The following is a 72089-nucleotide window of genomic DNA, read 5'->3' on the forward strand; positions in this document are numbered from 1 at the left end:
AACTCGTCCATGCTCCACCAGGACACCGTTGCTGCGTCGTCCGGGCCGCCTCGATCTGCTGGGACGCTCCCAACCTAGCAAGAGGCGCCTGTGATGGAGATGGGCCCATAGCAACACATCGTGTACGTGAAGGCGTTGCAATCGCTCCGAGCGTCTACGGTGGCGACGGCCCTGTAGAAGGGCGTGTACATGGCAGTGGCACTGCCGACACAAGGTGGACACCGTGCGCTTGTGATGGAGAAGGTTCTGCAGCAGGTCACGTACATGGTGGCCTCGGCCGCCCTGCATGCATGGCCACCGATGAAGCACCTGGCGATGCAATGGGCAGTGGCATCGACGCTCGTGAAGGAGCCATCGTACATGACCATGACGTCTGCGGTGCTCCTGTAAGCCCAAACCAAAATGGCACCTCACCCCACGCAACAAGAACTTCTGATGGCACTGCGGCCATTCCTTGCCGGTCGTCTACTTCCACGGGCAGGATCCACGATGATGGCGCAGCCGCCGCTGCCTGCCGGCCCTCCACCCATGACGGCGATGCAGCACCTACGGACAGCCGTACATACGATGGCACAGCAGCCTTTGCCAAATGCCAAGCGTAAGCATCCTTTGTTTCTTGATTACTTTCATTTGTGTCTGCTCAACACTAAATTATGTTAATCAGATTAAAGTTTTGTCTTGTTCTTACATATTCATTCGAAATTTTAAAGTATAACGGAATATTGTTTACTGTTCAACATCCAAGCGTACAAAACATTAATCTAAGGATGCTTACACTTTCCAGGAACGGGATATTGTTCAATGCTTTCCTATGAATATGTAAGAACAAGATAAAACATTAATCTAATTATCAAAAGATAGTGTTGAGCAGTAAACTAACACAAACCAAAGTAATCAGGAAACTAAGGATACTTATGCTTGGCAGTGGGCATCGGTTGTTGTGCCATCATATGTAGGGCCGCATGTACGTGTTGCATGGCCGTCATGGGTGCCAGCAGGCAACAGCGGTTGCACCATCATCATGGATCTGGCTGTGGAAGTGGAGGATCGGCCAAGAAATGGCCGCAGTGCCATCATAAGTTCGTCTTAAGAGGGATGAGATGGCATTTTGGTTTGGGATTGCAGGGGCAGCGCTGACGCCATGGGCATGTATGATGGCTCCTGCATGGGCGTCGGTGCCACCACCCATTGCATCACCAGGTACGTCACCATGTGGCATGCAGGGCGGTCGGGGCCACCATGTCCGTTCCCTGCTATGGGACCATCTCCATCAGAGGTGCACAGTGCCCACCTTGTGCCGACGGTGGCACCGCTATGTATGCCCCTACTGCGGGACCATAGCCACCATAGACACTCGGCGCGGCGGCGGTGCCGTCGTGTACACAGGGCGCTGATGTCGGACCATCTCCATCATAGGCGCTCCTTGCTGGGGCTTGGGAGCGCCCCAACAGATCGAGATGGCCCTATCATCGTAGCTGCGGTGGCCTAGTTGACAGGGTCGCTGGCGAGCACGAACGAGTTGGGGGTGGCCAGCTGGATTGAGTCAGCTGAGTTGTGGGCGGACATCTATGGGGGATGGTGGAGGAGCGGGAAAGGGTTTCATGGGGCGGCGGCTGAGTGTTGGGAGGAGGCGCGGCCTAGGGCCAGGGAAAGGTCAGGCCATGATGCTAACATTCTTGCTGACAACATATCTAGACCTAATGGGATCAATATCCCCGATGATAAGTTCTACCTAAGAGATGTTGGATATGCATGTCGTTCTGGTGCTCTTCCACCCTTCAGAAAAATTAGGTACCATCTGAACTAGTTCTATTCTAGGAACCATCCGAGGATTGCAAGGGAATTGTTCAATCTCAGACACTCTAGCCTTAGAGTTATACTTCAAATGGCATTTGGAGTTTTGAAGAATCTATTTAAGATCCTGGATCAGAAGTCGTTCCATCGTTTCCCCACCTAGGTTATTTAGGCATGTTCTAGCATGTTGCACTTCCCATAATTGGATCTGAGAATGGGGTTGTGATGAGTTTGTGCCGGACGAGGAATATGTGATGGTCGGTGTTGTTGAAAACTCCGGCCATGGTGTGGAGTCATATGAAAATGAAGCTTGGAAGAGAAAAGGGTTCGAGTGTGTTGAGGCACTGTCGGCAAACCGAGATCAGAAAGGGATTGAAAGAAGAAGAAGAAGAAGCAGCAACAACAATAAAAGAAGAAGAACACGAGGATGGACTTTCCCCTAGTTCGGCATCGATGAAATTTCCCCCATGGAGCCATATGACTATTAATTTGTACTGCATTTTTTTGTAGATAGGATGAATTATCATTTGTTTACTAGGTAGGATTGAAACAATGTTTATTGCGTAGTGTAATATATTGTAAGGTCACCGCTAGTGATAAGTGGTGACCACAACATGCACAACCAAACACCGTGTTTTGCATGTTGACAACCATAACCCATAATTGCTGCTAACTAAATGCCAGACATCAAACTGCTCAGTGGTGCAATGCAGGCTAGCAAACTATGTGCAGAACTAGATTTTTGGCATGTATTCACTTACCATAGCCAACTCAGTCACAGATGCAAACATAACAAAAGCAATAAAATCTACCAAACACATCACATATATACTTACACTCGGTTGTCGTTGCAAGGCGTCGGAAAAGGATCAACAAGATTATCAAGTGCGTCGGGCCGTTATTATCTTGCTTCAATCTCGACTGACACAACAATATGCACAATCGAGGATTTGATGGGTATAGAGAGATTGACTGTAGCACACAACAACCATCGGTGGATTGTGCCTATATATACTAATGGTGTATTTATGTTTTTTCAATAAATGAGAAAGATTGCATGATATAAAGAATTATGGTAGTAGATCACATTCTTTACAATCATACAATTTGCATAGTATTCTATATATTAAGTATTCGGATTGGGTGAATATATATTCTTCTTTTGTAATCACCTTGCGTGATTATGTAGGATTTGCTTTCTATTTTCTTCGTGGGCCGCTGTTCTCTGTTCATACGAAATGGTAATGGCTCGTGCTCTTAAATCTTATCAAAGCTTTTTCTATAAGGATCAAATGCCAAATGTGCTGGCAAGAAAAAAACTTTTAAAGGCCAAATATTTAAGAGTATGGCAAGCCATTAAGCACATGGGTGCTGCAAGCCAGCTGTCACCGACTAGTAAAAAACTTCAGATACTGGAAGCAACACCTTAAGTTAATGTGGTTTTTTGTGGGATTTTTTTAAGTTGGACACAGTGGTTATTGAAGGGCATGAAAAATGCATGCTATTTTCATATATAGATCTATATAAAGGACAATCTGTTTTAAAATTACAAGTCAAATTTTGCGTATTTATATATTATTATGCACAAAAAATATACGCCGCGGCAGATCCGGTACTCAACAAACAGAATCTGCCTTGCTACCTGAGATTATTATTATTCACTCTAATACTTGGTCGTTTGAGATATTTTTTTATATTTAGAACACAGTTTTTTAATTTGTTTGTTAAAAATTTGATGGATGTTAAAACATCAAAAGCTTGAATCTCACTTATTTTACTTAAAAGATCTTTAACTTTCTTTGATTTTATTTGTAGATTGGATTCAGGTGCGCTCTGGAGCAATTTGATCCTCATCTCTACTCCTAAAGGGAGAGTTGTTAGTCTCGCCTCACCTCCCACCAACCCTTTATTATGTCCGCAAGCGTCTTATAGGCGACATTTTGCTCAAGCGCGGCCAATTTGGATTAATCCATTTGATGCATGCATTAAGTCAATTAAATCGACATTTTCCCAAAACAACGTCATGCATTAACTAATTCCAGTCAAATCCTAAGAAAATATCGAGTAACTCCAAACTTTCTTTGTCTTCCACTACTCATACCTAAATCAAATCAAATCTTCCCAAAACATCAACGTTAATCAAACTTGGCCGGCCAATTTGATGTGTGTGCGTGTTTTTATTTTTTCACTTTTTCCTATGTTTCATTTTTCCATTTTTTCCTGTTTCATCTATACTCCTTTTTTTAACACAGTACAGACGCAAGCGCTCATATAAACGCGCATACATGGTAGACCGGTATCCATGGTTTATTTTCGCCGCACCAGTTTAGTTTTGCCTCACCTCGCACCATCCCCCCTCCACAGTGGTTTTCTTTCCTCCCGTCGTTGATTTTTTCCCCTCCACCTTCGTTTTTTTTCTTCAATCTGGTTTTTCTCAATATCATTCAGCTCCTGACTCTATTCTCATCCACTCAAATGTAGAAAATATCTCCAAAGGGAAAGAATTTGAATGAGATCTTGACCACAAGAGCAAATTGTGTGGATCAATTACATCTTGACCGCACATATCCAAACGTCAACGCACGAGATCTTCCAAACATCATCTTAATTAAGAAATAAAAAATGTCTTAAAAATAAAAAGAGGCCAAAGAAGTCCAAATAAAAAAATGAAATAAAATGAGAACAAAGAGAGAAGGGGCAATGCTACTATCCTTTTTACCACACTTGCGCTTCAAAGTAGCACCATGTCCTTCATGATAGAGAGTCTCCTATTTTATCACTTTCATATACTAGTGGAAATTTTTCATTATATAACTTGGCTTGTATATTCCAATGATGAGCTTCCTTAAATTTCCCTAGGTCTCCGTGAGCAAGAAAGTTGGATGCACACCCACTTAGTTTCCTTTTGAGCTTTCATACACTTATAGCTCTAGTGCATCTGTTGCATGGCAATCCCTACTCACTTGCATCGATATCAATTGATGGGCATCTTCATAACCCATTAATTTGCCTAGTTGATGTGAGACTTTCTCCTTTTTGTCTTCTCCTCACAACCTCCACCATACTCTATTCCACCTATTGTGCTATATCCATGGCTCACGCTCATGTATTGCGTGAAAGTTGAAAAGGTTTGAGAACATCAGAAGTATGAAACAATTGCTTGGCTTGTCATCAGGGTAGTGCATGATTTAATACTTTGTGTGATGAAGATGGAGCATAGCCAGAATATATGATTTTGTAGGGATAACTTTCTTTCGCCATGATATTTTGAGAAGACATGATTACTTTATTAGTATGCTTGAAGTATTATTGTTTTTATGTCAATATTAAACTTTTTTTTAATCTTGTGGATCTCAATGTTCATGCCACAATAAAGAAGATTACATTGATAAATATGTTAGGTAGCATTCCACGTCAAAAATTTTGTTTTTATCATTTACCTACTAGAGGACGAGCATGAATTAATCTTGGGGATGCTTGATACGTCTCCAACATATCTATAATTTTTTATTGTTCCATGCTATTATATTATCTGTTTTGGACATTTTATATGCATCAATATGCTATTTTATATTATTTTTGGGACTAACCTATTAACCTAGAGCCCAGTGCCAGATTCTTACTTGATCCAATTCGAGAGAGAGAGAAAATAAGTCGGTAACTATTTTTCTTGTTTTTGAGTTTTACAGAAAAGGAATATCAAAAGGAGCCCAAACGAGCTGAAAATTTACTGTGATTTTTTATGGACCAGAAGAGACCCACGGAGCACCGGAGATGTGCCAGGAGGTGACCGAGGAGGCCAGAAGCCTAGGGGGCGCGCTGATAACCCACAAGTATAGGGGATCGCAACAGCTTTCGAGGGTAGAGTATTCAACCCAAATTTATTGATTCGACACAAGGGGAGCCAAAGAATATTCTCAAGTATTAGCAGCTGAGTTGTCAATTCAACCACACCTGGAACTTAATATCTGCAGAAAAGTGTTTAGTAGCAAAGTAATATGATAGTGGTGATAACGGTAACAAAAGAGCAAAGAAAGCAAAGTAATATTTTTGGTATTTTGTAGTGATTGTAACAATAGCAACGGGAAAGTAAATAAGCGTAAACCAGTATATGGAAAGCTCGTAGGCATTGGATCAGTGATGGATAATTATGCCGGATGCGGTTCATCATGTAACAGTCATAACATAGGGTGACACAGAAGTAGCTCCAATTCATCAATGTAATGTAGGCATGTATTCCGAATATAGTCATACGTGCTTATGGAAAGGAACTTGCATGACATCTTTTGTCCTACCCTCCCATGGTAGCGGGGTCCTAATGGAAACTAAGGGATATTAAGGCCTCGTTTTAATAGAGAACCGGAACAAAGCATTAGCACATAGTGAATACATGAACTCCTCAAACTATGGTCATCATAGGGAGTGGTCCCGATTATTGTCACTTCGGGGTTGCCGGATCATAACACATAGTAGGTCACTATAGACTTGCAAGATAGGATCAAGAACTCACATATATTCATGAAAACATAATAGGTCCAGATCTGAAATCATGGCACTCGGGCCCTAGTGACAAGCATTAAGCATAGCAAAGTCATAGCAACATCAATCTCAGAACATAATGGATACTAGGGATCAAACCCTAACAAAACTAACTCGATTACATGATAGATCTCATCCAACCCATCACCGACCAGCAAGCCTACGATGGAATTACTCACGCACAGCGGTGAGCATCATGAAATTGGTGATGGAGGATGGTTGATGATGACGACGGCGACGAATCCCCCTCCCCAGAGCCCCGAACGGACTCCAGATCAGCCCTCTCGAGAGGTTTTAGGGCTTGGCGGCGGCTCCGTATCGTAAAACGCGATGATTTCTTCTCCTCCATTTTTTTTCTCCCCGAAAGCAAATATATAGAGTTGGAGTTGGCGTCGGAAGGTCTCCAGGGGGCCCACGAGGTAGGGGGCGCGCCCCCCACCCTCGTGGACAGGGTGTGGGCCCCCTGGTCTTCATCTTCGGTGAGGATTTTTTATTATTTATTATAAGATATTCCGTGGAGTTTCAGGTCATTCCGAGAACTTTTGTTTTCTGCACATAAAACAATATCATGTCAATTCTGCTGAAAACAGCGTCAGTCCGGGTTAGTTCCATTCAAATCATACAAGTTAGAGTCCAAAACAAGGGCAAAAGTGTTTGGAAAAGTAGATACGACGGAGACGTGTCAACTCCCCCAAGCTTAAACCCTTGCTTGTCCTCAAGCAATTCAGTTGACAAACTGAAAGAGAAAAAGAAAGATTTTTACAAACTCTGTTTGCTCTTGTTGTTGTAAATATGTCAAGCCAGCATTCATGTTTTCAGCAAATACTATAACTAACCACATTTGCAATAATTCTCAGGTCTCATAATTACTCATATCAATAGCATAATCAACTAGCAAGCCATAATAATAAATCTCGGATGACAACACTTCCTCAAAACAATCATAATATGATATAACAGGATGGTATCTCGCTAGCCCTTTCTGAGACCGCAAAACATAAATGCAGAGCACCTTTAAAGATCAAGGACTGACTAGACATTGTAATTCATGGTAAAAGAGATCCAGTCATAGTCACACCCAATATAGATTAATAGTGATGAATGCAAATGACAGTTGTGCTCTCCAGCTAGTGCTCTTTAATAAGAGGGTGATGACTCAACATAAAAGTAAATGGATAGGCCCTTCGCAGATGGAAGTAGGGATTTGTAGAGGTGCCGGAGCTCAGTTTTGAAATAGAGATAAATAATATTTTGAGCGGTATACTTTCATTGTCAACATAGCAACTAAGAGATGGCGATATCTTCCATGCCACACACATTATAGGCGGTTCCCAAACAGAATGGTAAAGTTTATACTCCCCCTCCACCAACAAGCATCAATCCATGACTTGCTCGAAACAACGAGTGTCTCCAACTAACATCAGGTCCCAGGGGGAGTTTTTTTTGCAATTAATTTTGATTTAGTTTGCATAAAGCATGGGACTGGGCATCCCGGTGACCAGCCATTTTCTCGTGAGTGAGGAGCGGAGTCCACTCCTCTTGAGAATAACCCGCCTAATATGGAAGATAAGGGCAGCCCTAGTTGATACATGAGCTATTTGAGCATACAAAACAGAATGTTTATTTGAAGGTTTAGAGTTTGGCACATACAAATTTACTTGGAACGGCAGGTAGATACCGCATATAGGAAGGTATAGTGGACTCATCTGGAATAATTTTGGGGTTTAAGGGATTGGATACACAGGCAGTATTCCCGCTTAGTACAAGTGAAGGCTAGCAAAAGACTGGGAAGCGACCAACTAGAGAGCGACAACAGCCATGTACATGCATTAAAATTAATAAACATTGGATGCAAGCATGAGTAGGATATAATCCACCATGAACATAAATATCATGAAGGCTATGTTGATTTGTTTCAACTACATGCGCGAACATGTGCCAAGTCAAGTCACTTAAATCATCCAAAGGAGGATACCACCCCACTATACCACATCATAACCATTTCGATAGCATGTTGGCACGCAAGGTAAACCATTATAACTCATAGCTAATCAAGCATGGCATAAGCAACTATGACCTCTAATTGTCATTGCAAACATGTTTATTCATAATAAGCTGAATCAAGAACGATGAACTCATCATATTTACAAAAACAAAAGAGGTCGAGTTCATACCAGCTTTTCCCATCTCAGTCAGTCCATCATATATCATCATAATTGTCTTTCACTTGCACGACCGAACGATGTGAATAAAAGTGCATGTGCATTGGACTAAGCTGGAATCTGCGAGAATTCAATAAGCAGGAGAAGACAAGGCAATATGGGCTCTTGGTTAAATCAATAATTATGTATATAAGAGCCACTTCAACAATTTAATCATGGTCTTCTCCTATCGACCCCCAAAGAAAAGAAAAGAAATAAAACTATTTACACGGGAAAGCTCCCAACAAGCAAAAGAAGAACGGGAAATATTTTTGGGTTTTCTTTTTAATTATTACCACTACAACAGGAAAGTAAACTACTACTACTTTTTTTGTGGTTTTTCTTAAGGTTTAACAAGCACACAAGAAGAAAGCAGGAAAAAGAAAATAAACTAGCATGGATATTACAATGAAAGAGTATGAGCACCGACATCTAGCAATGAGTGTGTGTGAACATAAATGTAATGTCGGTGAGAAATACGTACTCCCCCAAGGTTAGGCTTTTGGCCTAAGTTGGTTTGTTGCCAGGGATAGCCTGGCGGATACCCGTAGGTGTAGCTGGGGTCGTACTGCGATGAAGAATAGTTGGGGTTGTACTGTGATGCAGTGACTATCGCCTCCTGAGCTGCAGCGTGGAGTCGGGCTGCCTCTGCTCCCCTCTCGTACTCATCTGCCTCCTCTCTGGTAATAGTATATCTTCCTTTTGTCTGAGAATCAAAGAAGGCAGGAGCAGGAAGAGTAATACGGATAACATGTCGTTTGTTAAAGATTAGTCGATACTGGAGGGGTAATTCGGTCCTCTCGACAAACTGGTGGGAAACCATAGAATCAAAATCTAAATAAGTAGGGGGCAACTCCATGTCACCCTCACGTACGTCTACCTCAAGAAAATTAGCTAAGCGGGTTGCATAAATTCCTCCAAAGAAATCTCCATTATATCTATTATGATGCAACCTACGTGCTACAATGGCTCCCATATGATAAGATTGGTCTCCTAACACAGCACTCCTGAGAATGCTAAGGTCAGGGACACACATGTGACAAGCTTCATCTTTAGCATTTATGCATCTACCTATGAAGAGAGCAAAATAATGTATAGCAGGAAAGTGAATGCTCCCTATGGTAGCTTGCGTTATGTTTCTAGATTCCCCTACAGTTATACTAGCAAGAAAGTTTCTAAATTCAGATTTACGGGGATCAATAAACTACCCCATTGTGGGAGTTTGCAGGCAAGAGTAAAATCCTCTAAGTCCATGGTATAAGATTTATCATAAAGATCAAACATGACTGAAGGAGAATTACGAGAAGATGAAAACTCAAACCTCCTCACGAATGAACTAGTAAGATCATGATACTGTAGGCATTTGTCTGCCTCAAAGTCCACAAGATCGGCGTTACGCAAATATGCGTTAAATTCTTATTTAATTCCCGCTCGATCCATAAAGTTTTTCGAAGGCCATTCACAGGGCCTCACGGGAGCGTCCCTCGGGGGCTCCTCATCAGCATCACGCATTGAAAGCTTGGGTCCTTGCTTCCTTGAAGAACCACCTTGGAACATCTTCCTAAACATATTGTTTTTCTCTGAAAAATTTCTGAAATTTTTAGTAACTTCAAACAAAAGTGAACAAAGCTGAACAAAATTGATAGCAACAACTTCTACAAGTGCCTAGGGCCAATATCAAGCATTAGAACTACTTGGAACCATATAAATTTGACATGCAAGCTCAATAACATGGTCACCTATGCAGCACAAATTTGCAAAGAATAAAGCACTAGAACAAAAACTAATTGGACCAATGGAAGAGTCGCATACCAAGGAACAATCTCCCCATGCAGTTTTGCGAGAGGTGCTTTGAGCAAGGAGATCAAAAATCATAGCAAAGTGAGCTAGAACCCGTGCTTGAACCATATATTCGTGTTTGTGTGAGGAAGAAGAAGAGGATGGGTGCAGGAATAAGTGGAGGAGGGCCACCATGGGCCCACGAGGTAGGGGGGCACGCCCAGGGGGTAGGGCGCGCCCTCCACCCTCGTGGCCAGGTGGCAGCTCCCCCCGCGGTGATTTTTGCACCATAAATCCTCAAATATTCCCGAAAAAATCATATTAAATTGGCATGGCATTCTGAGGACTTTTATTTTTGGGATATTTTTATATTGCACGGATAAATTAGGAAACAGACAGAAAAATACTATTTTTACTTTATTTCAACTAAACAACAGAAAGTATAAAGAGGGTAGAGAAGGTTGTGCTTTCTAGTTTCATCCATCTCATGCTCATCAAAAGGAATCCACTAACAAGGTTGATCAAGTCTTGTTAACAAACTCATTCCGATTAATATGAAACCGGAGAAATTTCGAATAACACTATGTTACCTCAACGGGGATATGCACATCCCCAATAATAAGAATATCGTATTTCTTCTTGACAATAGGAAGAGGAAATTCAAAACCTCCAAATATAATCGATGGAATTTTTCCAATAGAGTTGATACTATGAACTTGAGGTTGTTTTCTCGAAAGTGTACTATATGCTCATCTATACCTATACTAATTACAGACTCCTAAGAAATTATCACGTTAATTAGAAATTACCGGCCATTCATCTGATGGGACCTGGTGTAGATTCACCCATATAATCCTTGCAATCTAGGAAAAAGAAAACTTAAAGTAGCTGTAAAAAACCAATCTAAGTTACCCGTAGAAAAACAAATCTAGGCTGGCTGTAAGAAAAACCGATCTATCGTTAGCTTTAAAAACCAATCTAGGTTACCCGTAGAAAAACAAATATGGGCTAGCGATCCATCCCCAAAGAATCCTCACGCTATAGTTTTCTCCCTAGCCTTCTCCTTCCCTTTCATCCTCCGTTGTATTCTCTATCTCATCCACGAAGTCCACCTCCTCTCGGTCTTGCCATGCTCCCTCACGACTTGCTGCGCTGGGACTATCAGGGCTGCAGCACCCAACAGGAGGTTATCCCCATGCTTTCTCAGGTAGTGACAGCTACGGGGATTATCAGCGGCTACAAGCGTGAGCACAATAACCCCTGTTCAAGAATTCATCCGATTAACCAGTTAACTTGCTGATTAATCCCTACTCATAGAGTCACCGAGTAGCCGATAAACTGATAAATCATCCGATTAATTGATTAAATGACCGATTAACTTGCCGATTAGCCTATTAATCCCCTACTCGCCAGCCAACCGAGCAGTTACCAGTTAACGATTTCCTCAACAATGACAATAACTACTACTTCATATCAGCGGCTACAAGCCTGAGCACAATAACTACTACTTCGGAGGTGTTGTAATCTGATTAAGCAATTACTGTTAAATTTTGATGCAGCTCAACACCCGATTTAACATCTGGAGGAGGTAGAGGGAGGCCAGGGGCATAACTAAACTGAAGGACCAACGCACTGTGGAAAGAAGAGGGGGCCGCAGGCTGGCTGCTTTTAGCGTGGCTGGACTGGATGAAGGATTGGAGGACAGTCTGTGTGTTCCTGCTACTTCGGAGGTATTTGTAATCAGATCAAGCAATTGCTGATAAACTTTGATGCGGCTCAACACTCGATTTAACGTATAGAGGAGGTAGAGGGAGGACAGCGGCATGATTATCCTGAAGGACCAACGCATTGTGGAGGGGACAGGGGGCCGCTAGCTGGTTGCTTTTAGCGTGGCTGGACTCCATGAAAGATTGGAGAATAGTTCGTGCATTCCTGCTTCTCCCCGTTTGAGGAGGGTCTACAGAGAAGATCTGAGGCAGAGGATGGAGGAGGATGAGATTGCAGAGAGGATTGGCTAGGAGACGTTGTTGCTCCCCTTGGCAGGAGGGTTGGAGGATCGACGAAGGAGGTGTGTAATCTCTTGACTCTGCGTCGATGCTACAACATTGCCGACAGCTTAAGCCAGGTTTCTGCAGATTTCGTCTTCCTCTGTGCCGCCCATGCTTAATTTATTCTTTAAATATCATGACATGGCTTTCTGTATTGTTCATCTTCCATGTTAACTCAGGCTTTTGCTTGCATTCTATCGAGCCTAATCTGCAGCATCATCTTAAGATGGTACTATCTATACTCGGTTCATGTATCATCTAAGTTACATGCCAACAATTGGGACCTTCCACTCCAAACATCTCCCACATTAACTGAAACGTGTGCATTTTTTGTGGATCCTAATTTGATGTAGATGAATTGTGTTAATGTGGAAGTCTGATCAATTTATTTTCTAAACATCAATTGTAGTTCTATGGTTCAGTTGTATTTTATACAGTTTTAATTAAGGTATACGTATTTTAATATATCGCCCAATCTATTATTGTACCAGCAAGGTAATGAGCTATATTAGATTCTTCAATATTTATTCTGCCTAACTTCAGTGCGATTTTATTCAGGCACATGTGCGTAAGTAACATATGTCAATTATTGACAAATCTGGCATTTCATAAGTTTCTACACGGGAGCTCGCATGTGCGTAAAGATTGACTATACCGGAGTGTGGGATTCCTACCGAAGTTTCTGATTATGAATGATTTGCAACATGACTGTCGCAGGGTGCATCGTCAGTTACGGACGTTTCCAATCTTTTGTACAGTAGCATCAAATTCATGGTCAAAGGCCAGCCAAGGGCACTACCAAAAAGTGGCATTGATCCATCGATGCAATTCCTTGAACGTGATTCTCCACTAATTTTTCCTGTACTGCATCCTTTCTTCCTTTTATTCATTGAACAAAAGGATCGAGCCATGCAAACACGCAGATTAGTTATAATTCAATCATCGCCAAGCTGTGTTAGGAAGAAACTCCAAATGATTGTTCTAATTCCACGCTGAAGTCTCTTATGGTCACTGCCTACGCGTGCTCACCTCTTGAACAATTAGTGGAGTACCATTGTGAAGTCGGCTAAGTAGGGAGCTAATGTGGTTGTCTCCTTGCAAGTACTGCAGCTAAGAAAGACCGGAGAGAGAAATGCTAGTGGAAAACACTTAAAGTTGGAGGTGCACGAATCTGTGAGTATTTTTATATACTTAGTTGATACACTTACAAATAAATTCTTTAAGGAGGATTGAATATTAAAATCATTTGCTGATGAGCTCTTCCGTATGTGTTCCTGCATTTCTAGCTTGATCCATCATCATATAATTGAAGGGCTCCATGTATGATATTACCTTTCTTTTTCTTAATAACTCTGGTCGAGTGATCAGGTGCAGTATCTTCATAGGTTTGTAGCACAATATATCTAGCGTCTTTGATTGTCAAAGCATTACCCTGTCACTGTTGGACACACCTTCCTCCAGAGATGCATTGCTTCGTGGTCTCAATGCGGACAAGAAGAAAGTAGTCCAAGCTAAATACTCAAACACCCCAACGGCGGTAGTCTAGCCATCTTTGCGCAAGTTCTTCATCTGATTTTTTCCAGTTGGTTTTAAGTTATGCATTTCACATGTAAAGATCAATAAAACTGAAGAAACTGCACATAATATTCAGATCAGCAGTGCATAGTTCAAGATCGCTTTCGTTTTCTGTCCGTATTGAATATAGATGTTTTTGTATATGTAAGTTTGAACGTACAGTAAGACTCATACACACTAGAAATCCGTATCCCCAATAGAGATGAAAAAAGGGAAAACACATCTTCCCTTCTATCAGGTAAGACTGAATTTCTTTCCCTACCTTGAATATCCCATTATTTCACAAAATAACAAGAACCTTGAGGTATCATTGGTGCTATATCTGATACAAGAAAGAGTTGGTGTTCCATATAGACATTTAGTTATCCGTATTAAAGAGATTATTTTGCAAAAAATGGTAGTGCAGCGGCTATGCCTTTGTAGACTCCATATCAAGTCTATTCTAACTTGAGTACCTATAAGCTACACGAGATATTAATTTGTTGTGTGTGCATGTTACTGTTTTGTGTATGCTAATTGACGAAATTTTCATGTCCATTACAGAAAAAAATATCAAAGCAATCTACTAGATATTTATCTATAGAGAATGCCAATGTGAGATATCCCTATTTTATAATTTTACTATACGTCGATGCTAAATAAGATTCATATATTGCTAACCGATCATATTTCCGAAACAATTTCGTTTAAAATATAGCAGTTTGGTGCATTGCAAAATAATATATAAATGATGGCCTATTAATGTACAGAACATTAACATATAAAGTAAAAGAAGGTCTTTTGACTGGCTAAAGTATTTTTCCCACCAAAGGTAGTACTTACACCATGCATTCAACTATTGCAGCAGCCAAGGTTGATAGTGATTTCTCATCTACTATTCTTTTTGTCCAAGAATGTGCTTCTTAATTACGAGGTTAAACAACCATATAATTGTTATGGATTTACCTTGAAGATTAATTAAAAGTATGTTTGTAATTAAATAACATACAAAATGTTATATCAATATAATCCTAAAACTATATGATATATAATATTATGAGGGCGGAGTACATGGGCCGAAGATCTAATACAACTAAACTGCTTTGTGTATAACCAGTACTCGCACATTATTATTATATTTTTCACTCAACCTTATTTTCTTATGTGCTCCCATTATCATGTTCCTTTCGAATACTTCAGGTTACAAGTGACAAATTACTTTACAATTGTATATATGTCTAGCCCGTGCAAACGCACAGGTTGACGACTAGTTACCATTAACATGAAAATTGACATTACCTTTGTTGCAATCAATAACAGCCCCTACAGTATTAATAAAAGGTCTTCCAAGAATAATGGACATACTATCGTCCTCAGGAATACCAAGAATAACAAAGTCCGTTAAAATAGTAACGTTCGCAACCACAACAGGCACATCCTCACAAATACCGACAGGTATAGCAGTTGATTTATCAGCCATTTGCAAAGATATTTCAGTAGGTGTCAACTTATTCAAGTCAAGTTTACGATATAAAGAGAGAGGCATAACACTAACACCGGCTCCAAGATCACATAAAGCAGTTTTAACATAGTTTCTTTTAATGGAACATGGTATAGTAGGTACTCCTGGATCTCCAAGTTTCTTTGGTATTCCACCCTTAAAAGTATAATTAGCAAGCATGGTGGAAATTTCACCTTTCGGTATCTTTCTTTTATTAGTAACAATATCTTTAATATATTTAGCATAAGGATTCATTTTGAGCATATCAGTCAATCGCATACGCAAAAAGATAGGTCTAATCATTTCAGCAAAGCGCTCAAAATCCTCATCATCCTTTTTCTTGGATGGTTTGGGAGGAAAAGGCATGGGCTTCTGAACCCATGGTTCTCTTTCTTTACCATGTTTCCTAGCAACAGAGTCTCTCTTATCATAACATTGATTCTTTGATTGTGGGTTATCAAGATCAACAGCAGGTTAAACTTCTACATCATTATCATTACTAGGTTGAGCATCATCATGAACATCCTCATTAACATTTTCACTAGGTTCATGTTCATTACCAGATTGTGTTTCAGCATCAGACATAGATATATCATTTGGATTATTAGGTGGTTCAGCAATAGGTTCACTAGAAGTTTGCAAAGTCCTATCATTTTTCTTTTTCTTCCTTTTAGAGGAACTAGGTGCATCAATATTATTTCTCTGAGAATCTTGCTCAATTCTTTTAGGGTGGCCTTCAGGATACAAAGGTTCCTGAGTCATTCTACCAGTTCTAGTAGCCACTCTAACAGCATAATCATTTTTCTTACTATTCATTTCATCGAGCAATTCTTTTTGAGCCTTAAGTACTTGTTCTACTTGAGTGGTAACCATATAAGCATGTTTGCTAACAAGTTTAAGTTCACCTCTAATATTAGCCATATAATCACCCAAGTGTTTAATCATATAAGTATTCTGTTTTAATTGTCTACCAAAATAAGCATTAAAATCTTCTTGCTTAAACATAAAGTTATCAAACTCATCCAAGCACTAACTAGCCATTTTAGTAGGAGGGACTTCAGCTCTATCATATCTATAGAGAGAATTTACCTTTACTACCTGTGTCGGGTTATCAAGATCGGGAGGTTCTTCAATAGGTAATGGATCAAGATCATATGTTTCTTCAACAGGCGGTAAATTAAGACCATGTATTTCTTCAATACGAGGTAAATTCTTAACATCTTTAGCTTTAGTACCTTTTTCTTTCATAGATTTCTTTGCCTCTTGCATATCCTCGGGACTGATAAATAGAACACCTCTCTTCTTCAGAGTTGGTTTAGGAATAGGATCATTAATTGGAGCAGGAGCTGGCTCAGGAGCTGCCCAATTATTTTCATTTGTCAACATATTATTCAATAGAATTTCAGCTTCATCCGGTGTTCTTTCCCTAAAAAGAGAACCAGCACAACTATCCAGGTAATCTCTGGAAGCATCGGTTAGTCCATTATAAAAGATATCAAGTATTTCATTTTTCTTAAGAGGATGATCAGGCAAAGCATTAAGTAACTTGAGAGGCCTCCCCCAAGCTTGTGGGAGACTCTCTTCTTTGATTTGCACAAAGTTGTATATTTCCTTTAAAGCAGCTTATTTCTTATGAGCAGGGAAATATTTAGCAGAGAAGTAATAAATCATATCCTGGGGACTATGCACACAACCAGGATCAAGAGAATTAAACCATATTCTAGCATCACCCTTTAATGAGAACGGAAATATTTTAAGTATATAAAAGTAGCGATATCTCTCATCATTAGTGAACAGGGTGGCTATATCATTTAATTTAGTAAGATGTGCCACAACAGTTTCAGATTCATAACCATGTAAAGGATCAGATTCAACCAAACTAATTATATCAGGATCAACAGAGAATTCATAATCCTTATCGGAAACACAAATAGGTGAAGTAGCAAAAGCAGGGCCAGGCTTCATTTTATCTTTAAGAGATTCTTTGTTCCATTTAACTAATAGCCTTTTAAGTTCACGAGGATCTCTGCAAGCTAAGATAGCGGCAGAAGATTCCATATCAAAAACATAACCCTCAGGAATAACAGGCCTCTCTTCATCATCACTTTCATCATTATAATCAGATTCAATAATTTCTTTCTCTCTAGCCCTAGCAATTTGTTCATCAAGAAATTCACTAAGGGGCACAGTAGTATCAGGCATAGAAGTAGTTTCATCATAAGTATCATGCATAGCAGAAGTGGCATCATCAATAACATATGACATATCAAAACGAATAGCAGAAGCAGGTTTAGGTGTCGCAAGCTTACTCATAACAGAAGGTGAATCAAGTGCAGAGCTAGATGGCAGTTCCTTACCTCCCCTCGTAGTTGAGGGATAACTTGTTGTCTTAGCGTCTTCCAATTTCTTAATAGTGTCCAGCAGATATAAATCCCAAGTGACTCAAAGAATAGAGCTATGCTCCCCGGCAACGGTGCCAGAAATTAGTCTTGATAACCCACAAGTATAGGGGATCGCAACAGCTTTCGAGGGTAGAGTATTCAACCCAAATTTATTGATTCACCACAAGGGGAGCCAAAGAATATTCTCAAGTATTAGCAGCTGAGTTGTCGATTCAACCACACCTGGAAACTTAATATCTGCAGCAAAGTGTTTGGTAGCAAAGAAAGCAAAGTAATATTTTTGGTATTTTTTAGTGATTGTAACAAGAGCAACGGGAAAGTAAATAAGCGTAAACCAGTATATGGAAAGCTCGTAGGCATTGGATCAGTGATGGATCATTATGCCGGATGCGGTTCATCATGTAACAGTCATAACATAGGGTGACACAGAACTAGCTCCAATTCATCAATGTAATGTAGGCATGTATTCTGAATATAGTCATACGTGCTTATGGAAAAGAACTTGCATGACATCTTTTGTCCTACCCTCCCGTCACTACTAGGAAAAGGTCTACTAATGGTGCACCAGTTTTGCCTACTAATGGCGCATCACTGGTGCGCCATTAGTATCACGCACTAGTATTTATTACTAATGTCGCACCACCCAGTGCGCCATTAGTATATAACACCATGCGCCATTAGTATGCCTCCCAGGGGCCATATTTAACCATGTGCTTTGGCACACTAATGGCGCACTGCGGATGGATGCGCCATTAGTATACTTGGCATACTAATGGCGCACTCTGTAGTGATGCACCATTAGTATGAATATTAGGTTTTTTTTACTTTTCTGATTTTTGCACAGGTTACAAAATATATTATTTGACAGAATATAGACAGTAGCACACAGCAACAACAGATTCATCGAATACAATAGAAGATTGGTCTCCGAATACAATTCATCATATTAGTCTCCGAATTCAAAAGACCGAACAAAGATAAAACATTACAAGTCTCGAGACCGCGAGTATCGAGTTTGTCGGAAGTAATACTAATCCTAACAAGTCCTACTAATCATCATCATGCAACTTCTGCTCGTTATTCATAACAAGTCATACGATCATCACCTTGATAGTCATCGAACCAACCCTACTTAATTGTTCTTAGCACATGATCATCAGTATTAGGCAGGACCTAAATACCCTATTTAAGCTAAAATAGCATAAAACAATATAGACCCTGACTCTCCATTATGGATAATGGAGAACATCCTGTCTCCAATTCTTGCGCTTCGCTTCCTTTTGCTTCCAAGAAGCTCCTTACGACTGTCCATACATTTTTTCCATCCTTTGATTTTCATGTCTCCACTTCTTTTAGAAATCTCGTATGGACAGTTGAGATTCGTAGGATGACCTGGCTGTATGTTCAAAACAGTAAGACTACCTTTTTGATACATCATATGAGGCACACAATTCTCTGGGATTATCTGTTGAAAAACATAGTAATAACTTCATAGTTAGCAATGATGTACTAGTTTTAGAAGTATGCAAAAGATGCACGAATGTCGTAATAGTAAAAATCTTACCAGGGTATCTCCATGGTAGTTACCATAGTTGAACACATGCACTAGTGGCACGTATTTACCATAATGTTGAGGAGTTTGATTGTGGATATTGTAATTCTCAATTTCAGTACAAAATCCGACCAGATGATTTTTCTCCTTGTAAGTTGTTAATTCGGAGCCATCAGTGTAGTGGGTTTTGTCTACCATCTCCCGCACATTCTTTGAACAATAAAAATAAGCTGTCAATGGAAATAAGCTGTCAACTATTTTGAAATAAACAATATAAATTAGCTAATAACTATGTTTGAGAAACTCACATAGCGGTAGAACTGGAGGCGTGTCAACAAGGACCCAAATGTCCATATTGTCTTGGTTGATGTCAGGATTACCAAGATCCATGGTGATAAGCATACCCTCATCAAAACCATACATCTTGCAAAATGCTTCCCAATTTTTGCAACCAAAATGGGTTACGCTCTCAGAATTATATAGATTTACTTCAAAGTCCACATCATGATGAGTTCTTAGGTGAATTTTCTTTGTTTCAGAAATTTCATGGTCTTCAAAATCCATCATCTCCAAGACATAGCGTCTTGCATGGCATGGGATGAGCTATACTCAAATTGTAAAAGATGAGAATTACGCGTTGAAATAGTTGAAGTCATGCTTAATTATGAAAATATCACTTGTCATCGTTGTGTACCGTTTCAACTTCGAAGGTCTCCTCGAGCTTAATGCTGAAGTGCCGATCATCGTCCAGGTGAGGCATGTCGCACAGACCTCGATCGTCGTGGCACCAGTCGCACTCCCCCGGGAGACTTTCGTCGTCCGATGATGATGACGACATATCCTACGTTCATAATTCAAAACTACATCATTTAGGGTTTGTTGACACCGAGGCATCCTAAAAGCTAAGATTTTATCATTTAGGGTTTGTCGACGCTAAGGCACCCTAAAAGCCTAAGCTTTCATCATTTAGGTTCTTATCGACACCGTGGCACCCTAAAAGCCAAGGTTTTATCATTTAGGGTTTGTCGACGTCGAGGCACCCTAAAAGCCTAAGCTTTCATCATTTAGGTTTTGTCGATGCCAAGGCACCCTAAAAGCCTAAGCGTACATCATTTAGGTTCTCATCGACACCGAGGCACCCTATAGAAGCCAAGTTAAGTTTTCATCATTTAGGTTTTATCGATGCCGAGGCACCCTAGGTTGGGCCTAATCACTTGGCACTAATCACTTGGCTCTATTTCCACCTATGTTGGGTTTATCATCTAGGGTTTATCGATGCTAACGAGAATTCTAAGTTGGGCCTAATCACTTGGCTCTATTGCCACCTATGGTTTAATGCAGCAAGAATGGTGGGGCAGTTGATCCTACTTAACTATGTACTAAGATACCCCGGCCCATGCATTAGTCGCAAGTACCCCATATGTCCTATTTTTAGCAAAGTCATGCTAAAATTCATGAAAAATTTCGGCATGACCTTTGCTGAAAATAGGACATATGGAGTACCCGAATTTGCCAGAACGGAAGTTAATCGACATTCCGGCAAACTCAATTGCCTCTCGGGGTACAGCAGCAGCATCACAAGTTGACAAAATTCCCAAGTAGTACAGGAGCAGCATCACAAGTAGTACCAATGAACATATAGTCCAGCAACTTGAAAAAGCTGAAGTTCTCAGCATGAAGTAAACAGGAGTATCCAGAACAGTTATTTGCTTGATCTCAAGTTTGACATATACGATAGTGATAGATGTAAGGAGCAGAACAATGCCAAAGCCACAACCTCAAATCAGGAACAAATAAAAACACAAACTACAAATTGATGCGATCTAATATACTTTTCCCTTACAACAAAATAGCATTGTGATTTACAATGTAATACTCCAAGCTGAGCTGAATATTTTCAAAGGTAGGACTATTTAGTTCATGAAACATAACATAAAATTTTGTTTCCTCTTCTTCAGTAATAATTAGTTTTTTAATGAATAACAATGGCATTTGATTTATGCTGGTTTATTTAGAAACAACAGATCCCCAAGTCAAAAAACCAGAATCCTAGAACACTTCAGGAGCACTTGAATTTCAAATTCTGCTGGTTTCTGTTGTTTATATTTAAATAAACAACGCAACTTCAGTAACATGGAACTAAGAGCAGAATAGTTATTTGGGGTACTAGCTAGCCAGACACCACCAATTATCAAACTTAGTTGTTAGCTGAATATTTCAAAGCAGACTTAGGTACAGATGTCACCCATACTACCTTGGTTGGAACAGTCAATGCAATCTACTAGGACAGTAATAAGGCATGCATTTACAAGTTTAAGAAAAGTCTATAGATCTTGCTTCAATTAATCTGCAAGGAAGCCTATAGATCTTGCTCGAATGCAGTAGCAAACTGAAGAGGAAAAACTGAAGATTACTGTGAATAACAATGTACAGTAGCAAACTCAAACTGAATCCAGTAACCACTGAATTTACAGTAGATTTTTCTACTCCAAGTTCAAGCCCAAACATCTGAATTACTTTAGCTAAGACTGTACATTTCTGAACTTGTTTCAATTGTTGAACATGTTTCAATTGGAAACCTCGACGGTGCACCAGGTGGAAGAGGAGAGCAGCATGGGGAGAGGGGAAGCTCACCGGGTGGCACAAGGAGGCCGGCAAGAGCTTAGTAGCAGCAGAGGGTGGCGGTGCCCGAGGGGGAAGACGAGGGCGATGCAGCGAAAATGAGCTCGAGGCCGGGGTCGGGGAGGACGAAGCGGAGCTCATGGACTTATCGCCGAGGTGCGGGGACGGCGATGGCCGCGGCTAACACGGCGACGAGGCTCGGGATCTGGCGGAGAAGGCGAGCGGGGGAGAGGGCGAGCACGGTGGCGCGGCTATGGCGTCTGCCGGGCGGCGGAAGGAGGGGGCGCGCGTGAGGGTGTGGCGAGGGGATGATCGAAGTGGATCTGGCAAGGGAGGGACGAAGGGATCAGTCGAATTAGCAATGGCGCACCCCAGAGCGGTGCGCCATAAGTAATCTTTTTTTTTTGATAGCAATGGCCCACCACCCAGAGGTGCGCCATAAGTAACTTTTTTGCATAAGTAATTTATTATTATTATTATTTGTTGCATCTAATAATTTTTTAGAAAATGCATATGAATATGAAACAGTAATAATTTTTTTATAAAAACAGTAATAATTTTTTAAAAATATCATCAAATTTGTTATTTAAAAATATTTATGAATCGAAAAAATATCATCAAATTTATTATTTGAAAATATCATCAAATTTGTTATTTGAAAATATAAACAAATTTGTTTTTTTGGATTCTTAGTTGCATTCATTTGTGATGGTGGAGCGGGGGAGGGTGCGGGGGGTCAAGGGTGCGGTGGGTCGTCGGCGGCGGTGGAGCGAGGGAGGGTGCGGGGGGGTCGTCGGCGGCGGTGGAGCGGGGGGAGGGTGCGGGAGGGTGCTCGGCGGCGAGGGGGATCTGGCGAGGGGGATAGCTATCGAGAGGGAGGGGGATCGAGATCGAGTGTCCTCATGAATATTCAATATTTTTTCATATGGAATATGAAAAAATATCATCAAACTTGAAAAAAATATTCATGAATTCAAAAAGTGCCCATGAAATTTAAAAATATTCATGATATCAAAAAGTAAAAAAAAGTGCCCATTACTAGTTTAAACTAGTAATGGCGCACTCTATGGCAACGGTGCGCCATTAGTAGTTTTGCAAAAAAGTAAAAAAAAATACAGTAGTGGCACACTCTATGGCTGGTGCGCCATTAGTAGTTCTAACTACTAATGGCGCACTCTGCCTGGATATGCCATTAGTATGTTTGAAAAAATGGAAAAAAAACATTTTGTTACTAGTGGCGCACCGTTTGCCTGGTGCGCCATTAGTGTCTTCCACACTAATGGCGCACCAACAGATGGTGCGCCATTAGTATATAGTAATGGCGCACCACATGTCTGGTGCGCCATTAGTATATAGTAATGGCGCACCACATGTCTGGTGCGCCATTAGTGTCAATTACATCTATAGCCCTTTTCCTAGTAGTGCGTGGCAGCGGGGTCCTAATGGAAACTAAGGGATATTAAGGCCTCCTTTTAATAGAGAACCGGAACAAAGCATTAGCACATAGTGAATACATGAACTCCTCAAACTATGGTCATCACCAGGAGTGGTCCCGATTATTGTCACTTCAGGGTTGCCGGATCATAACACATAGTAGGTGACTATAGACTTGCAAGATAGGATCAAGAACTCACATATCACTACTAGGAAAACGGTTTCTAACAACGGTATATGTGATCGTTAAAGGTCGTATTGTGGTCGTTAAAGGTCATTAACGACCACAATCTGCTGGTCGTAGTAGGCTCCGTCGTTAAAAGTATAACGACCACATATCTTTTGTGGTCGTTATTCTTGTAACGACGGGATGATGTGTCGTCGTCAATCCCAAGGAAATAACGACCATTATTGTAGTATTAACGACCACCTTTGTCGTCGCTAATAATGTTATCATGTTGACCAAAGTGTGATTACCGGCCACTCTATTCCCTTCGGAATCATTTATATTTAGTATAACTTTCTGTTCAGCGATCACTTTATACATCTCCCAACATTTCAATATTAAGATCCACATTAATATAGACACAAAAGAATCTAAATTGTAAGGGTCATAGCCTCTTTCATTAATAGATAGAAATACCAATATTCCGACATACAATTCTGAAAAAATAACATTTCAGAAATTTGAGTCAAAAGCAATCCTTATATGACCAATGGACTTGATCATATCTATTTGGAAAACGAGACAGCTAGAAAATATAATGTTTATATATCTTCAATAGAGGGACACCATCATTGTTTGAATGGATACCATTCTTCATCAGCTCTTACACTGCCTCCTGATACTTGATACTTCTATATATCATGGTGGACCATCAATCCTACAAAATGTTGAGTAGTTTATGGAAGTCAGCCCATGTGAATAAATTGTCACAAAGTGTAATAACATATAAAATCAATGTATAATAACAACTTACTTGATCATGTTGGCTTTCATGAGAACTATCACTTAGAGAACTACCAGACACAAGTCGCTTAATTTCAGAAACTTCTTACACCATGCCATTGAACTTTTCTTCGAGTTAAACTATGGTCTTAGTTTGTGTCTGGAGCACCAACAGTAAGTTACTTCTATCTCTAAGTAGGAATTTTACACTTGTTGTTGGAGCGCCAACAGTAAGTTACTTCTATCTCTAAGTAGGAATTATACACTTGTTGTTCATTATTGAAGTTATTATAGTTAAATTAAGTCTTACGTGTTTGGCGGAGGTTTTACAATCAACAAAGGTTGTACCCTTCTTGTGTGTCTTAGAAAATAGACTATCCATACTGATCTTATATTATTGGAATAAAAACAACAGAAGTTAAATTGTGTACCAATTCCCAAATTATCTATCTAGAAGGTTTACTACTAGATCAAATAAAGAGACAACATGAGAACTGACCAAAAACTCCTTGCAAGGCCATGGTTGCCCTACACTTCTTCACTTTCTAGATTTTTATTACCTATTAATTCATCTACACCATTTGCAGTGTTTGAAAATATACAACCAATCGGCCAGCACAGCAGATGAATTAAAGATGAAATAAATACATTTTACATACCATAAAATTCATCCATTGAATTTCCCATGTCACTTTCATTGCTGGCATCAACTTGATCATTCATAGCTGCAATATATTATGATTTACTTGAAGACAATAAGGCATAGAAACAATTCGTGGTTCAGTACGTGATACTTACAAACTCACTTTTGGAATCACCTGCATCCCAATTTGTACTAAACAAGATTGGTGTATTTGTTAGCGCATCGTTTCCATCTATGAAAACAAGTAACCACATTATATCATTGATTATAAGATAGCTGAATAATATTTTTATGTTTACGTAGTACCTTTTGTAGCTAACTTGTATTTTTTCACAGTTCCGCATCTTGCATTTGAGCCTGTGGGTAACCCTTTGCTGCTGAAATCTGCTAATTGACTTGATTTCTCCACGAAGGTCCGCCTAGCAATGCCTTTGTGTACCAGTCCAGACTTATTCATCTGTGAAAGCATCTTTCCCAAGCTAATGTTGTCAAGTTTCCATACCTATGATGACTCACTGTGATAACATGTGTGTGTGTGTGTCTATATATATAGCGTTTGGTTGAAATGTGCACAAAGGCTATACAAAGTACAATTTAAGTTAAATAAGTGAATGCTAAATCAAATAAAGTAAGTACAGAACTACTTGTGTCACTGTTTATTAATAAGGTAAAAGCTAATATAAGAAGCAAATCAAATACTACAGATTAAGACTTGAATAAACTAGTGGTCTCATGTTGTTCTCTTTCTACATGATGTTGTTATTAATTTTTGAAAGAAGTTGTCTTCGTCGCTATTGTCAGGTTCAGGTTCAGAGGGTATATCATCGGACTGTCCATGTGGTACATTATAAGCATGACGTGATGGATTTTTTCACAATTGTGTGCCATCCTTTTATAAGTTTGTCCTTAATAATATTTTTTAAAAAAACTTTGCTATCCAGAATGAAAGGCTCATCTGTCTAAAGCAAACACTGCAGGTTAAGCCTAACGATTCCATTCTTGTTGTCTTACTTCATTCCATGCTCTTTGTTAAATACGTCAATCTAGTTGCAACGGAATAATGTCACACGCCTTCCATCTAAATATTGCAGCTCGACTATCTCTGTCAATATGGCATAATATTCTATTGTATTACCAATTATTATCCCCTTCTTCTGAAAGGACAGCCACCCCATTGGTCTGTGTGCAGAGGAGTCTTTCTTGAATTTGAACACGACATCTGAATCTACTCCTGTCATAGCCAGTAAAACATGTTACATTTTCTAATGGACCATGTGATAGTGCCAAAAAGCCTGCGTTGAGCTCACTCATATCATGTTCGTGAAAGCAAAAAATATTTGACTATGTAGCTATGTTAACATCTTCACACAGAGATACATAAATAGCTATGTTTAACATCTTCACACAGAGATACTGATATGTACGTGCATATGCATCTACATACACACTTTATTCTGGAATCCTTTGTCTTACCTTCTCTTTTGAACCACTGACTGAACTTCTGGTTCCACATGGTGGTAAATGGTTGTGGTGAACATCCATCTTGACCACTGGAGTACTCACTACAGTAATACAAAGCTTAATTGATATGGGCACGCAAAAATTAGTTGACTATGTAACTAATAAGTTAATCGGCCAATCAATACCTAATATATGGTTGAACTTCATCAAAATTTCTGAAAACATAAGTACCAAATTCTACCTACATATTTAGTAATTAGAATCAGCAACATTGCATGAAGGTCCTGCAACAGGAAAAAAAGCAGAGGAAGGAGGAACACCAACGAACCTGCAGCAGCGGAGTGGATGGAGATGAGCAAGCGGTAGCGTGGGCGCATCAGGGTCGAAGCTACGGGCGACGTGCAGGCGGCAGCGCGGCCGCACCGTGGTCGAGGCGACTAACGAAGTGCAGGCGACAGCACGCGCGCACCGGGGTCGGGGCTACCAGCGACGTGCAGGCGGCAGCGCGACCGCGCTGGGGTCGAGGCGACCGACGACGTGCAGGCGGCAGTGCGGCCGCACCGGGGTCGAGGTTATCGACGACATGCAGGCAGCATCGCGGACAAGCCATGGTCCAGGAGACTGGCGAGGTGAGGGATGCAATGCGGATAGGCGTAGAGCAGAAGGTAGATGCGATCTATGGACCATGAAGGTCTCGCGGGATGAGAGGAGAAAGAGGCGCAAGGAGATAGGATCCTCACAGATTAAAATAGATATTTGCTATGTAAAAAAATAGATGTCCGCTGTTACGTGCAAAACCCATATCACAGCATTATCGACCGCTCAATTAGCGATGGGCAGACCGGTGGTTGTTGAAGCTATTACGTAGGCTCTATTTCAATGTGTGGGGACTTCGCTTTGTTTTTTAACGACCAAGGGTTTTTGGGACATCGTCGTTAATGCCAGTTTTTGTAGTAGTGTATATTCATGAAAACATAATAGGTTCAGATCTGAAATCATGGCACTCGGGCCCTAGTGACAAGCATTAAGCATAGCAAAGTCATAGCAACATCAATCTCAGAACATAATGGATACTAGGGATCAAACCCTAAAAAAACTAACTCGATTACATGACAGATCTCATCCAACCCATCACTGTCCAACAAGCCTACGATGGAATTACTCACGCACGACAGTGAGCATCATGAAATTGGTGATGGAGGATGGTTGATGATGACGACGGTGACGAATCCCCCTCTCCGGAGCCCCGAACGGACTCGAGATCAGCCCTCCCGAGAGGTTTTAGGGCTTGGAAGCGGCTCCGTATCGTAAACGCGATGATTTCTTCTCCTCCATTTTTTTCTCCCCGAAAGCAAATATATAGAGTTGGAGTTGGCGTCGGAAGGTCTCCAGGGGGCCCACGAGGTAGGGGGGCGCGCCCCCACCCTCGTGGACAGGGTGTGGGCCCCCTGGTCTTCATCTTTGGCGAGGATTTTTTATTATTTATTATAAGATATTCCGTGGAGTTTCAAGTCATTCCGAGAACTTTTGTTTTCTGCACATAAAACAACATCATGGCAATTCTGCTGAAAACAGCGTCAGTCCGGGTTAGTTCCATTCAAATCATACAAGTTAGAGTCCAAAACAAGGGCAAAAGTGTTTGGAAAAGTAGATATGACGGAGACGTATCACGCGCCCACCCCCTGGACGCGCCCCTAGGGCTTATGGTCCCCTCGGGCACCCCCCTGACTTGTTTCCAACGCCAAAAATCCATATAAATATAGAAACCCTCGAAAAGAACCTTAGATCGGGAGTTCCGCCGAGGTAAGCCTCTATAGCCACGAAAAACCAATCGGGAGCCCGTTCTGACACCCTGCCGGAGGGGGAAACCATCACCGGAAGGCCATCTTCATCATCCTGGCGGTCTCCATGACGAGGAGGGAGTAGTTCACCCTCGGGGCTGAGGGTATGTACCAGTAGCTATGTGTTTGATCTCTCTCTCTCTCTCGTGTTGTTGATTTGGCACGATCTTGATGTACCGCGAGCATTGTTACTATAGTTGAATCATATGGTGTTTCTTCCCTCTCTACCTTCTTGTTATGAATTGAGTCTTGCTCTTTGAGGTTTCGTTATGTTGGATTGAGTATTGGATTTGAGAACACTTGATGTATGTCTTGCGATGGGATATCTGTGGTGACAATGGGATGTTCTATTGATTCACTTGATGTATGTTTTGGCAATCAACTCGCGGATTCCCGATGTGACATTGGGGTAATCTAGGCTACCGATGCAGCGCCTGCTGATATCGTGCCGCTCGGATAGCGGCCTGGCGGCGCGCTTCCTCGAGGAGTAGCAAATCAGCTTCCTGCGGGCCGTCCTGCTGGGCGTCGTCAAAGGCTAGGACCTGCAGGAACCCGTGCTTGAGCTCGGTGGGGAGGGCCGCTTCAGCCCCGTAGATGAAAAAGAAGGGTGTTTCACTGGTAGGCTTGGTGGCTATCATGCGGATTGACCATAGCATGGAAGTAAGCTCGTCAAGCCAGCCCTTGCCGCAGGTCGTGAGCTTTTTCTTGAAGCTCATTATCTTGAGGCCCTTGGGGACCTCAGCGTTGGCATGCTCGCACTAGTAGAAAAATGCCCAATTGTCCCGGTTTATAAGGCCCATTTGTCCCGATTAGGGAACTGGGACTAAAGGGTTGGTACTAAAGCCCAATACCTTTAGTCCCGGTTCTTATACCAACCGAGACAGATGGGGCTCCACAAGGCTGTTGCGGCTTGTCCAGGCAGGGGGGGCCTTTTGTCCTAGTTGGTAGCACCAACCGGGACTAAAAGGCATCCACGCATCAGCAGTACAGGGGCTTGGTTTTTTTTGAAAGGGGGTGTGGTTTTGGGGGTTTTGTATGGTTAATGTAGGGGTTTCATATATTGTGTTAGCTAGCTAATTAATAGAGAGAAGTGTCCTCTCTTATCTCTGTGCTTTGTCGACGCTATGTGCTATACGTATAGAGAGGACTCGACACGCAAGCTAGTAAGCAAATGAAGGAAATCATTAAGTACAGAAGATAGTCATGAACATATACAGAGAGAAGTGATCGACCTCTCCTTCTCCGAGAGATTCGTCGAACAACAAGTTTTCGTATATCTATCCGACGCTACTGGCTACATATATACAATATAAGATCTCTTACAATATAATCCCCTAACATCTGAACTCAACTTCCACACGGTATTCTCCGTCTTTATTGATCACGTGGTCAAGAAAGAATCCCGCCAATTCCTCTTGAATTGCTCGCATGCGATCTTGTGCTAGGAATTCATCCCGCATCTTAAACATCTAATTTGAAGAAGGGGGTCAATACATATATATGAATGAATGAAACTCAACATAAATGGTGGTAATAAAATAAAATTGTGAATATTATTGCTTACGCACTTCATATTGTTTTTTAGAGTAGCCCCGCTCACAGGTCGTGTGGCGGATGGACTCGCAAACGTAGTATCCACAGTAATTATTCCCGGGTTCCTGCCACAACCACTTTACAAGAAATAGAGGTCAATCAAACTAATAAGCAAGCATGCTAAATGGTATTGATGAAACTAGTGCTAGAATCACTGGGAGATGCGCGGAACTAGCTAGTAGTACTTACTTTCGGGTGTGTAAATCGGAGCTCCCCCGGCAGTCCCGGAGCTTGTGCGGTGAATTTTTTCCAAACTCTGCCAGACAAAGAAAACAATTACTTGATATCAGGAAATGAACAAAGTTGCCGATATGGTGCGATAATGATCGATTTAACTTACTTCTCAAGCATTTCAGTCATGTCCACATACTCCTGAAGATCTTTTTATCTCAAGTCTAAGACGGTTACTAGTCCCTGCTCAAGCTTAATCTCTAGGAGAATATAGTGGAAGCTGCACACACATGCATAACTCATCAATTACATTACTATAACCTCGACTAATAAGGGAAACCGAATATGCACAAGACAGTAACACTCACTTGAAGTTGTAAGGAAAGAGTATTATATCTTTGTTTTGATTTATTACCAACGATTTTAGCAAGACGAATTATCCTATCCGGGACTCCCTTCCAAAATAACTTTGGAGAACTTCGTACCATCATGCCCCAGTTACTTCCGGCAAATGATGAAGCCATGAATTTCTTCAATACTTTGACACTAGGCAACCTCTCGACCCCTCGGTGATCCTCGACCCACGACCCTCTACCGCTTGGCGATCCACGACCCTCTACCCTAGTTCCCGATCCTCGACCCCCTCATGTCATGTTTATCTAGTGTCAAAGGATTCAACAAAACCATGTCTTCATCATTAGGCGAAAGTAACAGGCGCATGATGGTACAAAGCTCTTCAAAGTTGTTCTGGAACGGAGTCCTAGATTGGATAATTCGCTTTTTGGTACAAAGTTCAACAAGGGCCTTTCGAATATCGCTATTTGGAAGGCCTTTGTTGAAATTCATACCAAAAGGCGGATTATCCTATCCGGGACTCCGTTCCAGAACAACTTTGCAGAACTTCGTACCAACATGCCCCGGTTACTTCCGGCAAATGATGAGGGCATGGATTTCTTCAATACTTTGACACTAGGCAACCTCTCGACCCCTCGGTGTTCCTCAACCCTCTACCCCTATACGACCCTCGACCCTCGAACCCTCGGCCCCACGACGAACCTCGAACCCTCTACCCTCGACCCCTGGACCCTCGAATCCTCGACGACCCTCGACCCCTCAATGACCCTCGACCCTCTACCCTAGCTAGTTCCTGACCCTCGCCCCTCGAACCCACCGCGACCCCTCCCTCCTCCCTCATGTCGAAGTTATCGGGGAGGGGGTATGTCGATAACGACATACCCGATGAAAAATAAGAAAAGGAAGAAGAAGAAGAAGAAGAAAAAAGAGGAGAAGAAGAAAAAATAGAAATATTCTATTTTTCTTCTTCTCCTCTATTCCTTTCTTCTTCTCCTCTTTTTTTTCTTTTTTTCCTCTTCTTATTTATTTCTCTTCTTCTTCCTCTCCTCTACTTCTCCTTTTTCTTTTCCTTCTTCCTAAACTAAACATAAACTAAAATAATCCTAAAACTAAACGAAACTTCACCTCCTCCCTTTTTTTCTTCTTCTTCTCTTTTTCACCCTAAAACTTTATGAACAAAATTACAACAAAAAAACCATAAAAATTCTATGAACAAAATAAAAATTCTATGAAAAAAATTACAACAGAAAAAAAATCATAAAAATTCTATGAAAAAATGACATATTCTTTGCATATGAACATACAAACATTTGCATATTCTACAATAATATCACCCAAAAAAATCTATGAACAGAAAAAAAAATCTATAACTACAATACATACATACATCATCATCATCATCTACTACTACAATACATACATCATCATCATCTACTACAATATGAACAGAAAAAAAATCTATGAACAGGGCCATCGTCGGCGTCGGGGCGGGCGGCGGCGTTGGGGCGGGCGCGCGGCGGTGTTGGGGCACGGGGGGAAGGGGGAGTGGAGGGGGAACAACGCGATGAGGCTCACAGTGCGGGGGAGCGGCGGCGAGGTCGGGGTAGGGCTCGGCGCGCACGACGGCGAGGTCGGGGCAGGGCTCGGCGACGGCGAGGTCGGGGCAGGGCGTGTCGAGGTCGGGGCAGGGTGCGGCGAGGCCGGGGCAGGGGCGACGGAGACGGCGGACGCAGGTAGGGCACCTGGCGGCGTCGATGACCACGACGTCGTTGGGCGGCAACTGGCGATGAAATCTGAAAAAATGCTAAGTGCTGGCTTATATAGAACAGGCTTTAGTCCCGGTTCGTGGAACCAACCGGGACCAATCCCACCCTTTAGTCCCGGTTGGTGCCACCAACCGGGACCAAATGTCTCTTTTCAGCAGCCCAAAGGGCAGGAAGCAGAGGCCTTTGGTCCCGGTTGGTGGCACGAACCGGTACCAATGCACCCCTTTAGTCCTGGTTGGTGCCACAAACCGGGACCAAAGGCCTTGCGCTGCCCACGTCGTAGCCAAAATTTTAGTCCTGCCTCGCTAGTTGAGAGAGCTCGAGAGTGGTTTATAAGCGCTACTACGCCCACCCTCTCGAGCTCCTCTCAACTGCAGGCTTTCGGGCCTAATCTGCCACTATGTGCCTGTGGGCCTACTGGGCCTGCAGCAGAGGTTGGGTTTTAGCCCATGGTTGGGTTTCTAGTAGTATTCAGGCCGTGGTGGCCCAGTAGGTGGCACTTTTTTATTATTTTTTTGTTTATTTATTTTATTTTGTTTCTACTTACAACAAAATACTTACTATTGCTATTTTTATTTATCTTACTTTCTTAAAGTTTATTTTGTTTCTACTTACTTATTTTATTAAAGTTTATTTTATTTTATTTTATTTTATTTCTACTTATTTATTTTATTCAATTTTAATTTATTTTATTTTGTTTCTATTTATTTATTAAAGTTTATTTTGTTTCTACTTATTTATTAAAGTTTATTTTGTTTCTACTTATTTGTTTATTTTTTCTTTTTTTTATGAAAATTCCTTTTGCTTTTAATGTTTTGAACAGAAAATACTTTGATAATTTTAGTTGTATAAATTTTATATAATTTTAGTTCCAATAATACTAGAGCTTTATAAAAACTTTTAGTTGATTCCTTTAGTACCGGTTCTAAGGCTGTTACAAAGGCATTTCATTTAGTACCGGTTCTAAGGCTCCCCACGAGCACCTTTAGTACCGGTTCGTGGCATGAATCGGTAATAGAGTTTTTGAGTTGATTCTTTCTGCAGCTATTTTTTAGTCCCACCTCGCCAAGCGAGAGGCACTCGCAGCGGTTTATAAGCCCTGAGTGCAGAGACGATGAAGGAGAGGCGCAATGCTCACATGCACGTTGCTTAGCTTTAGGCCTTTAGGAAGTGGTGCAGACTGCACGGAGCTATCAGGGTTTCGGACAAAAACTACACATGGCTCCGTGCAGTCTACACTATTTCCTCAAGGCATGAAGCTAAGCAACGTGCAGGTGAGCATTGCGCCTCTCTTTTATTTTTAATAACTTATTACAACTCTGGACTTCTTGCGTGTTCAAAATGCACCATTCAAAGCGACATCATCAATTTTCAACCCTTTCTAACTTCATTTGTTATTTTTCATGCATTTACTGATTTTTTTAGCTATAAGACCCTGAAATTGAAAAGCATTTCAAATGAACTCTGAAAAGGTTGAAAGTTGGCATAGTATCATCATTTCACCCACATAGCATGTGCAAAAAAGTTGAGAGGGTTACGGCAAAAACTGGATGCACTTCGTGTACAAAACGGACAATCTCTTTCGAAATATCATGGTTTCGGACAAAAACTCATCTGTTACAACAAGAATTTCATTTTTTTGAACTTATTACAACTCCGGACTTCTTGTGTGTTCAAAATGCACCATTCAAAGCCACATCATCAGTTTTCAACCCTTTCTGACTTCATTTGTTATTTTTCATGCATTTACTGATTTTTTTAGCTATAAGACCCTGAAATTGAAAAGCATTTCAAATGAACTCTGAAAAGGTTGAAAGTTGGCATGGTCTCCTCATTTCACCCAGATAGCATGTGCAAAAAAGATGAGAGGGTTACGGCAAAAACTGGATGCACTTCGTGTACAAAACGGACAATCTCTTTCGAAGTATCAGGGTTTCGGACAAAAACTCATCTGTTACAACAAGCATTCCATTTTTTTAACTTATTACAACTCCAGACTTCTTATGTGTTCAAAATGCACCATTCAAAGCCACATCATCAGTTTTCAACCCTTTCTGACTTCATTTGTTATTTTTCATGCATTTACTGATTTGTTTTTAAGCTATAAGACCCTGAAATTGAAAAGCATTTCAAATGAACTCTGAAAAGGTTGAAACTTGGCATGGTATCATCATTTCACCCACATAGCATGTGCAAAAAAGTTGAGAGGGTTACGGCAAAAACTGGATGCACTTCGTGTACAAAACGGACAATCTCTTTCGAAGTATCAGGGTTTCATACGGAAACTCATCTGTTACAACAGGCATTTCATTTCTTTGAACTTATTTGAACTCCAGACTTCTTGTATATTCAAAATGCACCATTCAAAGCCACATCATCAATTTTCAACCCTTTCTGACTTCATTTGTTATTATTCATGATTTACTATTTTTTGAGCTATAAGACCCTGAAATTGAAAAGCACTGCAAAATGAAATCTGAAAAGGTTGAAACTTCGCATGGCATCATCATTTCACCCACATAGCATGTGCAAAAAAGTAGAGAGGGTTACGGCAAAAACTGGATGCACTTCGTGTACAAAACGGACAATCTCTTTCGAAGTATCATCAGGGTTTCATACGGAAACTCGTCTGTTACAACAGGCATTTCATTTCTTCACATGTAACTGCAGTGATATTCTAGATCAAAGGCATCATCATAATAGTGGTGGAGAGAAAGTCTTCACTTTTTCTTCGCTTCTCTCCTTTGCTTATTGCACCATAACCATGGATAATCTTCATCGTTTAACAGGGTGCTTGGATCAGCCTTCACTTTGAAGGGAGGAATTTCATGAAACTTTTCATAATCTTCAGACATGTCTGTCTTGCCCTCCACTCCCGCGATGTCTCTTTTTCCTGAAAGAACTATGTGGCGCTTTGGCTCATCGTATGATGTGTTCGCTTCCTTATCTTTTCTTTTTCTCGGTTTGGTAGACATGTCCTTCACATAGAAAACCTGCGCCACATCATTAGCTAGGACAAACGGTTCGTCTGTGTACCCAAGATTGTTCAGATCCACTACTGTCATTCCGTCTGTGGGTCTACCTGTACCCCGCCTCCTGACAGATTGACCAATTTGCACTTAAACAAAGGGACCTTAAAATCATGTCCGTAGTCAAGTTCCCATATGTCCACTATATAACCATAATATGTGTCCTTTCCCCTCTTGGTTACTGCATCAAAGCGGACACCGTTGTTTTGGTTGGTGCTCTTTTGATCTTGGGCGATCGTGTAAAATGTATTCCCATTTATCTCGTATCCTTTGTAAGTCAATATAGTCGAAGATGGTCCCCTGGACAACGAGTACAACTCATCACAAACAATTGTCACCTCTGAGACGTGTTTCCAACCAATTGCCAAAAGTCCTGATGTGTTCACATGTAATCCAGTCGTCACACTGCTCCAGGTGTTTGGAGCGCAGACTGTTCTTGACTTCATCGACATACGGGGTCACCAAGGCAGAGTTCTGTAGAACTGTGTAGTGTTCTTGAGACCAAGAATGCCTGTCCCTCCATATTATTGAGTCCCCTCCAAGCGTGCCTTTTCCAGTTAGTCTCCCCTCATACCGCGATTTAGGGAGACCAATCTTATTAAGGCCAGGAATGAAGTCAACACAAAATCCAATGACATCCTCTGTTTGATGGCCCATGGAGATGCTTCCTTCTGGCCTAGCGCGGTTACGGACATATTTCTTTAGGACTCCCATGAACCTCTCAAAGGGGAACATATTGTGTAGAAATACGAGGCCCAGAATGACAATCTCGTCGACTAGATGAACTATGACGTGCGTCTTGATATTGAAGAAGAATGGTGGGAACACCAGCTTGAAACTGACAAGACATTGCGCCACATCACACCTTGGCCTTGGTATGATTTCTGGATCGATCACCTTCTGAGAGATTGTATTGGGGAATGCACATACCTTCTCAATGGCTAATCGGACGTTTTCCGATAGAAGCCCCCTCAATGGAACCGGAAGCAGTTGCATCATAATCACGTGGCAGTCATGAGACTTTAGGTTCTGGAACTTTTTCTCTGGCATATTTATTATTCCCTTTATATTCGACGAGAAGCCAGACGGGACCTTCATACTGAGCAGGCATTCAAAGAATATTTCCTTCTCTTCTTTTGTAAGAGCGTAGCTGGCAGGACCTTCATACTGCTTTGGAGGCATGCCGTCTTTTTCGTGCAAACGTTGCAGGTCCTCCCGTGCCTCCGGTGTATCTTTTGTCTTCCCATACACGCCCAAGAAGCCTAGCAGGTTCACGCAAAGGTTCTTCGTCACGTGCATCATGTCGATTGAATAGCGGACCTCTAGGTCTTTCCAGTAGGGTAGGTCCCAAAATATAGATTTCTTCTTCCACATGGGTGCGCGTCCCTCAGCGTCATTCGGAACAGATAGTCCACCGGGACCCTTTCCAAAGATTTCGTGTAAATCATTGACCATAGAAGGTACGTGATCACCGGTGCGCATGGCGTGCTTCTTTTGGTGATCTGCCTCGCCTTTGAAATGCTTGTCTTTCTTTTGACATTGATGGTTGATCGGAAGAAATCGACGATGGCCCAGGTACACATTCTTCCTGCATTTGTCCAGGTATATACTTTCGGTGTCAGCTAAACAGTGCATGCATGCGTGGTATCCCTTGTTTGTCTGTCCTGAAAGGTTACTGAGAGCAGGCCAATCGTTGATGGTTACAAACAGCAATGCATGTAGGTCAATTCCTCCTGTTTGTGATCATCCCACACACGTACACATTTTCCAATCCACAGCTGTAAAAGTTCTTCAACTAATGGCCTTAGGTACACATCAATGTCGTTGCCGGGTTGCTTAGGGCCTTGGATGAGAACTGGCATCATAATGAACTTCCGCTTCATGCACATCCAAGAAGGAAGGTTGTACATACATAGAGTCACGGGCCAGGTGCTGTGATTGCTGCTCTGATCCCCGAAAGGATTAATGCCATCCGTGCTTAAACCAAACCTTACGTTCCTTGGGTCACCTGCAAACTCAGCCCGGTACTTTCTCTCGATTTTTCTCCACTGCGACCCGTCAGCGGGTGCTCTCAACTTCCCGTCTTTCTTACAGTCCTCACTGTGCCATCGCATCAACTTTGGCATGCTCTTTGTTTCTGAACAGTCGTTTCAACCATGGTATTATAGGATCATACCACATCACCTTCGCAGGAACCCTCTTCCTAGGGGGCTCACCGTCAACATCACCAGGGTCATCTCGTCTGATCTTATAACGCAATGCACCGCATACTGGGCATGCGTTCAAATCCTCATACGCACCGCGGTAGAGGATGCAGTCATTAGGGCATGCATGTATCTTCTGCACCTCCAATCCTAGAGGGCATATGACCTTCTTTGCTGCATACGTACTGTCGGGCAATTCGTTATCCTTTGGAAGCTTCTTCTTCAATATTTTCAGTAACTTCTAAAATCCTTTGTCAGGCATAGCATTCTCTGCCTTCCACTGCAGCAATTCCAGTACGGTACGGAGCTTCATGTTGCCATCTTCGCAATTGGGGTACAACCCTTATTTGTGATCCTCTAACATGCGATCGAACTTCAGCTTCTCCTTTTGACTTTCGCACTGTCTCCTTGCATCAACAATGACCCGGCGGAGATCATCATCGGGCACAATATCGTCTGGTTCCTCTTGATCTTCAGCAGCTTCCCCCGTTGCAGCATCACCATACTCCGGGGGCACATAGTTGTCATCGTCCTCTTCTTCTTCGCTGTCTTCCATCATAACCCCTATTTCTCCGTGACATTATAGCGTGGCATGAAACCCTTATAAAGCAGGTGGCTGTGAAGGATTTTCCGGTCAGAGTAAGACTTCATATTCCCACATATAGGGCATGGACAGCACATAAAACCATTCTGCTTGTTTGGCTCAGCCACTTCAAGAAAATTATGCACACCCTTAACGTACTTGGAGGTGTGTCTGTCACCGTACATCCATTGCCGGTTCATTTGCGTGCATTATATATAATTAAGTGTGTCAAAAACCATTACAGAACATCATGGATAGATAAGTGACCAAATTAATAGAAGTTCATCATCACATTAAAACCAAAGTACATACATAGTTCTCATTGAACAACATATAGCTATCTAGAGCATCTAATTAAACCATACATTGAAACTATGTAAAACATTTCAATGCAACAACAAATGCGATCATAATCGCAACCAAAGTAACAATTGATCCAACGGCATAATGATATCAAGCCTCGGTATGAATGGCATATTTTCTAATCTTTCTAATCTTCAAACGCATTGCGTCATCTTGATCTGGTGATCATCGACGACATCCGCAACATGCAACTCCAATATCATCTTCTCCTCCTCAATTTTTTTTATTTTTTTCCTTCAAGTAATTGTTTTCTTCTTCAACTAAATTTAACCTCTCAACAATAGGGTCGATTGGAATTTCCGGTTCACATACCTCCTAGATAAATAAAATCTATGTCACGTTGGTCGGCATAATTGTCATAAACAATAAATGAACCAAATAGTTATAAAAGATAATATATACCACATCTGAATCATAGACAGGACGAGGGCCGACGGCGGCGGATGCCAAAACCATCGCACTATATAATAACAAGCAATAATAAAAGTAAGAAAATTAGACAAGTATCTATTTAAAGTAAGAATTTTTTTTCTTTTACAAAGAAGATAAGAACAAGAGGCTCACCAGGGTGGTGCCGGTGACAAGATCAGCACGGGCGATTGACAACGGTGAAGACGGGGACGGGACGTGACGGACCGGTAAACCTAGACAAATCTTAGGGAAAATGGAGCTTGGAGGTCGAGCTTCGAGAGGAGAAAGCTTAACTAGTGTGTTTCGGGCATTTCATCGAACACCTCATGTGCATAGGAGGTGAGCTAGAGCACCACAAAGCTCTCCTCTTGCCGGCCAGAAAAAATAGAGCACTGTGGAGTGCTCTGCTGCGGCGATGGGGTATATATAGGCCAAATGGAGTCCAAATGCAACGAAATTTTACGGAGATTTTTTATGGACCAGAAGACACCCAATGGGTCAAGGCTGCGCCTGGGGGTGCTTCAAGGGGAGCACAACTCACCAGGGTGTGCCAGGAGGCCCAGGCGCACCCTGGTGGGTTGTGCCCACCTCGGGTGTCCCCCGGACCGCCTCTTTGCTCTATAAATACCCCAATATTCCAGAAACCCTAGGGGAGTCGACGAAAATCAATTCCAGCCGCCGCAGAGTCCAGAACTACCAGATCCAATCTAGACACCATCACGGAGGGGTTCACCACTTCCATTGGTGCCTCTCCGATGATGCGTGAGTAGTTCTTTGTACACCTTCGAGTCCGTAGTTAGTAGCTAGATGGCTTCCTCTCTTTCGTTGGATTCTCAATACAATGGTCTCTTGGAGATCCATATGATGTAACTCTTTTTTGTGGTGTGTTTGTTGGGATCGGATGAACTTTGAGTTTATGATCAGATCTATCTTTTTATATCCATGAAGTTATTTGAGTTTCTTTGATCTCTTATATGAATCATTTCTTATAGCCTCGTATTTCTTCTCCAATATTTGGGTTTTGTTTGGCCAACTTGATCTATTTATCTTGCAATGGGAAGAGCTACTTTGTAGTGGGTTCGATCTTACGGTGCTTGATCCCAGTGACAGAAGGGGAACCGACATGTATGTATCATTGCTACTAAGGATAAAGCGGTGGGGTCTATCTCTACATAGATAGATCTTGTCTACATCATGCCATCGTTCTTATTGCATTACTCTGTTTTCCCATGAACTTAATACACTAGATGCATGCTGGATAGCGGTCGATGTGTGGAGTAATAGTAGTAGATGCAGGCAGGAGTCGGTCTACTAATCTGGGACATGATGCCTATATAATGATCATTTCCTGGATATCGTCATGATTATTTCAAGTTCTATCAATTGCCCAACAGTAATTTGTTTACCCACCGTTTGCTATTTTTCTCGAGAGAAGCCACTAGTGAAACTTACGGCCCCCGGGTCGCTTTCTCATATAATTTGCCTTTGCGATCTACTTGTCCTTTGCTTTTATTTTCAGATCTATTAAACCAAAAATACCTTGCTGCGTTTTATTCTTATTTATTTTATTTGGCGTTCGATTATCAGTCTACTACAATTTTATTCACGTCTATTTGCCTATCTTGAGGTGCGTTACCCGAAAGGGATCGACAACCCCTTTAATACGTCGGGTTGCGAGTATTTGTTATTTGTGTGAAGGGGCTGTTTACATTGTGTTGCTTGGTTCTCCTACTTGTTCGATAATCTTGATTTCATCACTGAGGGAAATACCTACCGCTGCTGTGCTACATCATCCCTTCCTCTTTGGGAAAATACCGACGTAGCTTCAAGCCGCAATCACGCAGCCGGGCTGGGCCCTGGGGCTAGTGAGCGGTAGCGCCATGCTCAAGCACGGCACCATCAGCGGCGCCCAAGCGGCCCTTGACGCGCTTGAAGGGGACCTCCTGGCGGAGGAGGTGCGCATCACGCAGGAGCACACACGCCTCACGGAGGGGTGGCACCAGTTGAACGTGGCTGTGAAGCTGAGCCACCGCCAAGATAAAGCCGCGCGGGAAGGAGCGTGACCGGATCATGAAGGACGCCAAGGAGGTCTTCACGAGGGCACTTGAGGAGGTCACAGAGGCCGAGCAGAGGCGCGATGACACTGAGGCCCGTGAGAAGGTCCTCCAGGAGCAGGCTGCCCGCAGGGGGTTGGAACTCCAGTCACTGTAGGAGGCCGTCGCAGCCCTTGAGAGGCAGCTCGCCCCCGGGAGGGGGAGCTCTCCAGGAACGAGGAGGCCGCCGACTCCCGCGGAGCCAGCTCGCTTCTCATGAGGAAGGGCTGGAAAAGTGCGAGGAGACCATCACCAAGCGCGAGGAGGCCGTCACCACCCGCGAGAAGGATGTCGAGATGTGGGAGCGGGAGGCATTGTTGATCTCCTCGGAGCAGGAGATTGAGCGTGAGCGCCTAGCAACGTGGAACCGCCACATGGCAGACGCCCAGCCTACTTACAACGCCCGCGCGGCCAAAGCAAACTTCCAGCTCGCGGAGCCGGAGACGAAGTTCAAGGCGGACGCCGAAGCCAAGGTGATAACCCACAAGTATAGGGGATCAATTGTAGCCTCTTTCGATAAGTAAGAGTGTCGATCCCAACGAGGAGCTAAAGGTAGAACAAATATTCCCTCAAGTTCTATCGACCACCGATACAACTCTACGCACGCTTGACGTGCGCTTTACCTAAAACAAGTATGAAACTAGAAGTACTTTGTAGGTGTTTTTGGGTAAGCTTGCAAGAAATTAAAGAGCACGTAAATAAAAGCTAGGGGCTGTTTAGATAAAGACACAACTAAATTAGTTTTAGTGGAGAGCTTTTGTCAACAAGAAAGTTATTTGTCCCTGGGCAATCGATAACTAGACCGGTAATCATTATTGCAATTTTATTTGAGGGAGAGGCATAAGCTAACATACTTTCTCTACTTGGATCATATGCACTTATGATTGGAACTACTAAAGATTCATTAAGGTAAAACCCAACCATACATTAAAGTATCAAGTCCCCTTTATCCCATACGCAAACAACCTACTTACTCGGGTCTGTGCTTCTGTCACTCACGCCACCCACCATAAGCAAATCATAAACATATTGCAAACCCTACAGCGGTAATCCCTCACGCTTGAGCGACACGGAGAGCACCATAGGACAGCACCAATAATAAAACATACAACTCAAACCAATCACGATCATCAAATAGCCATTAGGACAAAACATATCTACTCAAACATCATAGGATAGCCATACTGTTGGAAATATGCCCTAGAGGCAATAATAAATTAGTTATTATTATATTTCCTTGTTCATGATAATCGTTTATTATCCATGCTAGAATTGTATTGATAGGAAACTCAGATACATGTGTGGATACATAGACAACACCATGTCCCTAGTAAGCCTCTAGTTGACTAGCTCGTTGATCAATAGATGGTTACGGTTTCCTGACCATGGACATTGGATGTCGTTGATAACGGGATCACATCATTAGGAGAATGATGTGATGGACAAGACCCAATCCTAAGCATAGCACAAGATCATGTAGTTCGTATGCTAAAGCTTTTCTAATGTCAAGTATCATTTCCTTAGACCATGAGATTGTGCAACTCCCGGATACCGTAGGAGTGCTTTGGGTGTACCAAATGTCACAACATAACTGGGTGGCTATAAAGGTACATTACAGGTATCTCCGAAAGTGTCTGTTGGGTTGGCACGAATCGAGACTGGGATTTGTCACTCCGTGTGACGGAGAGGTATCTCTGGGCCCACTCGGTAGGACATCATCATAATGTGCACAATGTGATCAAGGAGTTAATCACGGGATGATGTGTTACGGAACGAGTAAAGAGACTTGCCGGTAACGAGATTGAACAAGGTATCGGGATACTGATGATCGAATCTCGGGCAAGTATCGTACCGATAGACAAAGGGAATTGTATACGGGATTGATTAAGTCCTTGACATCGTGGTTCATCCGATGAGATCATCGTGGAACATATGGGAGCCAATATGGGTATCCAGATCCCGCTGTTGGTTATTGACCGGAGAACGTCTCGGTCATGTCTGCATGTCTCCCGAACCCGTAGGGTCTACACACTTAAGGTTCGATGACGCTAGGGTTATAAAGGAAGTTTGTATGTGGTTACCGAATGTTTTTCGGAGTCCCGGATGAGATCCCGGCCGCCACGAGGAGTTCCGGAATGGTCCGGAGGTAAAGATTTATATATGGGAAGTCCTGTTTTGGTCACCGGAAGAGTTTCGGGGTTTATCGGTAACGTACCGGGACCACCGGGAGGGTCCCGGGGGTCCACCAAGTGGGGCCACCAGCCCCGGGGGGCCACATGGGCTGTAGGGAGTGTTCCTTGGCCTACATGGGCCAAGGGCACCAGCCCCACTAAGGCCCATGCGCCTAAGAGAGAGAGGGGGGGCAAACCCTAATGGGATATGGGCCTTAGGGCCCATAGTGGTGCGCCTCCCTCTCCCATCCCCTCTTGGCCGCCCCCTTGCCTCCCCATCTAGGGCTGCCGCCCCCCCCTAGGGGTGGGAACCCTAGAGGGGGCGCAGCCCTCCTCTTCCCTATAGATATTGAGGCATTGGGCTGCCCAGAAGACATACGATTCGATCTCTCGTTGGTGCAGCCCTGCATCTCTCTCTCCCTCCTCTTCTGTGGTGCTTGGCGAAGCCCTACAGGATTGCCACGCTCCTCCATCACCACCACGCCGTTGTGCTGCTGCTGGATGGAGTCTTCCTCAACCTGTCCCTCTCTCCTTGCTGGATCAAGGCATGGGAGACGTCACCGGGCTGTACGTGTGTTGAACGCGGAGGTGCCGTGCGTTCGGCACTTGGTCATGGGTGATTTGAATCATGGCGAGTACGACTCCATCAACCCCGTTCACTTGAACGCTTCCGCTTAGCGATCTACAAGGGTATGTAGATGCACTCTCCTTCCCCTCGTTGCTGGTCTCTCCATAGATAGATCTTGGTGACACGTAGGAAAATTTTGAATTTCTGCTACGTTCCCCAACACATGCATCATTGGGAAACAATATATAGCGTTGAGCACCATGTTTAAGTAGAGATTACAGCAGGTAAGAGAGAGGTTACACCGCTGCATAGAGGGGGGAAGAGTTGGTGATGATGGCGGGGAGTTGTTGGTGAAGATGACGGTGATGATGATGGCCCCCGGTGGCACTCCGGCGCCACCGGAAGCAAGGGGGAGAAAGCCCCCTCCTTCTTCTTCTTCCTTGACCTTCTCCCTAGATGGGAGAAGGGTTTCCCCACTGGTCCATGGTCTCCATGGCGTGGGAGGGGCGAGAGCCCCTCCGAGATTGGATCTATCTCTCTGTTTCTGCGTTCTGTTCTGGCTCTGTTTCACCGTTTCGTGTATATATGAAGATCCGTAACTCCGATTGGCCTGAAACCTTCGCCGTGATTTTTTCCGAATATTAGCTTTCTTGTGGCAAAATAAGAGCGTCAACCGCCTTACGGTGGGCTCACGAGGGTAGGGGGCGCGCCCTAAGGGGGGCGCCCCCTACCTCGTGACCACCTCGGACACCAGTTCACATTGATTTTCCTTCCAGATCTTCCATATTTTCCAGAAATAAGCTCCATCTGTTTTTATCCCGTTTGGACTCCGTTTGATATGGATATTCTACGAAACCAAAAACATGCAACAGACAGGAACTGGCACTGGGCACTGGATCAATATGTTAGTCCCAAAAATAGTATAAAAAGTTGCCAAAAAGTATATGGAAGTTGTAGAATATTGGCATGGAACAATCAAAAATTATAGATACGACGGAGACGTATCAGCATCCCCAAGCTTAATTCCTGCTCGTCCTTGAGTAGGTAAATGATAAAAAAGATAATTTTTGATGTGGAATGCTACCTAGCATAATCTTGATCATATGTCTAATCATGGCATGAATATTAAGACACGAGTGATTCAAAGCAATAGTCTATCCTTTGACATAAAAATAATAACACTTCAAGCATACCAACCAAGCAATTATGTCTTATTGAAATAACATAGCCAAAGAAAGCTCATCCCTACAAAATCATATAGTCTGGCTATGCTCCATCTTCACCACGCAAAGCATTCACATCATGCACAACCCCGATGACAAGCCAAGCAATTGTTTCATACTTTTGACGTTTCTCAAACCTTTTCAACTTTCATGCAATACATGAGCGTGAGCCATTGACATAGCACTATGGGTGGAATAGAATATGATGGTGGGGGTTATGTGGAGAAGACAAAAAAGGAGAAAGTCTCACATCAACTAGGCGTAACAACGGGCTATGGAGATGCCCATTAATAGATATCAATGTGAGGAGTAGGGATTGCCACGCAACGGATGCACTAGAGCTATAAGTGTATGAAAGCTCAAACTGAAACTAAGTGGGTGTGCATCCAACTTGCTTGCTCATGAAGACCTAGGGCATTTGAGGAAGCCCATCGTTGGAATATACAAGCCAAGTTCTATAATGAAAATTCCCACTAGTATATGAAAGTGATAACTCAAGAGACTCTCTATATGAAGGATCATGGTGCTACTCTGAAGCACAAGTGTGGTAAAAGGATAGTAACATTGCCCCTTCTCTCTTTTTCTCTCATTGTTTTTATTTTTTTAATTTTTTTTTGTTGGGCTTCTTTGGCCTCTTTTTTTATTTGGGCTTCTTTGGCCTCTTTTATTTTTTGTAAAGTCCAAAGTCTCATCTCGACTTATGAGGGAATCATAGTCTCCATCATCCTTTCCTCACTGGGGCAATGCTCTAATAATGATGATCATCACACTTTTATTTACTTACAACTCTATATGACAACTCGATATCTAGAACAAAGATATGACTCTATATGAATGCCTCCGGCGGTGTACCGGGATGTGCAATGATCTAGCGTAGCAAAAAAAAAAAAAAAAAAAAAAGCCATGAAAACATCATGCTAGCTATCTTACGATCATGCAAAGCAATATGACGATAAATGCTCAAGTCATGTATATGATGATGATGGAAGTTGCATGGCAATATATCTCGGAATGGCTATGGAAATGTCATAGTAGGTAGGTATGGTGGCTGTTTTGAGGAAGATATAAGGAGGTTTATGTGTGACAGAGCGTATCATATCACGGGGTTTGGATGCACCCGCGAATTTTGCACCAACTCTCGAGGTGAGAAAGGGAAATGCACGATACCGAAGAGGCTAGCAATGATGGAAGGGTGAGAGTGCGTATAATCCATGGACTCAATATTAGTCATAAAGAACTCACATACTTATTGCAAAAATCTATTAGTCATCGAAACAAAGTACTATGCACATGCTCCTAGGGGGATAGATTGGTAGGAAAAGACCATCGCTCGTCCCCGACCGCCACTCATAAGGAAGACAATCAATAAACACCTCATGCTCCGACTTCGTTACATGACGGTTCACCATATGTGCATGCTACGGGACTTGCAAACCTCAACACAAGTATTTCTCAATTTCACAGTTACTCAACTAGCACGACTCTAATATCACCATCTTTATATCGCAAAACTATTGCAAGGAATCAAACATATCATATTCAGCGATATACAAGTTTTATGTAGGATTTTATGACTAACCATGTGAATGACCAGTTCCTGTCATCTCTCTAAATAGATATAAGTGAAGCAAGAGAGTTTAATTCTTTCTACAAAAGATATGCCCACGCTCTAACAAATATAAGTGAAGCAAAAGAGCATTCTACAAATGGCGGTTGTCTATGTGAAGAGAAACAGGCAATCCAAACTTCAAAAGATATAAGTGAAGCATATGAAGCATTCTATAAAGCCATACTCAAAAGATATAAGTGAAGTGCAAAGAGCATTCTATAAATCAACCAAGGACTATCTCATACCAGCATGGTGCATAAAAAAATGAAAACTAAAGCAAAAGACGCTCCAAGATTGCACATATCGCATGAACGAAACGAATCCGAAAACATACCGATATTTGTTGAAGAAAGAGGGGATGCCTTCCCAGCATCCCCAAGCTTAGACGCTTGAGTCTCCTTGAATATTTACTTGGGGTGCCTCGGGCATCCCCAAGCTTGAGCTCTTGCATCTCTTCCTTCTTCTCACATTGAAACCTTCTCAATCATCGAACACTTCATCCACACAAAACTTCAACAGAAAACTCGGTAAGATCCGTTAGTATAATAAAGCAAATCACTACTCTAATTACTGTTGCAAACCAATTCATATTTTGTTTTTGCATTGTTTCTACGGTAATATAGCTTTTCCATGGCTTAATCCACTGATATAAATCGATAGTTTCATCAAAACAAGCAAACTATGCATCAAAAAAAGAATCTGTCTAAAACAGAACAGTCTGTAGAAATCTGAACATTCACCATACTTCTGATACTTGAACAATTCTACCAAAATTAGGAAAAATAAACAATTTGTACAGAAAGACAGTGCAGAAAGAATCAGAACCATTTGACGTTCCAGCAAAACATTAAAATTCGCGCACTACAGCCAAAGTTTCTGTCCTGCACCGTACAAACCAACAAGCATTGTAAACATCCTAAAGGCAAACCTTGGCACATTATTTTTATAATACAATGGAATTGTACAAGGGGATAATTATTTTTGATGAAAATTTTCTGTAATCAAGATTCACAAAGTTGCCGTGAGCATGAACAAAGTTCAAGGCTAGCTCCCACTTCAACAATGCTTGTCTCTATCACTTTCGCTTTCCTTTTTGAAAAAGTTTTGGGTTCCCCTCTTTATTTTTGTTGTTTTTAAACTATAAGAAAGCACTCAACAGAAATAAATGACTCTCTAAAAATTCCGGGTTGTCTCCCTGGCAGCGCTTTCTTTAAAGCCATTAAGCTAGGCATATAGTGCTCAAGTAGTGAATCCACCCGGATCCCAAGGTATATCAAAGCCAATTTTAATTAACAATGATTTGTAATTTAGTAGTGAGAACAAAGCAACATATATCATGTAATGACGAAGTCTAACTCTCTTCCTATGCATTGGCATGTCATAAAAGAACAATTCATGCACACATAGTAAAGGCCAATGCATAGTATAAACAGTTTCTTGCAATTTTATTGTATTGGAAGCATAGAGAGGTGGAGATATAGTTCCTCTCTCATAATAATTGCAGGTAGGAGCAGCAAGCACATGCATATTATATTCATCAAAATCATCATGTGCAACGGTAAAAGGCAACCCATCAATATAATCCTTAATAAGTGCAAACTTCTCTGATATAGTGTAGTCAGGAGAATTCAAAAAGATAATAGGACTATCATGTGTGGGTGCAATAGCAACAATTTCATTCATAACATAAGGAACTATAGCAAGTTCATCTCCATAAGCATAATTCATATTGGCATCTTGGCCACAAGCATAGAAAGCATCATCAAAAAGGGATATTTCAAAAGAATCAATGGGATCATAACAGTCATCATAGCAATCATCCTTCGGTAAGCACGAAGGGGAATTAAACAATGTATGAGTTGAAGAGTTACTCTCATTAGAAGGTGGGCACGGGTGATCAATCCGCTCTTCCTCCTTTTGTTCTTCGCTCTCCTCATCATCTTTTTCATCCAAGGGGTTCATAGTTTCATCAGTTTCTTCTTCCATAGACTCCTGCAAAATATTAGTCTCTTCTTGGACAGCGGAGTAGACCTCAATATATGGTTCAACATAGGGATTAGAAGCATAATTATCATAGCAATATTTAAGTATGGCAAAATTTTCAGATTTGTAAAGAGTAGCATCATACTTTTCAATCAAAGAAGCAATTTCATAAGCAGCCTTAAAAGCAACAAATTCTTAAATTTGTTGAACATCATAGTAACTATAAACACCTTTAGCATACGAAGATACGATTCCATTATCACTAAACTCACATTGGTAGGGGAGGTGTTTCTTAGGGTTTTCAGAACAACAAGTAAAATCATAAATTTCACATAAATTCCAAGCATAGCATTGCAAACGATGAATTTGATCCAGTAAACGTTTCCCTTTTTCAGATATACGGTGTCGCACATAACAAGCATGCTCATCTAAAGATTTGCCCTCAACTAAGCTAGTTGGGGTTTCAGCACAAGCACATAGGGATCGAAGATGATCCAAATAATAAGCTTCAGCAGTGTGATAGATTTTGAGTGGTTCTTCAACCATTGGTTCAGTAGGTACAACTAATTTTTTTTGTATTTTGCATTTCCTACCCATAACTAAAGATAGAAAAAAACTAAGAACGGCAAATAAAAATTACTTAGTGATAAACCAAACAAGCACACACGAGAATATTCACCCCACGCTATTGCTCCCCGGCAACGGCGCCAGAAAAAGGTCTTGATAACCCACAAGTATAGGGGATCAATTGTAGCCTCTTTTGATAGGTAAGAGTGTCGAACCCAACGAGGAGCTAAAGGTAGAACAAATATTCCCTCAAGTTCTATCGACCACCGATACAACTCTACGCACGCTTGACGTTCGCTTTACCTAAAACAAGTATGAAACTAGAAGTACTTTGTAGGTGTTTTTGGGTAAGCTTGCAAGAAAGTAAAGAGCACATAAATAAAAGCTAGGGGCTGTTTAGATAAAGACACAACTAAATTAGTTTTAGTGGAGAGCTTTTATCAACAAGAAAGTTATTTGTCCCTAGGCAATCGATAACTAGACCGGTAATCATTATTGCAATTTTATTTGAGGGAGAGGCATAAGCTAACATACTTTCTCTACTTGGATCATATGCACTTATGATTGGAACTCTAGCAAGCATCTGCAACTACTAAAGATTCATTAAGGTAAAATCCAACCATAGCATTAAAGTATCAAGTCCCCTTTATCCCATACGCAAACAACCTACTTACTCGGGTCTGTGCTTCTGTCACTCACGCCACCCATCATAAGCAAATCATAAACATATTGCAAACCCTACAGCGGGAATCCCTCATGCTTGAGCGACACGGAGAGCACCATAGGACAGCACCAATAATAAAACATACAACTCAAACCAATCACGATCATCAAATAGCCATTAGGACAAAACATATCTACTCAAACATCATAGGATAGCCATACATCATTGGGAAACAATATATAGCGTTGAGCACCATGTTTAAGTAGAGATTACAGCAGGTAAGAGAGAGGTTACACCGCTGCATAGAGGGGGGAAGAGTTGGTGATGATGGCGGGGAGTTGTTGGTGAAGATGACGGTGATGATGATGGCCCCCGGTGGCACTCCGGCGCCACCGGAAGCAAGGGGGAGAAAGCCCCCTCCTTCTTCTTCTTCCTTGACCTTCTCCCTAGATGGGAGAAGGGTTTCCCCTGTGGTCCATGGTCTCCATGGCGTGGGAGGGGCGAGAGCCCCTCCGAGATTGGATCTATCTCTCTGTTTCTGCGTTCTGTTCTGGCTCTGTTTCACCGTTTCGTGTATATATGAAGATCCGTAACTCCGATTGGCCTGAAACCTTCGCCGTGATTTTTTTTTCTGAATATTAGCTTTCTTGCGGCAAAAGAAGAGCGTCAACCGCCTTACGGTGGGCTCACGAGGGTAGGGGCGCGCCCTAAGGGGGAGGGCGCGCCCCCCTACCTCGTGACCACCTCGGACACTGGTTCGCGTTGATTTTCCTTCCATATTTTCCAAAAATAAGCTCCGTCCATTTTTATCCCGTTTAGACTCCGTTTGATATGGATAATCTGCGAAACAAAAAACATGCAACAGACAGGAACTGGCACTGGGCACTGGATCAATATGTTAGTCCCAAAAATAGTATAACAAGTTGCCAAAAAGTATATGGAAGTTGTAGAATATTGGCATGGAACAATCAAAAATTATAGTTACGACGGAGAGGTATCACAAGGCTATTAGCATCTCCAACAGGCACGCTAAACAGGCGTCGCGCCGTAAATATACCCAGTTTAGCGCGCGCTCAACCAGGCGGATGGCTCCAGCGGGCGCGCAATAACCGTGCGCGCGGTATAAGGAGTTGGGCGCGCGGCAGGAAGCGCTACCTCGCGCGGCGTATTTGCGGCGCCCACTTCCGCGCGCGGCATACTCGAGCGCTCGCGTTGCGCTCTGTCTTCTCCCCCTCCAAAGCCCCGCGTGCGCCGGCGCCGGAGACCCGCGCCCCATGGACGCACGCGCCGGCACCCCGCTCACCCCGTCCTATAGCCGCGACCCCCCCGCCGCCGTCGCCGCCGCCGCCGCCACAAACCCTAGCCCGGGTGGCATTGGCCTCGCCTCCGCCGGAGCTCCTCCGACCATTGGCCTCGCGCGCAGCCTCTTCATGCCGCCGCGGATGACCTCGGCGGAGGGTGGCGTCGCGCCGGTGCCGGCCCGAGCCGCCGCCCCCTCCTCCTCAAAGCTCCCCCATGCGGCGCGGCCAAAGAAGGGCAAGACATCGGCGAAGAAAAACAAGGCGGCGGACGGCTCCGGCACCTCCAAGGCGAGGAGGAAGAAGCTTGTGGGGCGTGCGACGGGCGCGGCGGTGGCCTCGGCGCCATGGGTGGCTGGGTGGCTTGGCTGGCTTTGGAGCACCCCCCCCCCCCGGCGCTATGGCCACCATGGGAGGCATGAGTTTTGCTTCTCTCATGGGAGGCATGGGTGCACCTCCAGCCGCCATGGGCGGAATGTCTTTCGATGTGCCTCCTCGCACACATTTCCATGAAGATTCCGTTGAAGATCTTGCCAACACCGTCGGAGCTTCACGTGATGCGGTGCGCGATGAGGAGAGGGAGGAAGATTCATCTTCGGAGGCGGAAGAATCGTCTTCTGAAGATGACGACGAGGACGAAGACGAGGACGAGGAATGATGTGTCTTTCATTTGTGTATTGAACTTGATTTGCATTTTGAACTTGGTTGGATGAACTTGTGGGCATGATTTTTGAACTTGTGGGCATGAACTTTTCTTCATCAACTTGTTTGTGTGAAATTTTCTATGTCATGTCATTGTAGTTTGAATGTTTCATCAACTTCATATTGTGTTGAAAATGCCATATGCAATGCACCGGCGAGTCGCGCGGGCTGCATTTTTGCGCGCTGCTGGAGCGGCGCGCGCGCTGCATTTTACCGCGGCTGCTGGAGCCAGCGCTGCGCGCCGCGCCAAACCAGGCGATGGGCGCGCGCTAAAGATGTTTTTTGCATGCGGCGCGTTCGGCGCCTGTTGGAGATGCTCTAAGTCGTAGCGCGAGACACTCATCAAGGACCACAACAAGAAGCTGAAGCAGCAGCAGGACCGCTTCATGCTGAAGGAGAAGGAGCTCAAGGATGAGATCGCCAGCCTCGAGAAGCAGTTGGCGGACGCGGTGGTTGGTTTGGCGCAAGCGCTGTCAGCCAAGGAGAACCTGAAGGGGAGCTGACCTCCATCCGGATGCAGGTGGGCGGCCTCTCCCAGGTCATCGAGCAGGCCAGGGGTGCACGCACGAGGGAGCTGGGGCGGCAGCATGAGCGCAACAAAATTTTCTGCACCCTCATTCAGCACGCACGCACGGCGGTTGCCCGCTTCACAGACGAGAAGACCACTGGCCCCCTGGACGACGGCGACGCCAGCTACCTCAACTTCTTCACCGGGCTCATGGGGAAGCTGGAGGAAGGGGCCAAGGACGCGAATGAGCTTGTCGAGGAGGAGTGTCACGATCTCCTGACCACGGCGACCACGCGCCTCTTCAGCAACCTTCTCCTCTGCGACAGGGTGATGGTGGTTGTCCCGCCGGAGCTCTGCGATAGGCTCACGAAGGAGGTGCAGGACCACATGGCAGACTTCATCCAGATCTTCATGCATGTCGATGACGACCCTGAGGAAGACACGGATGCCGCTGACGACGATGGGGACGGCAACGCCTCCTCCCCCTAGGCCTTTCCATCTATCCTCCTATTTTATGTCCTATGGCAAGTATTCGTGGCCCCGTGGGGGCGTGAAGACGATGTTTTTGCATAGACTTGGTATATTTAATGCTTTTTGTATTCCTTGCTCCCCGCGAGGCCCTATTTTCCATTTGCATATTTTTGTGCTCTACGTCGCTGGGACCCAGCCCTCGAGCGTGCTGCAGCTGTTGCTAGTATGCTAGGGTGCGTGCCCAGCAAGGCCAGAGGGCATAGGGCTCCGCGGGGTGGTAAGGGCTCCCGAAGCGCGATGCTCAAGAAGCCCCCCCCCCTCCCCCCCCTCCCCCGCGCGCGCTAAAGCTGTTTTTTGCATGCGGCGCGTTCGGCGCCTGTTGGAGATGCTCTAAGTCGTAGCGCGAGACACTCATCAAGGACCACAACAAGAAGCTGAAGCAGCAGCAGGACCGCTTCATGCTGAAGGAGAAGGAGCTCAAGGATGAGATCGCCAGCCTCGAGAAGCAGCTGGCGGACGCGGTGGTTGGTTTGGCGCAGGTGCTGTCAGCCAAGGAGAACCTGAAGGGGAGCTGACCTCCATCCGGATGCAGGTGGGCGGCCTCTCCCAGGTCGTCGAGCAGGCCAGGGGTGCGCGCACGAGGGAGCTGGGGCAGCAGCATGAGCGCAACAAAATGTTCTGCACCCTCATTCAGCACGCACGCACGGCGGTTGCCCGCTTCACAGACGAGAAGACCACTGGCCCCCTGGACGACGGCGACTCCAGCTACCTCAACTTCTTCACCGGGCTCATCGGGAAGCTGGAGGAAGGGGCCAAGGATGCGAATGAGCTTGTCGAGGAGGAGTGTCACGACCTCCTGACCACGGCGACCACGCGCCTCTTCAGCAACCTTCTCCTCTGCGACAGGGTGATGGTGGTTGTCCCGCCGGACCTCTGCGATAGGCTCGCGAAGGAGGTGCAGGACCACATGGCAGACTTCATCTAGATCTTCACGCATGTCGATGACGACCCTGAGGAAGACACGGATGCCGCTGACGACGATGGGGACGGCAACGCCTCCTCCCCCTAGGCCTTTCCATCTATCCTCCTATTTTATGTCCTATGGCAAGTATTCGTGGCCCCGTGGGGGCGTGAAGACGATGTTTTTGCATAGACTTGGTATATTTAATGCTTTTTGTATTCCTTGCTCCCCGCGAGGCCCTATTTTCCTTTTGCATATTTTTGTGCTCTACGTCGCTGGGACCCAGCCCTCGAGCGTGCTGCAGCTGTTGCTAGTATGCTAGGGTGTGTGCCCAGCAAGGCCAGAGGGCATAGGGCTCCGCGGGGTGGTATGGGCTCCCGAAGCGCGATGCTCAAGAAGCCCCCCCCTCCCCCCCCCCTCCACCGCGCGCGCTAAAGCTTTTTTTTGCATGCGGCGCGTTCGGCGCCTGTTGGAGATGCTCTAAGTCGTAGCGTGAGACACTCATCAAGGACCACAACAAGAAGCTGAAGCAGCAGCAGGACCGCTTCATGCTGAAGGAGAAGGAGCTCAAGGATGAGATCGCCAGCCTCGATAAGCAGCTGGCGGACGTGGTGGTTGGTTTGGCGCAGGCGCTGTCAGCCAAGGAGAACCTGAAGGGGAGCTGACCTCCCTCCGGATGCAGGTGGGCGGCCTCTCCCAGGTCGTCGAGCAGGCCAGGGGTGCGCGCACGAGGGAGCTAGGGCAGCAGCATGAGCGCAACAAAATTTTCTGCACCCTCATTCAGCACGCACGCACGGCGGTTGCCCGCTTCACAGACGAGAAGACCACTGGCCCCCTGGACGACGGCGACGCCAGCTACCTCAACTTCTTCACCGGGCTCATGGGGAAGCTGGAGGAAGGGGCCAAGGACGCGAATGAGCTTGTCGAGGAGGAGTGTCACAACCTCCTGACCCACGGCGACCCCGCGCCTCTTCAGAACCTTCTCCTCTGTGACAGGGTGATGGTGGTTGTCCCGCCGGAGCTCTGCGATAGGCTCGTGAAGGAGGTGCAGGACCACATGGCAGACTTCATCCAGATCTTCACGCATGTCGATGATGACCCTGAGGAAGACACGAATGCCGCTAACGACGATGGGGACGGCAACGCCTCCTCCCCCTAGGCCTTGCCATCTATCCTCCTATTTTATGTCCTATGGCAAGTATTCGTGGCCCCGTGGGGGCGTGAAGACGATGTTTTTGCATAGACTTGGTATATTTAATGCTTTTTGTATTCCTTGCTCCCCGCGAGGCCCTATTTTCCTTTTGCATATTTTTGTGCTCTACGTCGCTGGGACCCAGCCCTCGAGCGTGCTGCAGCTGTTGCTAGTATGCTAGGGTGCGTGCCCAGCAAGGCCAGAGGGCATAGGGCTCCGCGGGGTGGTATGGGCTCCCGAAGCGCGATGCTCAAGAAACCCCCCCCCCCCCCCCTCCACCGCGCGCGCTAAAGCTTTTTTTTGCATGCGGCGCGTTCGGCGCCTGTTGGAGATGCTCTAAGTCGTAGCGTGAGACACTCATCAAGGACCACAACAAGAAGCTGAAGCAGCAGCAGGACCGCTTCATGCTGAAGGAGAAGGAGCTCAAGGATGAGATCGCCAGCCTCGAGAAGCAGCTGGCGGACGCGGTGGTTGGTTTGGCGCAGGTGCGCTGTCAGCCAAGGAGAACCTGAAGGGGAGCTGACCTCCCTCCGGATGCAGGTGGGCGGCCTCTCCCAGGTCGTCGAGTAGGCCAGGGGTGCGTGCACGAGGGAGCTGGGGCAGAAGCATGAGCGCAACAAAATGTTCTGCACCCTCATTCAGCACGCACGCACGGCGGTTGCCCGCTTCACAGACGAGAAGACCACTGGCCCCCTGGACGACGGCGACGCCAGCTACCTCAACTTCTTCACCGGGCTCATGGGGAAGCTGGAGGAAGGGGCCAAGGACGCGAATGAGCTTGTCGAGGAGGAGTGTCACGACCTCCTGACCACGGCGACCACGCGCCTCTTCAGCAACCTTCTCCTCTGCAACAGGGTGATGGTGGTTGTCCCGCCGGAGCTCTGCGATAGGCTCGTGAAGGAGGTGCAGGACCACATGGCAGAATTCATCCAGATCTTCACGCATGTCGATGATGACCCTGAGGAAGACACGAATGCCGCTAACGACGATGGGGACGGCAACGCCTCCTCCCCCTAGGCCTTGCCATCTATCCTCCTATTTTATGTCCTATGGCAAGTATTCGTGGCCCCGTGGGGGCGTGAAGACGATGTTTTTGCATAGACTTGGTATATTTAATGCTTTTTGTATTCCTTGCTCCCCGCAAGGCCCTATTTTCCTTTTGCATATTTTTGTGCTCTACGTCGCTGGGACCCAGCCCTCGAGCGTGCTGCAGCTGTTGCTAGTATGCTAGGGTGCGTGCCCAGCAAGGCCAGAGGGCATAGGGCTCCGCGGGGTGGTAAGGGCTCCCGAAGCGCGATGGTCAAGAAGCCCCCCCCCCCCCCCCCGCGACGAACATGGGCGCTTGCGAGGCCGCGAGGGGGAAAGCATGATGTGCTCTAAAAAAAGGCCATGGAGCGTTTTGACTTAGCTCTTTAGGGGTACACGACTTGGCATGTTGCCGCCTGTGGGTTGCGCCTCGCAATGGGCGCCAGCTCGCGAGGCCCCTTTTGGGCACTTGGTGGAGACGGCGCGGTAGGCTACCTCGCGAGGCAGCGCTCGCGAGGTCTCTCGAGGAGGGGTGCTTGTACAGCCTCTTGCAGCCTGCATCATTGAGATTGTCATCGAGTTTTGCAAGTAATGGGGTGGCGCGCGCTCGGGAGGCTACTTGTGGGTGTCACACGAGGATACCAAAGCACCAAGGACCTTGGTGAGGTGACGTGCGCGAAAGCAGGACCACAAGCCAGAGCTTGGTCACTTCGGTTTTGTGGCGCTACTGGGCCTGACCCAATCATAGGCACCGTGTCCAGCCCCCGCTTGCGTGATATGCAGAAAGAAGTCCGCGAGCGCGCACGCCTCGTGAGGAGTACTTCACCACAAGCATGCATGTACTTAGAAAATGAAGTTTTACTGATGCATGAAAGGATTCATTACACAATAGGAGACACATGTTGTCGTGATGCGCACGGGTCAGCTTGAGGATGGGATGGCCAAGTAGCCCCTCAGGTAGTCAGTCCCGTCATGACTGCGCATGGGGCTTCCACTTGGTTGTGGGTGGGAGCTCTTGCGGCCGGCAGCAACGCAGAGGAGACTCTGGAGCGTGTATAGCTCCACTTCGCTCATATCCGTGAGGTCATGGATAGAACTTGCAGAGTTGTTGAATGTTCCACGTGTTTGGTACCGGAACACCCTCCTCCGTTTCCAGCCAAGCCACGCTAGGCCGGGAAACGTGCACCACCCTGAAAGGGCCTTCTCACATGCACGAGAGCTTGTGGAATCCTTATCTAGAGAGGATCCGTCTCAGGACAAGGTTGCCAACTTCGAGCGTGCGGGGGCGTATATTGCGGCTGTGATAGCGATGCAGCGCCTGCTGACATCGTGCCGCTCGGATAGCGGCCTGGCGGCGTGCTTCCTCGAGGAGGAGCGAATCAGCTTCCTGCAGGCCGTCCTGCTTGGCGTCGTCAAAGGCTAGGACCTGCAGGAACCCGTGCTTGAGCTCGGTGGGGAGGGTCGCTTCAGCCCCGTAGATGAGAAAGAAGGGTGTTTCGCTGGTAGGCTTGGTGGCTATCATGCGGATTGACCATAGCATGGAAGGAAGCTCGTCAAGCCAGCCCTTGCCGCAGGTTGTGAGCTTTTTCTTGAAGCTCATTGTCTTGAGGCCCTTGGGGACCTCAGCGTTGGCATGCTCACGCTAGTAGAAAAAGGCCCAATTATCCCGGTTTATAAGGCCCATTTGTCCGAGTTAGGAAACTGGGACTAAAAAGTAGGTACTAAAGTCCAATACCTTTAGTCCCGGTTCTTATACCAATCGGGACAGATGGGGCTCCACGTGGCCGCTGCGGCTTGCCCAAGCAGGGGGGGCTTTTTGTCCCGGTTGGTAGCATCAACCAGGACTAAAAGGCATCCACGTGTAAGCAGTACAGGGGCTGGGTTTTTTTTTTGGAAGGGGGGGGGGGTTTGGGGGGTTGGGGGGGTTTTGTAGGGTTAATGTAGGGGTTTCATATATTGTGTTAGCTAGCTAATTAATAGAGAGAAGTGTCCTCTCTTATCTCCATGCTTCATCGACGCTACGTGCTATACGTATAGAGAGGACTCGACATGCAAGCTAGTAAGCAAATGAAGGAAACCATTAAGTACAGAAGATAGTCATGAACATATACAGAGAAAAGTGATCGACCTCTCCTTCTCCGAGAGATTGGTCGAACAACAAGTTTTCGTATATCTATCCGACGCTACTGGCTACATATATACAATATAAGATCTCTTACAATATAATACCCTAACATCTGAACTCAACTTCCACACGGTATTCTCCGTCTTTATTGATCACGTGGTCAAGAAAGAATCCCGCCAATTCCTCTTGAATTGCTCGCATGCGATCTTGTGCTAGGAATTCATCCCGCATCTTAAACATCTAATTTGAAGAAGGGGGTCAATACATATATATGAATGAATGAAACTCAACATAAATGGTGGTAATAAAATAAAATTGTGAATATTATTGCTTACGCACTTCATATTGTTTTTTAGAGTAGCCCCGCTCACAGGTCGTGTGGCGGATGGACTCGCAAACGTAGTATCCACAGTAATTATTCCCGGGTTCCTGCCACAACCACTTTACAAGAAATAAAGGTCAATCAAACTGATAAGCAAGCATGCTAAATGGTATTGATGAAACTAGCGCTAGAATCACTGGGAGATGCGTGTAAATGACAGCTCCCCCGGTGGTCTCGGAGCTTGTGCGGTGAATTTTTTTCAAACCCTGCCAGACAAAGAAAACAATTACTTGATATCAGGAAATGAACAAAGTTGCCGATATGGTGCAATAATGATCGATTTAACTTACTTCTCGAGCATTTCAGTCATGTTCGCATACTCTTGGGGATCTTTTCGTCTTGAGTCTAAGACGGTTACTAGTCCCTGCTCAAGCTTAATCTCTAGGAGAAGATAGTGGAAGCTGTGCACGCATGCATAACTCATCAATTACATTACTATAACCACGACTAATAAGGGAAACCGAATATGCACAAGACAGTAACACTCACTTGAAGTTGTAAGGAAAGAGTATTATATCTTTGTTTTGATTTATTACCAGCGATCATAGCAAGACGAATTATCCTATCCGGGACTCCCTTCCAAAATAACTTTGGAGAACTTTGTAGCATCATGCCCCGTACTTCCGGCTAACGATGAAGCCATGGATTTCTTTAATACTTTGACACTAGGCAACCTCTCGACCCCTCGGCGATCCTCGACCCACGATTCTCGATCGCTTGGCGATCCACGACCATCTACCCTAGTTTCTGCCCCTCGACCCCCTCATGTCACGTTTGTCTAGTGTCAAAGGATTCAACAAAACCATGTCTTCATCATTAGGCGAAAGTAACAGGCGCATGATGGTACGAAGCTCTTCAAAGTTGTTCTGGAACGGAGGCCCAGATAGGATAATTTGCTTTTTGGTACAAAGTTTAGCAAGAGCCTTCCGAATATCGCTATTTGGAAGGCCTTTTTTGAAATTCGTACCAAAAGGCAGATTATCCTATCCGGGACTCCGTTCCAGAACAACTTTGCAGAACTTCGTACAAACATGCCCCGGTTACTTCCGGCAAATGATGAGGGCATGGATTTCTTCAATACTTTGACACTAGGCAACCTCTCGACCCCTCGGCGATCCTCGACCCTCGACCCTCGAACCCTCGGCCCCTCGACGACCCTCGAACCCTCGACCCTCGACCCTTGAATCCTCGGCGACCCTTGACCCCTCAGTGACCCTCGACCCTCTACCCTAGCTAGTTCCCGACCCTCGCCCCTCGAACCCTCGGCGACCCCTCCCCCTTATGTCGAAGTTATCGGGGAAGGGGTATATCGACCCCCCCCTCATGTCGACGTTATCGGGAAGGGGCTATATCGATAACGACATACCCGATAAAAAAAAAGAAAAGGAAAAAGAAGAAAAAATAGAATATTTCTATTTTTTTTCTTCTTTTGCTCTTTTTTTCTTTTTTTTCTCTTCTTATTTATTTCTCCACATCTTCCTCTCCTCTTCTTCTCCTTTTTCTTTTCCTTCTTCCTAAACTAAACATAAACTAAAATAATCCTAAAACTAAACGAAACTTCACCTCCTCCCTTTTTTCTCCTTCTTCTTTTTTCATCCTTAAACTTTATGAACAAAATTACAACAGAAAAAACCATAAAAATTCTATGAACAAAATAAAAATTCTATGAACAAAATTACAACAGAAAAAAATCATAAAAATTCTATCAAAAAATTACATATTCTTTGCATATGAACATACAAACATTTGCATATTCTACAATAATATCACCTAAAAAATCTATGAACAGAAAAAAAATCTATAACTACAATACATACATACATCATCATCCACTAGTAGAAAAGGGGGCAAAGGTTCAGGCCGGGTCAGCCCATTAGTCCCGGTTCAGTCCAGAACCGGGACCCATGGGGGCATTGGACCCGGTTCGTGAGCCCAGGGGGCCGGCCGGGCCACGTGGGCCATTGGTCCCGGTTCGTCTGGACCTTTTGGTCCCGGTTGGTGGGACGAACCGGGACCAATGGGCCTGGCTCCTGGCCCACCACCATTGGTTCCGGATTGTGCCACTAACCGGGACTAAAGGGTTGGTCCTCGTTGCGGTCAGAGTTTAGTCCCACCTCGCCAACCAAAGGGGGCTCACACCGGTTTATAAGCCCGTCCCTCTCTGCCTTGTTGAGCTCCTCTCAAAGTGAAAATAGATGCCCCTATACACGGAATTTGACCTAAATTCATAGTGAATTTCTCTAAAATTCATAGAAATTTATTATGAATTTAGGTTGAATTTTCTCTATAGGTGCATCTATGTTCATTTTTTAAGTAAAGTTAATCACAAACTTGTGATTCACACAAATTTCAAAGAATTCAAATTTTAACTATTCAAATTTGAAAACTAATGGCACTAACAGAAAGTTTATAATTTTGCTGACCTAAAAGCAAAAAGAATTAAGAAATAAAGAAAAAAACAAAACAAAATAAATAATGCAAAAAACAAAACAAAAAATGGACAAAAAAACTATTTTTATAGTAAAGTTAATCACAAACTTGTGATTCACACAAATTTCAAAGAATTCACATTTTAACTATTCAAATTTGAAAACTAATGGCACTAACAGAAAGTTTCTAATTTTTCTGACCTAAAAGCAAAACGACTTAAAAACAAAAGAAAATAAATAATGCAAAAAACAAAACAAAAAACTGAAGAAAAAAAACTATTTTTATAGTAAAGTTAATCACAAACTTGTGATTCACACAAATTTCAAAGAATTCAAATTTTAACTATTCAAATTTGAAAACTAATGACACTAACAGAAAGTTTATAATTTTGCTGACCTTCAAGCAAAAAGAATTAGAAAATAAAGCAAAAAACAAAAGAAAATAAATAATGCAAAAAACAAAACAAAAAATGGAAAAAAAAACTATTTTTATAGTAAAGTTAATCACAAACTTGTGATCACACAAATTTCAAAGTATTCAAATTTTAACAATTCAAATTTAAAAACTAATGGCACTAACAGAAAGTTTATAATTTTGCTGACCTAAAAGCAAAAGGAATTTAAAAATAAAGAAAAAAACAAAAGAAAATAAATAATGCAAAAAACAAAACAAAAAATGGAAAAAAAATAGCAACAATAAGTATTTTGTTGTAAGTAGAAACAAAATAAAATAAATAAAGCAACAAAGAAAACAAAAAAACAAAAAAAGTGCCGCCTACTCGGCCCCCACGGCCTGAATACGACTAGAAACCCTACCATGGGCCAGGATTCAGGCCCGCAGGAGACCCGGTAGGCCCACAGGCAGTTAAAGTGACTTTAGCCCCGTAAGCCTGCATTTGAGAGGAGCTCGAAGTGGTCAGCGCAGCAGCGCTTATAAACCACTGTCGGAGCCTCTCGGCTAGCGAGGTGGGACTAAACATCCCACCGCACCGCGCCAGTTCCAGCACAAGGCCTTTGGTCCCGGTTGGTGCTACCAACCGGGACTAAAGGGTTGCATTGGTACCGGTTCGTGGCATCAACCCGGACCAATGCCACCCTTTAGTCCCGGTTGGTGCTACCAACCGGGACCAAAGGCCGCCGCTTCCCGCCCTTTGGGCTGCTGAAAAGAGGCCTTTGGTCCCGGTCGGTGGCACCAACCGGGACTAAAGGGTGGCATTGGTCCCGGTTGATGCCACGAACCGGGACCAAAGCCTTTTCTATATAACCAAACACTTAGGAAATTTCCACACACCCGCCATTCTTCTCTCGAACGCCGCCAGGCTGCTGCGCTGCTCCTCGACGTCGGCCCCTGCCTCGACGTCGCCGTCGCCTCCCCGAGTCGCCCGAGGTCGCCGTCGCCGCCCGCTCGCCGTCGCCCGTGCCCTCGCCCGACACCGTTGCCGCTCGGCGCCACGCCCCGACGCGCGTCATGTGCCCCGGCCCGCCCCCGTCGTCGCCGTCGCCCTGCCCCGCCCCCTTCCTCGCCGCCGAACGCGCGCCCCCTGCCCCGTCGCCATCCTTGCCGCCGAACCCGCGCCCCTGCCCCTCATCACCTTGGTCCGGCCGGCGCCCCTCCCCTATCCTTTTTTTCATTATATGCTTGTTTTTTCAGATTATATATATATATATGTGTGAGTATATGTATTGTGTATATATGATATACTCCTTCTTTTCAGATTTTTTTTGTTCATATATATGATGATTTGTATTTTGCTTTTTTATAAAAATGTATGTATGTTTGTATGTTCTCTGTGTATATATGTTCATATATGGAAAAGTTAGATTTATATATTTAGAAAAGGATTATCTATATATGTTCTCTGATTTAGTACATTTTAGGTTAGTTTCATTTTTAGAAAAGGTTTATATATTTAGGAGAGGAAAAAGGAAAATAAGAAGAGGAAAAAGGAGAAGAAGAGGAGAGGAAGAAAAGGAAGAGGAGAAGAAGAGGAGAAGAAGAGGAGAAGAAGAGGAGAGGAAGAAAAGGAAGAAGAGAAGAAGAAAGGAATAGAGGAGAAGAAGAAAAAATAGAAAAATATTCTATTTTTTCTTCTTCTCCTCTATTCCTTTCTTCTTCTCCTCTTTTTTTCTTCTTTTTTTCTTCGATCTTCTCCTCTATTCCTTTCTTCGTCTCCTCTTTTTATTTCTTCTTCATTTTCTTATGTTTTATCGGGTCTGTCGTCGTCGATATACCCCTCCCGATAACTTCAACACGTGGGGGGGTGATATACCCCCTTCCGATAACTTCAACACGTGGGGGGGGGGTCGATATACCCCCTCCCGATAACTTCAACACATGGGGGGTCGATATACCCCCTCCTGATAACTTCAACACGTGGGGGGGTTGATATACCCCCTCCCGATAACTTCAACACGTGGGGGGGTCGATATACCCCCTCCCCGATGATATTATTTTCCCATGTACGTATGTCGTCGTTGTCGATATAAACCCCTCCCGATAACTTCAACACATGGGGGGGATCGATATACCCCCTCCCGATAACTTCAACACGTGGGGGGGTCGATATACCCCCTCCCCGATAACATTATTTTCCCATGTATGTGTGTCGTCCTTGTCGATATAAACCCCTCCCGATAACTTCAACACGTGGGGAGGTCGATATACCCCCTCCCCGATAACATTATTTTCTCGTGTACGTATCTCGTCGTTGTCGATATTACCCCCTCCTTGAAGCGTTCTCGAGGCCACCCAAAACCCTTGAAGCGTTGTCGAGGCCACCCCAAACCCTAGAGAAGCAGCGTCGAGGCCACTAATATGATTCCTTATTGTGATTAGCTAGCTAGTTCTACGTTTGCCACTAATATATCCATCTGTCATGTTTGAATAATAATTTCCATATTGTAAATATTTGTAGAAACTATGGACACCCCCCGAGACGAAGCACAAGAAGCGATGTTGGGGGACATAATCGCACAAGGAAGTGATGTCGTCTGCTCGTTGTTTCTCAACGACACCGATTGTCTGGAAGGACATGGTGAAGAAGCAGGCTATGATTATGATGGCTCCTTTGACCCAATGTCGGTGCAAGAAGGAGACCGTGATGACGGCTCCGGTGACCCAATGACGGTGCAAGAAGGAGACCGTGATGACGGCTCCGGTGACCGAACCGAGTCCGGCCAGGTATATATATTAGTTAAGCATGTGCTGACTAGCTAATTGATGCATTCATTGTTTTGGTATGTACACATATTAATTAACTATCATCTTTCTTCTTTTTTCTAGTCCTCCGGATCGAGCACAACTTCGGTAAAGAGATGAGGCCCGAAGAAAAAGTTGAGCTCGGATGAAAGGTTTGAGATCACAGCAATCGCGCGCGACGGCCAACCGATTGAACCCATCCGGACAAAAGATGCATTTTCTGCTCAGTGCGGGGTTCTTGTTAGGGACAAGATCCCGATCAGCATCCACCAATGGTATAAGCCTAAGAACGAAGACCCTGAGGTGTCTTATGTCAATGATATGTAGAAAAATGATCTTTGGACTGAGCTAAAGTCAAATTTCACCCTACCGCCAGAGGAGGATCCAGAGAAGCCAGTTATAGAGCAATTAATCAAGTCTTTTGCTCTTAAGAAGATGGCAGACCTATTCAGGAGGTGGGAGAATGAGCTGAAAAGGTTTGTCGACAAAGAAGAGACACCAGAATTCATCGGCAAATATGAGAAGATCAGAGATCACTGGCCCGCATTTGTGGCCCACAAGACATCGGAAAAGAGTAAGAAGATGTCGGCGACAAACAAGCAAAATGCTGCAAAGAAGAAGCTTCACCATCGCACGGGGTCAGGTGGCTACCTCAAAGCCCGGCCTATAAGTGGGCCAAGGCTGAGAATGATTTGCTTGATAAAGGGATCGAACCAGAGACAATGAACTGGCCAGACCGTTGCCGTACTTGGTTCTTCGGGGCTGGCGGAACCTTGGACCCTGTATCAGGGAAGTGCCTTTGGACAGACGAGCAAATGAAAATACCAGTCAAGAGGCTTCAGCACTATATCAATGCAGCGCAGCAAGGGACGTTCGTTCCAGACAGAGAGAACGACGAGCTCACAATGGCCCTCGGGAATCCTGAGCACCCTGGACGGACACGAGGCACGCCAGGCTCCGTTCCGTGGAAGGCTGGGTTTCCGGACGCAGACGGTTACAAATGCCAGGAGAGGAGGAAAAAAGTGCAGCAGACTGAACTGCAGGCGCTGCATGCAAGGGTACAAGCGATAGAGGAATGAGAAGCAAATCGCAGCAAATGACCTGCCGAAGCTTCCCCCGAAGCTACCCCGCCATCTCAGCGGAGACGCAGCGTGGCTTCCACCGAGCTACTTCAGCCGGAGCATGTCTTGACAGCTCCTGCCAGCTACCCCGTGGATGCTATCACGGAGTCTCAAAATTGCCACTTATGACGCAATGGCAAAACTACAAAGTCAAGGCAGCTGTCGGCTCTGTTCGACCTCCTGAACCCGGCGCAACTTTTCACTGTCGTCCAATTCCAAAAGGATATGCTAGTGTGACGGTGGACGAAATAACGGAGGGATTTGAGGACCTCCAGCTTGACCACCCTACCGGTGAAGGGGAGACTAGGCTGGGTTCTGCTCTGAAGACTCCATGCCTATGGTGGAAGGAGCTCATCAACCTTCCGAACTGGACGCCTCCGCCTCCTCCTCCTCCTCCGGCGAGTCAGGGCACTCCGCCTCCTCCACCGCCTCCTCCTCCGGAGAGTGACGATCAGGGCACTCGGCCTCCTTCTCCGGCGCGTGGCGGCACTCCGCCTCCTTCTCCGCCTGCGCCGGCGCGCCCGAGCAGCCACCAGCCTCCTCATTCTCCGCCTCGCCAGCAAGGGCGGAAGAGACCCGCCGCCGCCCCGGCTGCTCCGGCGCATCGTAGTCCTTCTCCTCCGCCTCGTAAGCAAGCACGAAAGAAGACAGCCGCAACCGCTCCGTCTGCTCCGGCGTCTAGCACTACAGCCAGAGGCGGGAGGCAATACAGATATGGTCCACCTCTCAAGCCTCTAGAGAAGTTACCGTACGAGATGACCGTGGAATAAAACAAGAAGATCATGCAAAAAGAAGTGAAGGACTTCTTTGAAGGGGCGAAAGCAGAGAGACATCCACCTCCGGAGGATAAGGTAGATCCGGTGAAAGCGAAGCGCACTCTGGCTGCCCTGACAAAACCACCAAAGTCTCCGCTGAAAGGCAACTATGAGCGCATTATTGGAAAGACATTTGTCGAAGCGGAGCGGTCGAGAAGTACTGTCAGTGATCAAAGGATAAAAGAACGACGAGCTGGGAAACAAATTGCCCGGCTCGGCGAACAAGCGAACCAATCGTGCCCCCCGCTCAAGGTGTCTAGCGACATCATCGCTAATGATCCGAGGATGGTGCCCGGTTATAGCAATCTTGGAGATTACCTGCCCGATGATGTACATTATGATTTCTTGGAGCTGGAGGCGGTACACAGATATGAGTACGGGAAGCCTCTTGTCAATGATGAAAGATCTCTATCAACGATGATGCGAAGATTGCATGATTGGTACATGAAAACCTGCAGAGAGTCTGGGGGAGGAATACTTTGACGCTGAGAGTTAGAGAGGAGAATGACCTCGTTGGAATTGAACTGTTGAATGTTCCATTTGAGGAGTTCTTCCATTTTTTCAATCAAAGGGCCCTCGATAAAGCAACGGTCACCTGCTACTGTTTGTAAGTACTACTACTTCTGTCATTAAGTCTCTCTATATAGGTCAGCTCTTTCATTGCATGTATTTATAATTATCCTCACTATATTATGTAGATTGAAGATCGCCGAATTGAAGAAAAAACAAGTCGGTGATATTGGGTTCATTAACACAAATCTCATAGATGCAACTGAGGTTAAATTTCATGTCGAAGATACCGAGGCCAACTTGCTACGATCGTTGGTAATAAATGAAAACAAAGATATAATACTCTTTCCTTACAACTTCAAGTGAGTGTTACTGTCTTGTGCATATTCGGTTTCCTTTATATATTAGTCCAGGTTATAGTAATGTAATTGATGAGTTATGCATGCGTGCGCAGTTTCCACTATATTCTCCTAGAGATTAAGCTTGAGCAGGGACTAGTAACCGTCTTAGACTCGAGACGAAAAGATCCCCAGGAGTATGCGGACATGACTCAAATCCTCGAGAAGTAAGTTAAATCGATCATTATCCACCATATCAGCAACTTTGTTCATTTCCTGATATCAAGTAATTAATTGTTTTCTTTGTGTGGTAGGGTTTGGAGAAAATTCATCAAAAAAGCTCCGGGACTGCCGAAGAAGCTGCAATTTAGATACCCGAAAGTAAGTACTATAGTAGCATGTTCCGCGCGTCTCCTAGTGATTCAAGCGCTAGTTCCATCAATACCATTTGGCATGCTTGCTTATCAATTTGCTTGACCTCTATTTCTTGTAAAGTGGTTGTGGCAGGAACCAGGGAATGATTTCTGTGGATACTACGTTTGCGAGTCCATCCGCTACACGACCTGTGTACGGGGGTACTCTGACGAACAATATGAAGTGCGTAAGCAATAATATTCACAATTTTATTTTATTACCATCATTTGTGTTTAGTTTCATTTATTCATATATATATATGTATTGACCCCCTTCTTCAAATTAGATCTTTGGGATGCGGGATGAACTCCTACCACCAGATCGTATCCGAGCAATTCAAGAGGAATTGGCAGCATTCTTCCTTGACCACGTGATCGCTGAAGACGGAGAATACTATGTGGATCCTGTGTTCATAAATAATTAGGAGATTATATTTGTAAGAGATAATTATTGTATATATGTAGCCGGTAGTGTCGGATAGATATACGAGAACTTGTTGTTTGACCAATCTCTCGGAGAAGGAGAGGTGGTCGATATCACTTCTCTCTGTATGCATATATGTTCATGATGATCTTCTATTTCCTTCGTTTGCTTACTAGCTAGCTAGCGTGTCTAGTCCTCTCTATACGTATGTATAGTACGTAGCGTCGACCAAGCACGGACATAAGAGAGGACACTTCTCTCTATTAATTAGCTAGCTAACACAATATATGAAACGCCTAAATTAACCCCCCAAAACCCCCAACCCCCCCCCCCTTCAAAAAAAAAAAAAAACCCCACCCCCCAAAAGCTTTTGCATGGATGCCTATTGGTCCCGGTTGGTGCCACCAACCGGGACCAAAGGCCCTCCTGCCTGGGCTCGGCGCATCGGCCACGTGGAGGCCCATCCATCCCGGTTCTGGACTGAACCGGGACTAAAGGGCTAGGGCATTAGTAACGACCCTTTAGTCCCGGTTCAGAAACCAGAACAAAAGGCCCTCACCAACCGGGACGAATGGGGGTTTTTCTACTAGTGATCATCATCTACTACAATACATACATCATCATCACCTACTACAATATGAACAGAAAAATATCTATGAACAGGGCCGTTGTCGGCGTCGGGCCGGGCGGTGGCGTTGGGGCGGGCGCGCGGCGGCGTTGGGGCGCGGGGGGAGGGGGAGAGGAGGGGGAACAGCGCGGTGAGGCTCACAGTACAGGGGAGCGGCGGCGAGGTCGGGGCAGGGCTCGGCGCGCGACGGCGAGGTCGGGGCAGGGCGTGGTGAGGTTGGGGCAGGGCTTGGCGACGGCGAGGTCGGGGCAAGGTGCGGCGAGGCCGGGGCAGGGGCGACGGCGACGACGGAGACGGCGGACGGGGGTAGGGCAGCCTGGCAGCGTCGATGACCTTGGCATCGTCGGGCGGCAAATGGCGATGAAATCTGAAAAAATGCTAAGTGTTGGCTTATATAGAACAGGCTTTAGTCCTGGTTCGTGGAACCAACTGGGACCAAAGGTCTCTTTTCAGCAGCCCAAAGGGCGGGAAGCAGAGGCCTTTGGTCCCGGTTGGTTGCACGAATCGGTACCAATGGGCATTGGTACCGGTTCGTGCCACCAACCGGGCCAAAGGCCTTGTGCTGCCCACGTCGTAGCCAAAAGTTTAGTCCCACCTTGCTAGTTGAGAGAGCTCGAGAGTGGTTTATAAGCGCTGCTACGCCCACCCTCTCGAGCTCCTCTCAACTGCAGGCTTTCGGGCCTAATCTGTCACTATGTGCTTGTGGGCCTACAGCGGGCCTCAATCCTGGCCCATGTTTGGGTTTCTAGTCGTATTCAGGCCGTGGTGGCCCAGTAGGTGGCACTTTTTATTTATTTTTTGTTTTCTTTGTTGCTTCATTAATTTTATTTTGTTTCTACTTACAACAAAATACTTACTATTGCTATTTTTATTTATCTTACTTTCTTAAAGTTTATTTTGTTTCTACTTACTTATTTTATTAAAGTTTATTTTATTTTATTTTATTTTATTTCTACTTATTTATTTTATTCAATTTTAATTTATTTTATTTTGTTTCTATTTATTTATTAAAGTTTATTTTGTTTCTACTTATTTATTAAAGTTTATTTTGTTTCTACTTATTTGTTTATTTTTTCTTTTTTTTATGAAAATTCCTTTTGCTTTTAATGTTTTGAACAGAAAATACTTTGATAATTTTAGTTGCTTAAATTTTATATAATTTTAGTTTCAATAATACTAGAGGTTTATAAAAACTTTTTAGTTGATTCCTTTAGTACCGGTTCTAAGGCTGTTACAAAGGCATTTCATTTAGTACAGGTTCTAAGGCTCCCCACAAGCATCTTTCGTACCGGTTCGTGGCATGAACCGGTAATAGAGTTTTTGAGTTGATTCTTTCTGCAGCTGTTTTTTAGTCCCACCTCGCCAAGCGAGAGGCACTCGCAGCGGTTTATAAGCCCTGGGTGCAGCGTCGATGAAGGAGAGGCGCAATGCTCACATGCACGTTGCTTAGCTTTAGGCCTTGAGGAAGTGGTGCAGACTACACGGAGCTATTAGGGTTTCGGACGAAAACTACACATAGCTCCGTGCAGTCTACACTATTTCCTGATTAAGGCATGAAGCTAAGCAACGTGCAGGTAAGCATTGCGCCTCTCTTTTATTTTTAATAACTTATTACAACTCCGGACTTCTTGTGTGTTCAAAATGCACCATTCAAAGCCACATCATCAATTTTCAACCCTTTCTGACTTCATTTGTTATTTTTCATGCATTTACTGATTTTTTTTAGCTATAAGACCCTGAAATTGAAAAGCATTTCAAATGAACTTTGAAAAGGTTGAAAGTTGGCATGGTATCATTATTTCACCCACATAGCATGTGCAAAAAAGTTGAGAGGGTTACGGTAAAAACTGGATGCACTTCGTGTACAAAACGGACAATCTCTTTCGAAGTATCACGGTTTCGGACGAAAACTCATCTGTTACAACAAGCATTTCATTTTTTTGAACTTATTACAACTCCGGACTTCTTGTGTGTTCAAAATGCACCATTCAAAGCCACATCATCAGTTTTCAACCCTTTCTGACTTCATTTGTTATTTTTCATGCATTTACTAAAATTTTTAGCTATAAGACCCTGAAATTGAAAAGAATTTCAAATGAACTCTGAAAAGGTTGAAACTTGACATGGTATCATCATTTCACCCACATAGCATGTGCAAAAAAGTTGAGAGGGTTACGACAAAAACTGGATGCACTTAGTGTACAAAACGGACAATCTCTTTCGAAGTATCAGGGTTTCATATGAAAACTCATCTGTTACAACAGGCATTTCATTTTTTTTTTGAACTTATTTGAACTCCAGACTTCTTGTGTATTCAAAATGCACCATTCAAAGCCACATCATCAATTTTCAACCCTTTCTGACTTCATTTGTTTTTATTCACACATTTACTATTTTTTGAGCTATAAGACCCCGAAACTGAAAAGCACTCCAAAATGAAATCTGAAAAGGTTGAAACTTGGCATGGTATCATCATTTCACCCACATAGCATGTGCAAAAAAGTAGAGAGGGTTACGGCAAAAACTGGATGCACTTCGTGTACAAAACGGACAATCTCTTTCGAAGTATCATCAGGGTTTCGTACGGAAACTCGTCTGTTACAACAGGCATTTCATTTCTTCACATGTAACTGCAGTGATATTCTAGATCAAAGGCATCATCATAATAGTCGTGGAGAGAAAGTCTTCACTTTTTCTTCGCTTTTGTCCTTTGCTTATTGCGCCGTAACCATGGATAATCTTCATCGTTTAACAGGGTGCTTGGGTCAGCCTTCACTTTGAAGGGAGGAATTTCATGAAACTTTTCATAATCTTTGGACATGTCTGTCTTGCCCTCCACTCCCGCGATGTCTCTTTTTCCTAAAAGAACTATGTGGCGCTTTGGCTCATCGTATGATGTGTTCGCTTCCTTATCTTTTCTTTTTCTCGGTTTGGTAGACATGTCCTTCACATAGAAAACCTGCGCCACATCATTGGCTAGGACGAACGGTTCGTCTGTGTACCCAAGATTGTTCAGGTCCACTGTTGTCATTCCGTACTGTGGGTCTAGCTGTACCCCGCCTCCTGACAGATTGACCCATTTGCACTTAAACAAAGGGACCTTAAAATCATGTCTGTAGTCAAGTTCCCATATGTCCACTATGTAACCATAATATGTGTCCTTTCACCTCTTGGTTACTGCATCAAAGCAGACACCGCTGTTTTGGTTGGTGCTCTTTTGATCTTGGGCGATCGTGTAAAATGTATTCCCATTTATCTCGTATCCTTTGTAAGTCAATACAGTCGAAGATGGTCCCCTGGACAACGAGTACAACTCATCACAAACAATTGTCACCTCTGAGACGTGTTTCCAACCAATTGCCAAAAGTCCTGATGTGTTCACATGTAATCCAGTCGTCACACTGCTCCGGGTGTTTGGAGCGCAGACTGTTCTTGTGTTCATCGACATACGGGGTCACCAAGGCAGAGTTCTGTAGAATTGTGTAGTGTTCTTGAGACCAAGAATGCCCGTCCCTGCATATTATTGTGTCCCCTCCAAGCGTGCCTTTTCCAGTCAGTCTCCCCTCATACCGCGATTTAGGGAGACCAATCTTATTAAGGCCAGGAATGATGTCAACATAAAATCCAATGACATCCTCTGTTTGATGGCCCATGGAGATGCTTCCTTCTGGCCTAGCGCGGTTACGAAAATATTTCTTTAGGACTCCCATGAACCTCTCAAAGGGGAACATATTGTGTAGAAATACGGGGCCCAGAATGACAATCTCATCGACTAGATGAACTAGGACGTGTGTCATGATATTGAAGAAGGATGGTGGGAACACCAGCTCGAAACTGATAAGACATTGCGCCACATCACTCCTTAACCTTGGTAT

The sequence above is a fragment of the Triticum urartu genome, chromosome 5, assembly GCF_003073215.2.
Source record: "Triticum urartu cultivar G1812 chromosome 5, Tu2.1, whole genome shotgun sequence".
NCBI lineage: Eukaryota > Viridiplantae > Streptophyta > Magnoliopsida > Poales > Poaceae > Triticum > Triticum urartu.